Source organism: Ranitomeya imitator, chromosome 1, assembly GCF_032444005.1.
Source record: "Ranitomeya imitator isolate aRanImi1 chromosome 1, aRanImi1.pri, whole genome shotgun sequence".
NCBI classification, from domain to species: Eukaryota; Metazoa; Chordata; class Amphibia; order Anura; family Dendrobatidae; genus Ranitomeya; species Ranitomeya imitator.
In genome coordinates this window covers 489,676,890-489,748,978 of record NC_091282.1, presented here as the reverse complement: position 1 = coordinate 489,748,978, position 72,089 = coordinate 489,676,890, and the positions used below count along the sequence as shown (strand labels likewise).

Below are 72,089 nucleotides of genomic sequence, written 5' to 3'. Positions count from 1 at the left end.
CCTCAACCTGAAACGGGAGCAAAACATCTGGCTGGCACAACACAGGGGCAGAAGAAAAACGACGCTTCAATTCCTGAAAAGCATCCACGGCCGCAGAAGACCAATTGACCACATCAGCACCCTTTTTGGTCAAATCAGTCAACGGTTTAGCAACACTAGAAAAATTAGCGATGAAGCGACGATAAAAATTAGCAAAGCCCAGGATCTTTTGCAGGCTCTTCACAGATGTCGGCTGAGTCCAATCATGAATGGCCTGGACTTTAACAGGGTCCATCTCGACAGTAGAAGGGGAAAAAATGAACCCCAAAAATGAAACCTTCTGAACTCCAAAGAAACACTTTGACCCCTTCACAAACAAGGAATTAGCACGAAGGACCTGGAACACCATTCTGACCTGCTTCACATGAGACTCCCAATCATCCGAAAAGACCAAAATATCATCCAAATACACAATCAGGAATTTATCCAGGTACTCTCGGAAGATGTCATGCATAAAAGACTGAAATACTGATGGAGCATTGGAAAGCCCGAATGGCATCACCAGGTACTCAAAATGGCCCTCGGGCGTATTAAATGCTGTTTTCCATTCATCGCCCCGTTTAATACGCACAAGATTATACGCCCCTCGAAGGTCTATCTTGGTAAACCAACTAGCCCCTTTAATACGAGCAAACAAGTCGGACAGCAACGGCAAAGGATACTGAAATTTGACTGTAATTTTATTAAGAAGGCGGTAATCAATACAAGGTCTCAAAGAACCATCCTTCTTGGCCACAAAAAAGAACCCTGCTCCCAACAGTGATGACGATGGGCGAATATGGCCTTTCTCCAAGGATTCCTTTATATAACTCCGCATAGCGACGTGTTCTGGCACAGATAAATTGAACAATCGGCCCTTAGGAAACTTACTACCAGGAATCAAATTAATTGCACAATCGCAATCCCTATGAGGAGGTAGGGCACTGGCTTTGGGCTCATCAAATACATCCTGATAATCCGACAAAAACTCCGGAACTTCAGAAGGAGTAGAAGACGAAATTGACAAAAATGGAACATCACCATGTACCCCCTGGCAACCCCAGCTGGACACAGACATAGATTTCCAGTCCAATACTGGATTATGAACCTGTAGCCATGGTAACCCTAAAACGACCACATCATGCAGATAATGTAACACCAAAAAACGAATATCCTCCTGATGTGCAGGAGCCATGCACATGGTCAATTGGGTCCAGTACTGAGGCTTATTCTTGGCCAAAGGCGTGGCATCAATTCCTCTCAATGGAATAGGATGCTGCAAGGGCTCCAAGAAAAAACCACAGCGCCTAGCATACTCCAAGTCCATCAAATTCAGGGCAGCGCCTGAATCCACAAATGCCATAACAGAATAGGACGACAAAGAGCAAATTAGAGTAACGGACAAAAGAAATTTAGACTGTACCGTACCAATGGTGGAAGACTTAGCGAACCGCTTAGTGCGCTTAGGACAATCGGAGATAGCATGAGTGGAGTCACTACAGTAAAAACACAGCCCATTCTGACGTCTGTGTTCCTGCCGTTCAGCTCTGGTCAAAGTCCTATCACACTGCATAGGCTCAGGCCCATGCTCAGATAGTACCGCAAAATGGTGCACAGTTTTACGCTCACGCAAGCGCCGATCGATCTGAATAGCCAAAGACATAGACTCATTCAGACCAGCAGGCATGGGAAATCCCACCATGACATCTTTAAGGGCTTCAGAGAGACCCTTTCTGAAGATTGCTGCCAGGGCACATTCATTTCACTGAGTGAGCACAGACCACTTTCTAAACTTCTGACAATATATCTCTGCTTCATCCTGACCCTGACATAGAGCCAGCAAGATTTTCTCTGCCTGATCCACTGAATTAGGTTCGTCATAAAGCAATCCGAGCGCCAGTAAAAACGCATCTATATCACGCAATGCCGGGTCTCCTGGCGCAAGAGAAAATGCCCAGTCTTGAGGGTCGCCACGTAATAAGGAAATAATGATCCTTACCTGTTGAACAGGATCACCTGAGGAGCGAGGTTTCAAAGCTAGAAACAATTTACAATTATTTTTGAAATTCAAGAACATAGATCTATCCCCAAAAAATAAATCAGGAATTGGAATCCTAGGCTCTGACATCGGATTCTGAACCACAAAATCTTGAATGTTTTGTACCCTTGTAGTGAGATTATCCATCCAAGAGGACAGACCTTGAATGTCCATGTCTACACCTGTGTTCTGAACCACCCAGAGGTAAAGGGGAAAAGTGAGACAGAACAGGCTGCAAAGAAAAAAAAATGGTCTCAGAGCTTCACTTATCCCTCTATTGAGATGCATCAATACTTTTGGCCAGCTGTACTGTTATGATCCGGTGGTTAGGACAAATAATGGACCTGATAGTTACTGATAATAAGGACGAGCTCTGGGACGTGGGAACTCTGCTGACCGCAATCCCTAAACCTATCAAAACACACTAAAAATAGCCGTGGATTGCGCCTAACGCTCCCTATGCAACTCGGCACAGCCTAAGAAACTAGCTAGCCCTGAAGATAGAAAAATAAAGCCTACCTTGCCTCAGAGAAATTCCCCAAAGGAAAAGGCAGCCCCCCACATATAATGACTGTGAGTAAAGATGAAAATACAAACACAGAGATGAAATAGATTTAGCAATGTGAGGCCCGACTTACTGAACAGACCGAGGATAGAAAAGGTTACTTTGCGGTTAGCACAAAAACCTACAAAAGACCACGCAGAGAGTGCAGGGAAAAATACCTTCCGCACCGACTCACGGTGCGGGAGGCGCCCCTCTGCGTCCCAGAGCTTCCAGCAAGCAAGGCAATATTGACAAAAGCAAGCTGGACAGAAAAAATAGCAAACAAGCAAAATAGCACAGAGGAACTTAGCTTCTGCTGGAGCAACAGGAACTCAGAACGATCCAGGAGCGAACTAGAGCCATAGTACAACATTGACAGCTGGCATGGGGCAAAGATCTAAGTGGAGTTAAATAGAGCAGCCCACTAACGAATTAGCCTCGTCACCTGTGGAAGGAAACTCAGAAACACCCACAGGCACCAGAGAAAGTCCATGGACAGAACCAGCCGAAGTACCATTCATGACCACAGGAGGGAGCCTGACAACAGAATTCACAACAGCTCCCCCTGGCGGATTGGAGTGTGAAGTGTGTTTTTTGGTTGTGATACCTGGACAGAAGATCTCCTTCATTGCCCTCAGACGTAACATCACTCTCCCTGGTGGAAGAATAACATTACTGCAACAACCAGGACTCTGGGGCACTACAGCAGCATCATGCTATGGGGGTGTGTTTCAGCTGCAGGGACAGGACAACTGGTTGTCATTAAAGGAAACATGAATGCGGCCAAGTACAGAGATATCCTGGATGAAAACCTCTTCCAGAGTGCTCTGGATCTCAGACTTGGCCGAAGGTTCACCTTCCAACAAGACAATGACCCTAAGCACACAGCTAAAATAACAAAGGAGTGGCTTCAGAACAACTCTGTGACCATTCTTAACTGGCTGAGCCACAGCCCTGACCTAAACTCAATTGAGCATCTCTGGAAAGACCTTAAAATGGCTGTCCACCAACGTTCACCATCCAACCTGATGTAACTGGAGAGGATCTGCAAGGAAGAATGGCAGAGGATCCCCAAATCCAGGTGTGAAAAACTTGATGCATCTTTCACAAGAAGACTCATAGCTGTACTATCTCAAAAGGGTGCTTCTACTGAATACTGAGCAAAGGGATTGCATACTTATGACCATGTAAAAACATACTACTGATAGGGATTCTAGATTGTGAGCCCCATTGGGGACAGCGATGATAATGTGTGCAAACTGTAAAGCGCTGCGGAATATGTTAGCGCTATAAAAAATAAATAATAATAATATTATTATTAAAAGGGTGCTTCTCCTCAATACTGAGCAAAGGGTCTGAATACTTATGACCATGTGATATTTCAGTTTTTATTTTTGAATACATTTGCAAAAATTACTACATTTCTGTATTTTTCAGTCAAGATGGGGTGCAGAGTATACATTAATGAGAAAAAAATGAACTTTTTTGAATTTACCAAATAGCTGTTATAAAACAAAGAGTGAAAAATATAAAGGGGTCTGAATACTTTCCGTACCCACAAACCCACATACAAACTCCAAAGAGAACACAAAGTGTAAGGAATTAACTCACCAACATCACATGAAGTATAGTGTCACCTCACATGTAGTATAGTGTCACCTCACATGTAGGACACCGACACCACATGTAGTATAGTGTTACATCACATGTGGGTCCCGCTTCAGACTGCTGCCCAGAAGTAACATACATGAAAACATTTTTGGAGAAAAAGCAGGTATAAACAGCATGCTTTATTTCAGATCCACAAAAAACAGTTCTGTGGGCTCATACAGACATTACTGATGCTTTCCGGTGTTGCTGGCCGCTCTTAAGGTACGCTGCAGCGTCGCTGTTTGGTCGCTGGAGAGCTGTCACACAGACAGCTCTCCAGCGACCAACGATGCCGGTAACCAGGGTAAACATCGGGTTACTAAGTGCAGGGCCGCGCTTAGTAACCCGATGTTTACCCTGGTTACCAGCGTAAAAGTAAATAAAAACAAACACTACATACTTACCTTCCGCTGTCTGTCCCCGGCGCTGTGCTTTCCTGCACTGACTGTGAGCACAGCGGCCGGAAAGCAGAGCGGTGACGTCACCGCTGTGCTTTCCGGCTGGCCAGCGCTCACAGCCAGTGCAGAGAAGCACAGTGCTGGGGACAGACAGCGGAAGGTAAGTATGTAGTGTTTTTTTTTTTTTACTTTTACGCTGGTAACCAGGGTAAACATTGGGTTACTAAGCGCGGCCCTGCGCTTAGTAACCCGATGTTTACCCTGGTTACCAGTGAAGACATCGCTGAATCGGCGTCACACACGCCGATTCAGCGATGTCTGCAGGGAGTCCAGCGACTAAATAAAGTGCTGGACTTTCTGCAGCGACCAACGACATCACAGCAGGATCCTGATCGCTGCTGCGTGTCAAACTGAACGATATCGCTAGCCAGGACGCTGCAACGTCACGGATCGCTAGCGATATCGTTCAGTGTGACTGTACCTTTAATCTTGAAGATTTCTGTGATTAAGAGCAGTCAGAGGTGTCTGGATGAGCTAACAGAACAGCTTTTTATGGATCTGAAATAAAAGATATTGTTTTTATAAGTAAATATTCCTGCTTTTTCTCCAAAAAAGCTTTGATGCATACCTAACCATCCGGTCATTGTATAGAGGCATTACTCACTAACGCCAGGTCACATATGTGCCACTGTTGTAACCTAGAAACCCGCAATATTGGTGACAAAGCATCTTAGACTGGAAAGGAAAGGCGCCATATATGAGGGTGCGGAACAACAAATCCTGATGTACAGTATTATTTGTGCAGGAGAGCAAGTGATACTGGGCAAATGATGAACATAGTGTGAGGGACAAGGGGCAGCAAATGTTGTATTGAGCTCCTGGGCAGCAGAGGAAGCAGAAAACAATACTGTCACTACAGGAGGAGATCGCAGAGGATACATTTTGTGAGGTAAAATATTTTTTTAAAAACAGTCAGCAAAATATTTTACCTCACAAAATGAATCCACTGTGATCCCCTGCTGTAATGTCAGTATTGTCTTTTGCTTCCTCCATTGACACAGTCAATTTTTAAAATGAACTTTCATTCATGGGAAAACCCCTTTAATCTGACCGCCTTCCTCTGCCTGTAGAGATGTCACGCATCTTCCGCCGGAATCAGCCTAATGATTCACTGCACCTACGTGTAATTCGCGCAAGTGCAGTAAATCAGACCACCGCCATCTTTGTGCAGACAGATAGCGGCAGTCACAATTAAAACTGCGCATGTGCTCGTCCTGTACAAAGATGGCGGCAGTCAGTGAATCATTCGGCTGATCCCGGCGGGGGCATGTTCGCGACGGTGTTCCACTGGTGGTACCGTGCAAGAGGCTGCGTGAGTGTGTGAGTTTCCATATTGAGACACCCATCACTTAAAACATTACAAGGCAATTACTGTATGTAAATAGATTAGTACTGTGTTTTTTTAGTAATGATAAGTATTGTAGTATTCGGTCACTATGTGATGGTAATATGTGATCTGGTCATGGTGTGACGGTATTTGTTTCTTGTATGTCGTATTATTCGGTCACTATGGGGTGGTAATATGTGATTGGTCATTTTAAAAAGTTTATGTGATGCAATCTCTTTAAGAAAAATAAATAAAATACACCTAAAAAAGTATTGGATATTTTAAGAAATGTTTAATAGGTTAGAGTAGGGTCTGGCCAAAAAATTTTACCTAGTTGTAGTAGCAGCTTAAAAATTCTTTGGCCAAAACAAAAACTGGGAATGTGGAAGGTTCCAGGGATGGAGGTGAAGCTGGTGTGGAGCCTGGGTGGAGTCTCAAGGGGATCAGAAATTTTTTACAGTATGTTGCCATGAAATTCCTGGTGGCAGCCTTGGTGTTCAGTGTGCAAAACACTCAATTATTCCATTTCTTCTTACAACCAAGTAAGCCAAGAATCTCTTATATATGCTAAATAGCATTGTGAACAATAGGTCTCCACCTTACCAATAGAGTGTGATAAAGGATGCCATAATATGCTAATTCATGCTGTAGGAAGGAAAGCCCAATCTCCATTACAGAGGTGAGACTGGCTGTTTACAAGCAGGAGAGAATCATACAGCTGTAGGCAACTGAGGTCTAAACAAGTCCCAAGCACCGCTCAGGAGGCAACCAGTGGAAACTTACTTGTGGGCTTACTTGAGTGGGCAATGGTTGGTAAGTAGCATATCATACAATCGACTAAAGGTTTAGGAAATTGATATGTGTTATAATTATTGTGTGTAGCAGGGCATTGTTCATTGATAATGCCTGTTTTTATGTTTATATCTCCATACAAGTTTCATGTTACCCCTAATAGGCATTATTTAGCCAACCGTGTAGCATATTTAGTCTGTGGGTGCAAGAAAATCTGTATAGCACACAGATGGCATCAGTGTCCCAGTCCTGTGCTGTCTGTATATAGCATTAGGGGATAGGAGAAGCTTTGTCACTTTATTATCCATCCATGAAAAACACCGATGGCACAATGACCAAATAATGTACTTTTACTACACTCACTTTATTTTCCTTAGGCTACAGTCAAACATTTTACGTGGTTAGCATTTGTGTGCCACACCAGGAGTGGGTAAAAAATGAAGTGGCGCACATGTTTCTATTATACTTTTTCTATGATCCACTCCTGGCTTTGTCTTACAAATACTGAAAGTGTAAATACGCCCTAATAAAAACACGTCACCACTTCTGCATTTTTCACCCACTCCTGGTTTTGGCTTAGATACTGATGTGAAATACTGACGGTGTGGAAGTCGCCTACAAGGGTGTAAAATTCTTGTGAAATGAGTGCAGCTGCTTCTCATCTGGGGGAGGGAATGGGTTTGGTGAGATGGAGGGTGGACTGAAAACATGACTACCAAAGCAGAGCATGGAATGGTTGTCTCTATTCAGTGTCCTTCACTCAAGTATACTTACAATAGATAAAGATGTAGAAAAATTTGGTGAAATATTCAACTTCCGTGAAAGTATAGGGAGACCTACGACTCCTACATAGTTCACAAAAATAACAGAAGGTATATTGTAATGGATAATTTTCAGAAACTTAGAGCCTTCGATGAGTTTTAGTTGTTAAATTTTACATAAAACCCTACAATAGTAAAGCCTTCTATATCACTAATGTATTTTATTTATTTTTATAGCACCATAGATTTCATGGTTCTGTGTCAGTGAGAAATGTTTTAAGTCAAAATACAAGTAAGTTACAATGAACAAACTAACAATGATAGACTAGTACAGAGGGAGAGAGAGCCTTGCCCTTGTGACCTTACAACCTAAAGGGGGGATGGGGAAGGAGACTGTAGGTTGGGGGGGTTGCAGCAGCTCCAGTGGTAGTAAAGTTATTGCAAGCTGTTGTTTTTCCTGAAGAGATTAGCTCCAAATGTGAGGGACAAACAGACATGTTGAGGCACTAAATGCCTTTGGATGGCCAATGTTCTAGAAAAATCTTGGAAGCTATTTAGTGAGGAACATATGAGAGCAGAGGAGAGAAGGAGTTTTGTGAGGACCAGAGATTGTGTGGGAAGATATCAGGAGATTAGTGTGAAGATGTATGAAGAAGACTGATCATTGACCGCCTTGTAAATCATTATTGGTACGTAGTTTAAATTAGATTTGCTGGTGATTTGTAAACGACTGAAGGGATTGGCAATGGGTGGATATTGAGTGGACAGTGGACTTAAACGGATTGTCCGACTTTGTGGACATTTTTTCCTTAAATACATGCAATTTGGGCTAAAATAAATAAATCATTGTTTTTCAACACGGTCAATTAGTGGCTGGGGAATGAGTCATTGGTTTTGCCAAATTGTCTTTATTTTACCTGTGTTGGATACATGATTCTGTGTCTCTTACTATTATTTAGATACTAGCTATTGAACCTGTTCTACGCCCGGGTGGCGAGCATTTATATTGGTATATGGTCTCCATCCTGGTATGTCCTGATCCATCCTGCGTCCCCATCCTGTCATGTGCTGCTCCATCCTGCGTCCCCATCCTGTCATGAGCTGCTCCATCCTATGCCCCCATCCTGTCATGTGCTGCTCCATCCTGCGTCCCCATCCTGTCATGTGCTGCACCCATCCTGCGTCCCCATCCTGTCATGTGCTGCACCCATCCTGCGTCCCCATCCTGTCATGTGCTGCTCCCATCCTGCGTCCCCATCCTGTCATGTGCTGCTCCCATCCTGCGCCCCCATTCTGACATGTGCTGCACCCATCCTGCGCCTCCCTTCTGACATGTGCTGCACCCATCCTGCGCCTCCATCCTGTCATGTGCTGCTCCCATCCTGCTCCCCCATCCTGTCATGTGCTGCTTCCATCCTGCACCCCCGTTCTGTCATGTGCTGCTGCCATCCTGCGCCCCCGTTCTGTCATATGTTGCTCCGATCCTGCGCCCCCATTCTGTCATGTGCTGCTTCCATCCTGCACCCGTTCTGTCATGTGCTGCTGCCATCCTGCACCCCCGTTCTGTCATGTGCTGCCCTATTCTGTCATGTTCTGCTCCCATCCTGCGCCCCCGTTCTGTCATGTGCTGCTCCCATCCTGCGACACCGTTCTTTAATTTGCTGCTCCCATCCATATGCCCCATACGCTGCTCCATAAAGGTTTATGGCCCCCATAAGATGCTCCATAGTATATGCCCCGTACACTGCTCCATAAAGGTTGATGACCCCATAAGATGCTCCATAGTATATTCCCTGTACACTGCTCCATAAAGGTTTATGGCCCCCATAAGATGCTCCATATTATATACCCTGTACACTGCTCCATAAAGGTTTATGGTCCCCATAAGATGCTCCATAGTATATGCCCCCATACACTGCTCCATAAAGGTTTATGGCCCCCATAAGATGCTCCATAGTATATGCCCTCGTACACTGCTCCATAAAGGTTTATGGCCCCCATAAGATGTTCCATAGTATATGCCCTCATACACTGCTCCATAAAGGTTTATGGCCCCCATAAGATGCTCCATTGTATATGCCCCCGTACACTGCTCCATAAAGGTTTATGGCCCCCGTAAGATGCTCCATAGTATATGCCCTCGTACACTGCTCCATTATGGTTGATGGCCTCATAAGATGCTCCATAGTGTATGCCCCGTACGCTGTTCCATAAAGGTTTATGGCCCCCATAAGATGCTCCATAGTATATGCCCCCGTACACTGCTCCATAAAGGTTTATGGCCCCCATAAGATGCTCCAGAGTATATGCCCTCGTACACTGCTCCATTATGGTTGATGGCCCCATAAGATGCTCCATAGTGTATGCCCCGTACGCTGTTCCATAAAGGTTTATGGCCCCCATAAGATGCTCCATACTATATACCCCGTACACTGCTCCATAAAGGTTTATGGCCCCCTTAAGATGATCCATAATATATACCCTGTACACTGCTCCATAAATGTTGATGGCCCCCATAAGATGCTCCATTGTATATGCCCCCGTACACTGCTCCATAAAGGTTTATGGCCCCCATAAGATGCTCCATAGTATATGCCCTCGTACACTGCTCCATTATGGTTGATGGCCCCATAAGATGCTCCATAGTGTATGCCCCGTACGCTGTTCCATAAAGGTTTATCATGGCCCCCATAAGATGCTCCATACTATATGCCCCGTACACTGCTCCATAAAGGTTTATGGCTGTTATGATAGGCAATTCAGTACCACAATGGACATAGAAGCCAGAGCACATACAGTGATCTGACAATAACCCAAAAGCAAAGAACGAGCTCTGAGACGTGGAAACTCTGCTGACCGCAATCCCTAATCCTCACCAACACACACTAGAGGCAGCCGTGGATTGCGCCTAACGCTCCCTATGCAACTCGGCACAGCCTGAGAAACTAGCTAGCCTGAAGATAGAAAATAAGCCTACCTTGCCTCAAGGAAATACCCCAAAGGAAAAGGCAGCCCCCACATATAATGACTGTGAGTAAGATGAAAATACAAACGTAGAGATGAAATAGATTTAGCAAAGTGAGGCCCGACTTTCTGAACAGAGCGAGGATAGGAAAGGTAACTTTGCGGTCAACACAAAACCCTTCAAACAAACACAAAGGGGGCAAAAAGACCCTCCGTACCGAACTAACGGCACGGAGGTACACCCTCTGCGTCCCAGAGCTTCCAGCAAGCAAGAAAAAACAAGTACGCAAGCTGGACAGGAAAAAACAGCAAACAAAATAACAAAAGCGGAACTTAGCTATGCAGAGCAGCAGGCCACAGGAACGATCCAGGAGGAAGCAAGTCCTATACTAGAACATTGACTGGAGGCCAGGATCAAAGCACTAGGTGGAGTTAAATAGAGAAGCACCTAACGACTTCACCACATCACCTGAGGAAGGAAACTCAGAAGCCGCAGTACCACTCTCCTCCACCAACGGAAGCTCACAGACAGACTCAGCCGAAGTACCACTTGTGACCACAGGAGGGAGCTCTGCCACAGAATTCACAACAGATGGCCCCCATAACATGCTTCATAGTATTATATGCCCCGTATGCTGCTGCGATATATAAAAAAAAAATACCATACTCACCTATCGTCGCTGGGCGCCGAGTGCTTGGGGGCCTGAGCAGGCGGGGACACTGGCACGCTGTGGGGGTCAGGTGCCGGTATCGCCGCTAGCTCAGGCCCCCGACACTTGCTATATTCACCTGGCCCTGATCCAGCGCTGTGTGCCGCTTCTTCCGGGTCCTCTGGCTGTGACTGTTCAGTCAGAGGGTGGCACGCTTTAAGCGCGTCATCGCGCCCTCTGAACTGTGAACGTCACAGGCAGAGGACCCGGGAGTCGGAGACGGAGCCGCACGCAGCGCTGGAACGGGGGACAGGTGAATATAGCCGATACTTACCCTCCTGACGCGTCCCTTCTTCTCCGTTGGAGATCGCGGTGTGCGTTCAGTGTTTACGCATACCGCAATCTCCTGGGAGCGTCACTCTGTGGGGTCCAGACTGCGCCGATGCTTGCGCTTGCGCAGTCTATAAAGGCTTCGGACAGAGTGATGCTCCCAGCGTTATATTGTAGATGACAGGATTTTCTCTTGTTAGTGCGGCTTTTCGCACAGGTCTCCTGTCCATACAATGTCTGCTGGTGCAGGAGCATGTGACCAGGCCTGTCCATCAGTCTCCTTTAATAGAAAAGCAGTTTTCTCATGCCACATTTTCAATTGGACAGGTCTGATCACATAATCCTCCACCAGCAGCCATTTTATGGACTGTAGCGCTGTGCGGTCTGTGAGGAAAGAGCAGGAGGATCCTGACATATAATAGCAAGAGCCTGCTAATCATGTCCCCCCAAAAATCTGTTAAAATAAAAATATGATAAACTCCGTTAACTCATTCTGTAGCCAGCAAAATACAATGTAATCCATTGGCTTTAGGAGGTGTGACGCCCAAGAGACCGGGGTACCCAGCACCGGACCAATGGGGTCTGTCTGTTGAGGGGGGTGTCACGGGTGGCTTGACCCGGTGCTGTGGCCTCAGGCAATGCACAGTGTAAAGGGTATCGTGAGGGAACAGGCACTTACTTGATCAGCAGCAGGTTCTCCCAGCGGTGATGATCCCAATCCTGGATAGATGGCTATTGTCCAAATGAAAGACTGAGGCACTGAAACGTTTAACCAGTTTACTTTAACAAAAAAGGATTTACAACCAGTCCTGTCACCGGAGTCTGTATGGGAACTCTGAGTTACTTTGACCCTGCCGGGGTCTTCGCCTCTTATTGTACGCAATATCTGTGTGGCCCTGCTGCTGTATGTGAACTGGCTGCCGGCCCAATCTGTCCCCTCCGGGTCCTGGTTCGATGGGCAGCGGTCGCGGGGTCGTCCTCTCCATGTCGGGTATCTCCGGGGTCTCATCCATGGAACACCTTCTCTACGGTTTGACAACTCCATCTTGGGTCCTCTCATCTCCTGCATGGTTTTAGCCATTGAAGCAACAACATCAGTTAAAGAGTCAAGCTTTTGTTGAAGAGCCTCATTAGTACTGGGCCCCAGGGGCTTAGCAATGGCCCCGGACATAGCTGATGTCACTGGTACTCCATGTTGTTGAGGAGCCTCTGCCATGAGTTGCGCAGGATCCTGATCCCGAGGTGCCTCTGCCAGCTGGAGACGTATAACGCTCTCCTTTAATTGGGCAAATGTCAATTCAGGGTTCTTAAAAACAAGCATGCTCACATGCCCCCGGTGAGAAGGGGTGTAGAGTCCCTCAATAAATTGATCTCTTAGCAGTTTATCCGCTCCGGTGTTAAAAATGGGTTCAGCCAGTGTAAGTGATTTAAGGGCTTCCTGCAGGTTTAAGGCAAAGTCTCTCACGCCCTCATTAACTTTTTGTTTGCAATTAAAGAATCGTACTTTAGCTTTGCTGCTGGCAGTGGTTTCAAATGTAGCTTTTAATCCAGCAAATATGTGTTCAACAGTGCCTTTTAGATCAGCTGCCCATGCTGTGACTTCTCGCTTAGCATGGCCACTTAACTGCATCATCAGGAGACTAACACGCTGAACTTCACCCACAGGGAACATGTCAAAATGGGCCAGCATCTTTTCTCTGAAATCGTCAAGGGTATTAGGCTCACCTTCATACATTGGAAGCCATGGGCCACCCGGGGTATATGGCATCAGCACCGGCATGATGGGCGCCACTCCTTGCACCGCTGCGCTACCGGACTCTCTATCGACACTCTGTCTTTCAGCTGCATTAGCGTCGCCGGGTGCTGCGGCGTCTCCGTGCTGCGACATACTGTGCCCCCTTAGTTAATCCGGACCCTTCCGGTCCTCCGCTTCCGTCGGGATAGTGTAGATTCGTTCCGCTGTGCAGCAGGATCGATTTTCCCCTTGCTCTGATGTCAGAGCGCTCAGCTTGGTGCCGCCCACATTGACACGCCCCCTGCTGCTCCCACCCACCGCGCTCTGTAATGGCGGTTTCTGAAGTTTTTCAGTTAGACTGGGGCTCAGGTGATGGCGTAGCTCAATTAACAGTCTCGTGCCTAACGGTTATGAAGTGATTACCTCAGGGGATGGCGGCCATCTTTACTCCATTATAACCAATGGGGAAAAGTCACTTTCAATAGTTTTCAATGGAGAATGGATTTTTCTTTAATAAAGTCAATTTTCAAGATTTTTTATCCAAGTTTTCACAGTTTTGGGCTCCAATCACGGCACACAATACCCGGTATACGGGCTGGCTAGATCCTGTTCGTGACGCCAATTGTGACGCCCAAGAGACCGGGGTACCCAGCACCGGACCAATGGGGTCTGTCTGTTGAGGGGGGTGTCACGGGTGGCTTGACCCGGTGCTGTGGCCTCAGGCAATGCACAGTGTAAAGGGTATTGTGAGGGAACAGGCACTTACTTGATCAGCAGCAGGTTCTCCCAGCGGTGATGATCCCAATCCTGGATAGATGGCTATTGTCCAAATGAAAGACTGAGGCACTGAAACGTTTAACCAGTTTACTTTAACAAAAAAGGATTTACAACCAGTCCTGTCACCGGAGTCTGTATGGGAACTCTGAGTTACTTTGACCCTGCCGGGGTCTTCGCCTCTTATTGTACGCAATATCTGTGTGGCCCTGCTGCTGTATGTGAACTGGCTGCCGGCCCAATCTGTCCCCTCCGGGTCCTGGTTCGACGGGCAACCCAAGTCCTTTTATCGGCTTACCCCCTCCAGGAGTACCGCTGAACTCTGTGTCTGTTGCTGCGTCCGACCCTAGTGAAGCTGATATCACCTCACGTTTTTCCGGTTGCTGTATTATATGTAATGAATACAGCCACGGATCCGGTATCCGTCTTTGCGCCTGTTCTGGGTAGTGATTAATGCTACCCGGTTCTCACAATGTCCTTTTTCTCTATCCCTCTTCTCCTCAGGCCGGTGATTTAGGCCTGGTAACAGTCACAGGGCTGTTAGAGATTCAACTGTATGACCTCTCACTTTCAGCTCCTTAGCCCAACTGCCAGTTCTTCTCTCAGACCAGAATGGATCAAGGGGAGTCTCTGGAGCTCCCCCTTCTGGCCGGAGGTGGTAGTGCAGTCTTGCTATTTTAGTATTTGCATTTACTGTCAGTAACTATTTTTGTGGCAAATACCCCTAGGGGTGCCACATTCCCCCTTAGTTAAGAACAGTACTCCGGGACTGTGGGACAATAACATTTTGAAATAACAATTAATATGTACAGAGTCTTAAAAATGAAAAGTTACAAAAACCACTTGAGGACACAAAAATATAGTTCTGTACAAAGTCACTTCAAATAGCGTCCATTAATACAGTTCTATCCTTGAAGGTACTAGGAAAGGCACTGCACTTTGTGTCCAGGAATTTAGTTCCATTTTTCCAACGGAGTTATCAATATAAAGTCTAAAGAAAGTTCAAAAAGAGCGAGGAGCAAAGTTCAAAAAGCAGTCTTTCCGGAGCTTTGATTTAGTGCCTCCGGGCTGATAAAAAGTTCAAGAATATGCAAGAAGTTCATACAGACAAGTCTCTGTAGGCACTGGGCTTAAACGTTGCAGACTGATAACAATGACTATACTACATTTTCTGTTTAACTATATACGGCATAACATATATACAATTCACATTATGAGCTTTATAGTTGGTAATCTGCATACCTGGCCGGTAATTGACCCTGGGTACTACGCTGTGATCTACGTAATAGCGGTGTCTCTTCATGTGGTGTACTACTGTCTACTGCGGATGTAGTATCTGCCCGCTCTGCTATAGATAATTCCACGACTATGGAGTTGGCAAGTCCACCGTGAATGGGATTACTCTGACCAGGAATCTGTTCTTCCTGGCCTGGAACCTCCTGTAGTACGGGGTCAGCCTCTTCCTGTCTTGGGACTTCTGGTATTGGGTTTGGTGTTGGGTAAAAGGCCACCATGGGAACCACTACTGCACCATGGTATGTTAGTAGGGTTTTGGGAAAGTCTCCTATACAGGTGTGATACACTTCCTCTTCTTTTTCCTTTACTGGTTGAACCTGTATGGGTTGAATAACTTCTGGTTCTGGCTGGACAACGTCTGGCTCTTTCAATGCTTCCGGACATAATTTAAGATTGTCTCTTGACACTAGTACAGATGTTAAGCCTCCGTTTTTGCTAATGAGACACATTTTAGGATTATCCACTCTTGTTGGTAAAACTGTGTAGGGTACGGCTTCCCACTGATTGTCCAGTTTATTGGTTCGACGATTTCTCTTGAGCACTTGGTCACCTGGTCTTAATGGGGTCGCTAGAGCATTCTGGTTGAAAGTTCGCTCTTGTCTTTCTCTAGTTTGCTGAAGGCTTCTTTCCACACTCTCTTGCACTTGGCGATACTGCTTTTGCCGTATGATATCCCAATTGGAGTCTTGGACTTCTGCGTCTGGTTTCAGAATTCCCATTTCTAGATCGATTGGTAATTGGCCGGGTCTTGCACGCATAAGGTAAGCTGGGGTGCAATTGGTGGAACTCACCGGGACATGATTATACAGATCCACCAAGTCAGGCAATTTCTCTGGCCATTGATTCCTTTCTGCCTCAGGTAAAGTCTTTAGTAGTTCTATTACAATATGGTTCATCTTCTCGCATAAGCCGTTTGTTTGTGGATGATAGGCCGTCGTCCGGATCTTTTTGCAACCATACATATTACAGAATTCTCTGAAGATCTCTGATTCAAAGGCTGTACCTTGGTCGGTGAGAACCTGTTCCGGATATCCATGGGGTCTACAAAAGTACGTTTGGAACGCTTTGGCTGCTGTTTTTGCTGTCAGATCTTTTATGGGTACTACTACCAAGAAGCGTGAATAATGGTCCACGATGGTCAAGGCATAGACATAGCCAGACCGGCTTGGTGTCAACTTCACGTGGTCCATGGCTACAAGTTCAAGTGGTTGTTTGGTGATTATGGGCTGCAGTGGTGCTCTTTGGTTCTTTTGATCGTTTCTTCTGAGGTTGCACGGGCCACAATTTCTGCACCACTGTTCGATTGATTTTCTCATCCCGACCCAATAAAATCTTTCTCTTAGAAGTACTTCTAACTTTTTCCAACCGAAGTGACCAGCACCATTATGGTAAGCTTCGAGGACCATCTTGACATCTTGTTTAGGCACAATAATCTGCCAAACCAATTCATGTGTTTTCGGATTGGTGTACCTTCTACAGAGCTTCCCTTGATACAGGAACATTTTGCCTCTCTCTTTCCAGAGTTGATGCGTCTCTTCTGGGGCATCCTCATCGGGATATGCACTTTGCTCAGTTAACAGTTCCTTCACCAACTTCACAGCCGGATTGCTGTCTTGGGTGTCAGCCCATCTATGGTGTGCTAACGGATTTAAATTCACCTCTTGTTGTTTCTGATAGGTACTTGACTGATGATGTTTTGCCTTGGGATGATGGAAGGCTGGTAGTTCAATTTCTTCAAGCTCCCCCATTTCTTCTTCTACATCTCTCAAGTGTGGCATCCGGGATAGGGCATCGGCATTTCCATTCTTGCGACCTGCTCGATACTTGATCTTGAAGTTGTAATTAGATAACCGGGCTATCCATCGCTGTTCTAACGCACCTAATTTGGCTGTGTCCAGGTGGGTCAACGGATTGTTGTCAGTATAGACAATAAATTCTGCAGCGGCCAGATAGTGTTTGAAACGTTCAGTCACAGCCCAAACTACTGCCAGTAGTTCCAATTTGAAGGAGCTGTAATTTTCTGAATTTCTTTCAGTAGGCCGGAGCTTTCTACTTGCAAAGGCGATGACTTTCTCCCGACCTTCTTGCTTTTGTGACAGCACCGCTCCTAGTCCCACATTACTGGCATCGGTGTAGAGGATGAAAGGTTGATGGTAATCTGGGTATGCCAGAACCTCTTCTCCGGTTAGTGCCTTCTTTAGTTGTTCAAAGGAGTCTTCCCTTTCGTCGTTCCACTGAAAAGGAGGGTTTCGGTTTGAAGGTTTCTTCGTCTGCCCTACCAAGGTGTCTTGCAAGGGTGCTGCCAACTTGGTAAATCCTTTTATAAATCTGCGATAGTAACCCACCAATCCCAGGAATTGTCTCACTTCTTTTGCGCTGGTAGGTCTTGGCCAATCCCTTATGGCGCTTATTTTCTCGGGATCTGGTGCTACTCCCTCCGAACTCACGATGTGTCCCAGGTACTGTACCTTTGGCTTGAGAAGGTGACATTTGGATGGCTTGACTTTCATGCCATACCTGGATAAGGCTTCGAACACTTCTGCCAGGTCTATTAAGTGTTGTTCGTAAGTCTTTGAGTAGACGATCACATCATCTAGGTACAGGAGGACGGTCTCGAAGTTCTTGTGTCCGAGGCAGCATTCCATCAGCCACTGGAAGGTACCGGATGCGTTGCAGAGTCCGAACGGCATGCGATTAAATTCACATAGACCCATTGGTGTGGTGAATGCCATCTTTTCCTTATCTCGCTCAGCCACAGGGACTTGCCAATACCCGCTTGTTAAGTCTAAGGTGGAAAAATAATTAGCAGATTTCAAAGCAGTTAAGGACTCTTCTATCCTAGGCAAGGGGTAGGCGTCTTTATGGGTGATGTTATTAATCTTCCGGTAGTCTACGCACATTCTCATGGTTCCGTCCTTTTTTTTGACAATCACTAGAGGGGCCGCCCAGGGGCTACAGCTGTCTCTTATTACCCCGGCCTGTTTCATCTCCCTCAGCATATCTTTTGCACATTGATAGTGAGCGGGCGGTATGGGTCTATATCTTTCTTTTATTGGGGGATGGTCACTGGTGGGGATTGTGTGCTCTACCCCTTCTATCCGTCCGAAGTCCAATGGGTGTTTACTGAAGACTTGTTCATATTCCGTCACTAGCCTATACACCCCTTGTTTTTGATGGGTAGGTGTTGAATTTATGCCCACGTGTAGCTATTTCTCCATCTGAGCCATTGCCTTCCACCTGACAGGTTGGTTCTAAGGGCTCAATGGTTGTGATGGCATTGTTGTCAACAGTATATAGCTTTGCCATTGTAGAATACCTTGGTAAAGTGACCTCTTCCTCTCCACAGTTCAAAAGTCGTACCGGCACTCGTCCCCGGTGTACCTCGACTATCCCTCGTGCTGTGAGTATAGTGGGCCTGCTGTCGGTGTACACTGGTTCTATTAAGGCTTGATAATCTCGTCCCTTAGTACCAATGGCTGCTCTACACCATACCAGCATTTCTGTTTTTGGTGGGATTACAATAGATGTTGGATCACTTACCCTCACACTGCCGATTTCTCCACCTGCAACTTCTACCTGTTGCCTTAACATCAATACTTTTATTTCCCTCTGGAGAACTCTCTGCTGGCAGGATTGGGCAGTTTCAGCAATTTGCTGTAAGACAGAAATGACTTCGGAAAAGCAGTTCTCTAACACATTCATTCCTATCAATACAGTTGGTTCACAGTTCCGCCGGTCAACATCAACAACAATTATACCCTGTTTCTTCAATTCTACTTTACCAATCTTTATGGTCATCTCCCTGAATCCTAGTTTCGGTACCAACTTACCATTACTGGCCCATATATCTAGTTCAACATCAGAGGGCCCTTTATCAATATCTGCATCAGCCCAGTACCTCTTATAAAGGATATACGGTATAGATGAAATCTGGGAACCTGTGTCCAGCAAAGCGTTGAGGGGCATTCCGTCCAGCACGATAGGGATAATGGGTCGTCCTCCGATGTACCTGTCGTGCCAGGGTGTTGGGCCTTGAAAGTTCATTCCTGCGAAGCGGCCCGCATTCCCAGGGGATTCCCGTTTAAATCACAATCTCGTGCAAAGTGGCCTGGCTGCTGGCAACGGTGGCAAATGGGCTGTCCATCCGGTTGGTAGCGGTCGCGGGGTCGTCCTCTCCATGTCGGGTATCTCCGGGGTCTCATCCATGGAACACCTTCTCTACGGTTTGACAACTCCATCTTGGGTCCTCTCATCTCCTGCATGGTTTTAGCCATTGAAGCAACAACATCAGTTAAAGAGTCAAGCTTTTGTTGAAGAGCCTCATTAGTACTGGGCCCCAGGGGCTTAGCAATGGCCCCGGACATAGCTGATGTCACTGGTACTCCATGTTGTTGAGGAGCCTCTGCCATGAGTTGCGCAGGATCCTGATCCCGAGGTGCCTCTGCCAGCTGGAGACGTATAACGCTCTCCTTTAATTGGGCAAATGTCAATTCAGGGTTCTTAAAAACAAGCATGCTCACATGCCCCCGGTGAGAAGGGGTGTAGAGTCCCTCAATAAATTGATCTCTTAGCAGTTTATCCGCTCCGGTGTTAAAAATGGGTTCAGCCAGTGTAAGTGATTTAAGGGCTTCCTGCAGGTTTAAGGCAAAGTCTCTCACGCCCTCATTAACTTTTTGTTTGCAATTAAAGAATCGTACTTTAGCTTTGCTGCTGGCAGTGGTTTCAAATGTAGCTTTTAATCCAGCAAATATGCGTTCAACAGTGCCTTTTAGATCAGCTGCCCATGCTGTGACTTCTCGCTTAGCATGGCCACTTAACTGCATCATCAGGAGACTAACACGCTGAACTTCACCCACAGGGAACATGTCAAAATGGGCCAGCATCTTTTCTCTGAAATCGTCAAGGGTATTAGGCTCACCTTCATACATTGGAAGCCATGGGCCACCCGGGGTATATGGCATCAGCACCGGCATGATGGGCGCCACTCCTTGCACCGCTGCGCTACCGGACTCTCTATCGACACTCTGTCTTTCAGCTGCATTAGCGTCGCCGGGTGCTGCGGCGTCTCCGTGCTGCGACATACTGTGCCCCCTTAGTTAATCCGGACCCTTCCGGTCCTCCGCTTCCGTCGGGATAGTGTAGATTCGTTCCGCTGTGCAGCAGGATCGATTTTCCCCTTGCTCTGATGTCAGAGCGCTCAGCTTGGTGCCGCCCACAATGACACGCCCCCTGCTGCTCCCACCCACCGCGCTCTGTAATGGCGGATTCTGAAGTTTTTCAGTTAGACTGGGGCTCAGGTGATGGCGTAGCTCAATTAACAGTCTCGTGCCTAACGGTTATGAAGTGATTACCTCAGGGGATGGCGGCCATCTTTACTCCATTATAACCAATGGGGAAAAGTCACTTTCAATAGTTTTCAATGGAGAATGGATTTTTCTTTAATAAAGTCAATTTTCAAGATTTTTTATCCAAGTTTTCACAGTTTTGGGCTCCAATCACGGCACACAATACCCGGTATACGGGCTGGCTAGATCCTGTTCGTGACGCCAATTGTGACGCCCAAGAGACCGGGGTACCCAGCACCGGACCAATGGGGTCTGTCTGTTGAGGGGGGTGTCACGGGTGGCTTGACCCGGTGCTGTGGCCTCAGGCAATGCACAGTGTAAAGGGTATTGTGAGGGAACAGGCACTTACTTGATCAGCAGCAGGTTCTCCCAGCGGTGATGATCCCAATCCTGGATAGATGGCTATTGTCCAAATGAAAGACTGAGGCACTGAAACGTTTAACCAGTTTACTTTAACAAAAAAGGATTTACAACCAGTCCTGTCACCGGAGTCTGTATGGGAACTCTGAGTTACTTTGACCCTGCCGGGGTCTTCGCCTCTTATTGTACGCAATATCTGTGTGGCCCTGCTGCTGTATGTGAACTGGCTGCCGGCCCAATCTGTCCCCTCCGGGTCCTGGTTCGACGGGCAACCCAAGTCCTTTTATCGGCTTACCCCCTCCAGGAGTACCGCTGAACTCTGTGTCTGTTGCTGCGTCCGACCCTAGTGAAGCTGATATCACCTCACGTTTTTCCGGTTGCTGTATTATATGTAATGAATACAGCCACGGATCCGGTATCCGTCTTTGCGCCTGTTCTGGGTAGTGATTAATGCTACCCGGTTCTCACAATGTCCTTTTTCTCTATCCCTCTTCTCCTCAGGCCGGTGATTTAGGCCTGGTAACAGTCACAGGGCTGTTAGAGATTCAACTGTATGACCTCTCACTTTCAGCTCCTTAGCCCAACTGCCAGTTCTTCTCTCAGACCAGAATGGATCAAGGGGAGTCTCTGGAGCTCCCCCTTCTGGCCGGAGGTGGTAGTGCAGTCTTGCTATTTTAGTATTTGCATTTACTGTCAGTAACTATTTTTGTGGCAAATACCCCTAGGGGTGCCACATTGGCAAATGGTGCAAATTTGTAATTAACTAAATTGCAAAAAATGATTTTTAGTCCCAACTGCATGCATTTAAGTAAGAAAAAAATGGACAACTCCTTTACCCCCGAAAGTGGTTTGCACGTTAATGATCAAGCCAAATTTTACAATTCTGACCATTGTCAATTTATGAGGTAATAACTCTGAAACACTTCAGTGGATCCCAGTGATTCGGAGATTGTTTATTTCATGACATGTTGTACTTTATGATAGTGATAACATTTCTTCAGTATGACTAGCATTTATTTGTTAAAAAAATGGAAATTTGGCAAAAATTTTGAAAATTTTACAATTTTCCAACTTTGAATTCTCATGCCCTTAAATCAGAGATATGTCACAAAAATAGTTAATAAATAACATTTCTCACATGTCTACTTCACCTCTACACAATTTTGGAAGTTATAAGGGTTAAAAGTTGACCAGCGATTCTTCATTTTCCCAGCAAAATGTACAAAACCATTTTTTTAGGGACCACATCACACTTGAAGTCACTCTGAGGGTTCTATATGATAGAAGATACCCAAAAGTGACACCATTCTAAAAACTGCACCCTCAAGGTGCTCAAAACCACGTTCAAAAAGTTAATTAACCTTTAGGTGCTTCACAGGAAATGTTTGAAAACATTTCTTTACACATTTATCCTGTGCTCTGTGCTGACCGCTTAAATCTCTGAAATACCTGATTCAGACGGAACCTCTGGTGGAAAATTCCCTATAATTATTATTTATTTATATAGCACCATTAATTCCATGGTGCTGTACATGAGAAAGGGGTTATCGTTTACAGTAGACAAATTTACAATGACAGACTGGTACTGAGGGGAGAGGACCCTGTCCTTGCTGACTTACAGTACAGAGCAAAAGTTTGGACACACCTTCTCATGTAAAGATTTTTCTGTATTTTCATGACTATGAAATTGTACATTCACACTGAAGGCATCAAAACTATGAATTAACACATGTGGAATTATATACTTAACAAAAAAGTGTGAAACAACTGAAAATATGTCTTATATTCTAGGTTCTTCAAAGTAGCCACCTTTGGCTTTGATGACTGCTTTGCACACTCTTGGCATTCTCTTGATGAGCTTCAAGAGGTAGTCACCGGAAATAGTTTTCACTTCACAGCTGTGCCCTGTCAGGTTTAATAAGTGGGATTTCTTGCCTTATAAATGGGGTTGGGACCATCAGTTATGTTGTGTAGAAGTCTGGTGGATACACAGCTGATAGTCCTACTGAATAGACTGTTAGAATTTGTATTATGGCAAGAAAAAAGCAGCTAAGTAAAGAAAAACGAGTGGCCATCATTACTTTAAGAAATGAAGGTCAGTCAGTCCGAAAACTTTGAAAGTATCCCCAAGTGCAGTTGCAAAAACCATCAAGAGCTACAAAGAAACTAGCTCACATGAGGACCGCCCCAGGATAGGAAGACCAAGAGTCACCTCTGCTTCTGAGGATAAGTTTATCTGAGTCACCAGCCTCAGAAATCACAGGTTAACAGCAGCTCAGATTAGAGACCAGGTCAATGCCACACAGAGTTCTAGCAGCAGACACATCTCTACAACAACTGTTAAGAGGAGACTTTGTGCAGCAGACCTTCATGGTAAAATAGCTGCTAGGAAACCACTGCTAAAGATAGGCGACAAGCAGAAGAGACTTGTTTGGGCTAAATAACACAAGGAATGGACATTAGACTAGTGGAAATCTGTGCTTTGGTCTGATGAGTGCAAATTTGAGATCTTTGGTTCCAACTATCGTGTCTTTGTGCGACACAGAAAAGGTGAACGAATGGACTCTACATGCCTGGCTCCCACCGTGAAGCATGGAGGAGGAGGTGTGATGGTGTGGGGGTGCTTTGCTGGTGACACTGTTGGGGATTTATTCAAAATTGAAGGCATACTGAACCAGCATGGCTACCAAGCAACTTGCAGCGGCATGCTATTCCATCCGGTTTGCGTTTAGTTGAACTATCATTTATTTTTCAACAGGGCAATGACCTCAAACACACCTCCAGGCTGTGTAAGGGCTATTTGACCAAGAAGGAGAGTGATGGGATGCTACGCCAGTGACCTGGCCTCTACAGTCACCAGACCTGAACCAAATCAAGATAGTTTGGGGTGAGCTGGATCGCACAGTGAAGGCAAAAGGGCCAACAAGTCCTAAGCATCTCGGGGAACTCCTTCAAGATTGTTGGAAGACCATTCCCGGTGACTACCTCTTCAAGCTCATCAAGAGAATGCCAAGAGTGTGCAAAGCAGTCATCAAAGCAAAAGGTGGCTACTTTGAAGAATCTAGAATATAAGACATATTTTCAGTTTTTTCACACTTTTTTCTTAAGTATATAATTCCACATGTGTTAATTCATAATTTTGATGCCTGCAGTGTGAATGTACAATTTTCATATTCATGAAAATACAGAAAAATCTTTAAATGAGAAGGTGTATCCAAAATTTTGGTCTGTACTGTTCATTCTATGGGATAATGGGGAAGAGACAATGTCGGGGGTGCGGCAGCTCTGGTGGTGGTGAGGTGGCAGCTTGGGTAATGGTGAGGCGGCAGCTTGGGTGGTGGTGAGGCGGCAGCTCGGGTGGTGGTGAGGTGGTGGTGAGGCGGCAGAATTGTTATTGCGGGCTGTAGGCTTTCCTGAAGAAATTCCATCAAATAGGGGCTATGTGTATATAGAGTCCGGTGGTATAAAATTCTCTGCCAATGTGACATGGCACCCTCAAACCATTTCAGCAAAAACTGAACTCCAATATGGCACCTCTTCCATTCTGAGCTTTGCACTGTACCTCAAATGTAGTTTTCTCCTTGATATCGACATACTCAGGAAAAATTACACTATAAATTTTATAGTGCAATTTCTCCTGTTACCCTTATGAAAATGCTAAATTTGGGGCTAAAATATCATTTTTGTGAGGAACATTTTACGTGTACCTGGTAGCCACTTTACGGCATCTCTCGTATACCAGGTCCTACACTTTCCGTGATGAGAACAAATGTCTTCATCTGAATGGGTAACTGTGAAACCTCTTCTTAGACTAAATTTCTCTCTCTCTGTGGAGGGGTAATGGACCTACTGCGATTAAAACACCTGTGGCTAAGAGGCGGATTGCTCGGTCAGAAGGCTAGTAAATACAAATTTCAAAAAACTGACCGTCACATCCAAACATAGATCAAGTGTGAACAGGTGCTGAACCTAGAGTCACCAACTCATACACAGTCAAACAAACAAGGCAGCACACTGTAGCGCCAAAACATGCAAAGATAAAATATGAAAGTTAGACTGCATTACTGCACTAGAAATATGAAAAAATGAGAGCGTTTAGCGCATAAATTGGCCAATTTACGTGTATCTGGTAGCCACTTTACGGCATCTCTCGTATACCAGGTCCTACGCTTTCCCTGCTGAGAACAAACGTCTTCATCTGAATGGGTACATGTGAAACCTCTTTTTAGACTAAATTTCTCTCTGTGGAGGGGTAATGGACCTGCTGCGATCAAACATGTTTTGGCGCTACAGTGTGCTGCCTTGTTTGTTTGGACAGTATTAGTAATTTGAACTGGATACGGTGAGGGAGTGGGAGCCAGTGAAGAGATTTGCAGAGGGGCAAAGCGGAGGAGTAGCGAGGAGAGAGATGAATATGTCAGGCAGCAAAGTTAAGGATGGATTGGAGAGGTGCAAGGGTGTTAGCAGAGAGGCCGCAGAAAAGGATGTTGTAGTAGTCAAGGCGGGAGATGATGAGGGCATGCACAAGCATTTTAGTAGATTGACGGTTGAGGAAAGGACAGATTCTGGAGATATTTTTGAGCTGGAGGCGACAGGAGGTGGAAAGAGCTTGGATGTGCGGTTTGAAGGACAGGGCAAAGTCGAAGGTTACTCCGAAGCAGCGGACTTCCGGTACGGGGGAAAGCATGATGTCATTGATTGCGATAGATAGGTCCATAGGGGTGGAGCCGCATATTCATGACTGTAATGGGCGGCACCACGTGACCGCTCATACAGGAGAAACTGCGGCGAGGACAGGACACTGCAAGGGAGCCGGGTGAGTATTTTATTAACAGCGGGGGGGCGCACAGGTGGTGGGAGGGGTGTCGGACAGGGATCTTTATTTTAAACACGAAAAAAAAAAGGATTTTTCATATCTTCTCACCAGCGAATGCTGCTGGAGAGAAGATATGAATGGCGGCTTCAGCACCAGATGCAGGGGACAGCGCTTATCTCTAGCGCTGTCTCGTGCACGCTCCGTGTGGTACCCAGTCGGCACATGGGCGGCACACGTGTGCCACACGTGTGCCACACGGATGGCCTACGTGAGCTCACGGACACACGGACACGGATAACTCCGGTACCGATTTTTCCGGTACCGGAATTATCTGGACGTGTGAGACTGGCCTAAAGGACATGTGTCTTATTATTGTGTTCAGTGTAAAAACGCATGAACATGTTCAGTTTTTCTTTTTTCTTTCTAAAAAGGTTGAAGTTTTTATGATTTTTCATTTGTTTATTTATAAATATTGTTTTCAAAAAGTTAAATTTCATGTTTTAGTAATAGCAATGTAAAGCTTCTTTGTTATTTGTGTGCAGAATGCCAACAATCAAAGATAATTGCAAAAAGCCTGGACTTTAATTTTAAAAAAAATAAACAGAACAAAAAACTTGCTCAAGTGCCGCCACCCGCATCCTCCCACCCTAGGCACGTGCCCTCAAGTGCCTAGTGGCAAATACAGCCCTGCTGACAAGTTGTCTCAAAACAATGTTGTGAACTTATAGATTATAATAGCTATATTGATTATTTTCTTTATCGCTACTCATTAATTTAATTCACTCTTGAGAATTTAATAAAGAGTTAAAGGCTAACAATAACTTGCTTGGTTTCAGGACTTTTTCGATTTATTGACTGACAAATGAATGAATGTCCAGCTGTTGAGAAGAGCATGATTTAATGCCTCCTATCTTTCCTGAACCTGGCCTATGGACTTTTACTGTGGACCTTTTACGTTATATACAGTGTTAAAATTACATACAAATTAAGAATTTACTTTGGGAAGATTGAAAACTCCATCAGCAAAGAACTTTTCAAATTGTCTTTCTCTAAATCGGATAAGACTTTGTGCATGTAAATTAATGGTAGAAAAACTCAAATTCAAAGTTTTCTGGGGCCTGGTGAGTATGCCTAACACAAAATGTTCTTACATTGTGCTTGCACCATAATCAGTCCTTATGCTATTATCCATGAATTAGGTTTTTGGTTGATTCTTCTTGGCTCAGAAAATTTGTTAAACATTCCATTGTTCTTGGTCCAGCTAAGGTTGGCCATACACGTTCGTTCTGCATACAGCAGTTTCTCTGGTCACTTGGCTTAGCTGAACATACTATATGTGTAAAGGGGAGAAAGCTCTGCTGCTCTTCGCTGACAGCACTGCAGTCCATCTCTTTGAAGGCAAAAGGAGTTGAAGATGAAATTCCATCTGCCTGATCCGTATCTCCTCCGACAACATTTGTCCGGGATCCCACATAAACATCAGATGGTTGGCTGGTCACACTAAGGCTGTGTGCCCAGGATAAGTTTTTGGTGAGTTTTTGACGCTGCATATTTTCACTGTGTCAAAAATTCAGCGTCAGTTCCAGCAAAGTGGATGGACTTTATAGAAATCTTAAGCCCACTGTGCTTCTTTTTCCCTCAGTATAAACTGACCAGAGCTGTATGATTCAAATCCGCAACATGACCATTTCTCTTAGGGTATGTTCCTACGGTCAGTAAATGCTGCGGGTTGGATGCTGCGTACCTCAGCAGCATCCAACTCGCAGCGGCTAGATTGTACAGCTTAGTGGATGGGATTTCAAGTTCCACTGGGGTTTTTTCTGAATCGTGGTTTTTGGGATTTACGTGGAAGCCACAAAGTAAGTGGATCGCCCCGTCAGGGCAGCAGGGCACTCGGTACCGGGTCCTTTGGTTCACAGGGGAATGTCATTTCAAAAATTGGACTGGGTCAATGCTACTGTCACAAAGGGATTGTCCTAGTGTGACATGACCCGACGAAGGGACGGTCACAAAACGGCAAAACACACAAGGGTACACCAGGGACACTTTAACAATGGTGGGCCTTGTCGGTAGGGAACGGAGAATTGGACACCTCCTGCACTCACCTGAGGAAGTGCCCTGCTGTTACTATCATCCCTATACGGGTTATTTCACCCCGTCGTTGACCAGGATACCATATCCCTCACTTACCCTGCTCCTATCCCTAAGTAGGGAACTGGCAGGTGAGAGCACTGGTCCCACCACTGCACTAATACAACACAAGGAGAGTTACAGACAACAAAGGGACAAAGAAACAATAAACCCCACACTTAGCTTTCTCTGCTGCAATGCACTGCACAGCAGAGTAAGGTGCTAGATATCAGTATTCAGCTGTAGAACAACAGTATTCCGCAAGCTTCTTCTCCAGCTAGGTTGGTCTCAACAGTCAGCTGATGCATCAGGTGACCTTTTGAAGGATAGTGGAAGTGGTCACCACTTACATCAGAAGACTAGGCAGCATTGTAATTACACCAGCGACCACTGGGGAAAAACTGCATTAAACCAGATAGCCTGAAAGAAAACAGTTTTAATCTGAGAAGCCAGATCTGCCACATGGATCGTGACAGCTGCAGGATGTCAGCTGTCATATGCAGCTCTCATCTTCTGGATTTCTGCCCACTGGAGGCGCTATACATTTACTCCTCTGACATGAAAAAGCAGTGCTGAGGAATTAGGTCGCTTAACGGCTGCCGTAAAAGCCGTATTGGCGTTAGTTAAGGGGTAATGAACTGTTTCAGAGCTGGCATCCCCTGCATAGGAGCCAGTGCTGTGATAATACTTGAAATGTCAATCCTTCTAAATAATTTATGCATTTATACAGTGCTATGCCAGCACTGAAACTGCTGATTGGACGGATTTGGTGGGCGCTAGGTGCATTCAACCAGTCGCTCGCCAGTCTCAGGCTAGACACATATTTTTGAGTTGGAGTCGGCATGAAGTGGAAAGGGCTTGGATATGTGGTTTAAATGGGAGATCACAGTCAAGGGTTAACTTGGGAGAGTGAGCAGCCATTGACTTTGATGGATAAATCTGTTGGAAGTGGTTGAGTGAGATGGGGAAAGATGATTAATTTTATTTTAACCATGTTAAGGTACCGTCACACTAAGCGACGCTGCAGCGATACCGACAACGATCCGGATCGCTGCAGCGTCGCTGTTTGGTCGCTGGAGAGCTGTCACACAGACAGCTCTCCAGCGACCAACGATCCCGAGGTCCCCGGTAACCAGGGTAAACATTGGGTTACTAAGCGCAGGGCCGCGCTTAGTAACCCGATGTTTGCCCTGGTTACCATCGTTAAAGTAAAAAAAACAACCACTACATACTTACCTACCGCTGTCTGTCCTTGGCGCTGTGCTTCTCTGCTCTGGCTGTGAGCGCCGGGCAGCCGGAAAGCAGAGCGGTGATGTCACTGCTCTGCTTTCCGGCCGCTGTGCTCACAGCCAGAGCAGAGAAGCAGAGCGCCGAGGACAGACAGCGGTAGGTAAGTATGTAGTGGTTGTTTTTTTTACTTTAATGATGGTAACCAGGGTAAACATCGGGTTATTAAGCGCGGCCCTGCGCTTAGTAACCTGATGTTTACCCTGGTTACCAGCGAAGACATCGCTGAATCGGCGTCACACACGCCGATTCAGCGATGTCAGCGGGAGATCCAGCGACGAAACAAAGTTCTGGACTTTCTTCCCCGACCAGCGATATCACAGCAGGGGCCTGATCGCTGCTGCCTGTCACACTGGACGATATCGCTAGCCAGGACGCTGCAACGTCACGGATCGCTAGCGATATTGTCTAGTGTGACGGAACCTTTAAGTTTTAGAAATCTAGCAGAGAAGAAAGATATCATTGTGGGATTCTGGTTCGTAAGGAGGTGATATTTGGTCCAGAGAGGTAAATCTGAAGGTAGATTGTAAGTGGTTGAAGAGGGAGTGGGAGAGGTACATAGTTACATAGTTATTAAGGTTGAAGGAAGATTATAAGTCCATCTAGTTCAACCCATAGCCTAACCTAACATGCCCTAACATGTTGATCCAGAGGAAGGCAAAAAAAAAACCATGTGGCAAAGAGTAAGCTCCGCCTTGGGGAAAAAAATTCCTTCCCGACTCCACATACGGCAATCAGACTAGTTCCCTGGATCAACGCCCTATCAAGGAATCTAGTGTATATACCCTGTAACATTATACTTTTCCAGAAATGTATCCAGTCCCCTCTTAAATTTAAGTAATGAATCACTCATTACAACATCATATGGCAGAGAGTTCCATAGTCTCACTGCTCTTACAGTAAAGAATCTGGGTCTGTTATTATGCTTAAACCTTTTTTCCTCCAAACGTAGAGAATGCCCCCTTGTCCCTGTTTCAGGTCTATGATTAAAAAGATCATCAGAAAGGTCTTTGTACTGTCTCCTCATATATTTATACATTAAAACAAGATCACCCCTTAGTCTTCGCTTTTCCAAACTAAATAGCCCCAAGTCTAATAATCTATCTTGGTATTGCAGACCCCCCAGTCCTCTAATAACCTTGGTCGCTCTTCTCTGCACCCGCTCCAGTTCAGCAATGTCTTTCTTACACACCGGAGACCAGAACTGTGCACAGTATTCTAAGTGTGGTCGAACTAGTGACTTGTATAGAGGTAAAATTATGTTCTCCTCATGAGCATCTATGCCTCTTTTAATGCATCCCATTATTTTATTTGCCTTTGTAGCAGCTGCCTGATACTGGCCACTGAACATGAGTCTGTCATCCACCCATACTCCCAGGTCTTTTTCATTGACGGTTTTGCCCAGAGTTTTAGAATTAAGCACATAATTATACATCTTATTACTTCTACCCAAGTGCATGACCTTCCATTTATCCCCATTAAAGCTCATTTGCCATTTATCAGCCCAAGCTTCTAGTTTACATAAATCATCCTGTAATATAAAATTGTCCTCCCCTGTATTGATTACCCTGCAGAGTTTAGTGTCATCTGCAAATATTGCAATTCTACTCTGAATGCCCCCTACAAGGTCATTAATAAATATGTTAAAAAGAAGAGGGCCCAATACTGACCCCTGTAGTACCCCACTGCTAACCGCTACCCAGTCCGAGTGTGCTCCATTAATAACCACCCTTTGTTTCCTATCCCTGAGCCAGCTCTCAATCCACTTACACATATTTTCCCCTATCCCCATTATTCTCATTTTATGTATCAACCTTTTGTGTGGCACCGTATCAAAAGCTTTTGAAAAGTCCATATACACTATATCCACTGGGTTCCCCTGGTCCAGTCTGGAACTTACCTCTTCATAGAAACTGATCAAATTAGTCTGACATGAACGGTCCCTAGTAAACCCGTGCTGATACTGGGTCATGAGGTTATTCCTCTTCAGATACTCCAATATGGCATCCCTTAGAATGCCCTCCAGGATTTTACCCACAGTAGAGGTTAAGCTTACTGGCCTATAATTTCCAAGTTCAGTTTTTGTCCCCTTTTTGAATATTGGCACCACATTTGCTATATGCCAGTCCTGTGGTACAGACCCTGTTATTATGGAGTCTTTAAAGATTAAAAATAATGGTCTATCAATGACTGTACTTAATTCCTGCAGTACTCGGGGTGTTTCCCATCCGGGCCCGGAGATTTGTAAATTTTAGAGATTTTTAGACGCAGCCGCACTTCCTGCTGGGTTAAGCAGGTGACATTTAATTGGGAATTTTTATCACTAGTCATTTTGTCTGCCATGGGACTTTCTTGTGTAAATACTGATGAAAAAAAGTCATTTAGCATATTGGCTTTTTCCTCATCCTCATCCACCATTTCACCCAGACTATTTTTAAGGGGGCCAACACTATCATTTTTTAGTTTCTTACTATTTATGAAGTTAAAGAATATTTTGGGATTATTTTTACTCTCTCTAGCAATGAGTCTCTCTGTTTCAATCTTTGCTGCCTTGATTTGCTTTTTACAGAATTTATTTAATTTTTTGTATTTATTTAATGCCTCCTCACTACCTACTTCCTTTAATTCTCTAAATGCTTTCTTTTTGTCACTTATTGTGCCCCTTACAGCTCTATTTAGCCATATTGGTTTCCTCCTATTTATGTTATGTTTATTCCCATACGGTATATACTGTGCACAGGTCCTATCCAGGATGCTAATAAACGTCTCCCATTTTCTTTGTGTATTATTATTATTATTATTTATTATTATAGCGCCATTTATTCCATGGCGCTTTACATGTGAGGAGGGGTATACATAATAAAACAAGTACAATAATCTTGAACAATACAAGTCACAACTGGTACAGGAGGAGAGAGGACCCTGCCCGCGAGGGCTCACAATCTACAAGATTCTGTATTCTTGTGTCTCAGGATATCGTCCCAGTTAATTGCACCAAGATCCTCTCTCATCCGTTGGAAATTTGCCCTCCTGAAGTTTAGTGTCCTTGTAACCCCTCTATAACACATCTTTTTAAAGGATACATGAAAACTTACTATTTTGTGATCGCTATTCCCCAAGTGACCCCCAACCCTTATATTTGATATGCGGTCTGGCCTGTTGGTTAATATTAGGTCTAGCAGTGCCTCCCTTCTTGTTGGGTCCTGAACCAGTTGTAAAAGGTAATTTTATCTCATAGTTGTCAAAAACCGATTACCTATGCTGGAACTGCAGGTTTCTGTTCCTCAATCTATTTCAGGGTAGTTGAAGTCCCCCATAATAATGACTTCTCCTTGAGTCGCAGCTTCATCTATTTGCTTTACGAGGATATTCTCCATTGCTTCCATTATTTTTGGAGATTTATAACAAACCCCTATCAGTAATTTATTATTTTTTCCCACTTCCTTTATCTCCACCCACAGGGATTCTACATTTTCATTAAATTCACCTATGTTATCACGCAGGATGGGTTTTAAGGGGCCACTGTCACCCCCCTCCAGCCGTTATAAACTAAAAGAGCCACCTTGTGCAGCAGTAATGCTGCATTCTAACAAGGTGGCTCTTTTAGTTTTTGTTTCTGTTATTCCCACAATAAATGTATTTATAATTCTGCTGAAACACCTATCTTTGTCCATGGAGGCGGGACTGAAGCCTCCTCTTAGAAGCGCCCAACTGCCGTCAGTCATCTCTTATGTAGATTTTCGCCGCCCCCTCAGCGCTGTTATTGTGTGAATTCCGGCGCCTGCGCTCTGCTCTTCTGCCTTGCGCAGGCGCATAGAGCATTATCCGTCTGAGCACTGGTGCCGGGTTCCTTTCTGCGCCTGTGCGGTCAGTACGGCCAGCCTGTTACTGAATCCCCGCCCCACACTGTGTTATGCAGTATGCACAGTGCAGGGCTGGGATTCCTTGGCATGCGCACTGCACTTGTCAGACGCTCCACAGGTCCCCCGCCTTCCAGCGTTGTTCTGTGCGGCTGTTCCAAACGCCGGCAAGGATACCTGTATATTCCGGCAATGCTGAAAGGCGGGGGACCTGGGGAGCGTCTGGGAAGCGCAGTGCGCATGCCCAGGAATCCCAGCCCAGCACTGTGCATAATGCATAACACAGTGCGGGGCGGGGATTCAGTAACAGGGTGGCCGCACTGCCCGCACAGGCGCAGAACAGAACCCGGCACCAGCGCTAGGACGGCAAATGCTCTATGCGCCTGCGCAAGGCAGAAGAGCAGAGCGCAGGCGCCGGAATTCACACAATAACAGTGCTGAGGGGGCGGCGAAAATCTACACAAGAGATGACTGACGGCAGTTGGGCGCTTCTAAGAGGAGGCTTCAGTCCCGCCTCCATGGGCAAAGATAGGTATTTCATCAGAATTATAAATACATTTATTGTGGGAATAACAGAAACAAAAACTAAAAGAGCCACCTTGTTAGAATGCAGCATTACTGCTGCACAAGGTGGCTCTTTTAGTTTATAACGGCTGGAGGGGGGTGACAGTGGCCCTTTAAGGACGATTTTACATATAGACACACCCCACCCCCTCGCTTATCTGTACGGTCATTTCTGAACAGGCTATAGCCCTGCAAGTTATCAGCCCAGTCATGGCTCTCATCCAGCCACGTTTCAGATATCCCCACCATGTCATAATTATGCTCCAACAACATTAGTTCTAATTCGTCCATTTTGTAGGAGGACAGAAGGGATTGTATATGCAGGCCTGAGCCATTATGTCCTACTCCTAGTCTTGCATTGTCTCAGCACTGTCCTCCCTAACTTTCTTGACTCCTGGGGAGCTGCTGGTAACATTACAACAGAGGGAGGAGTGACAGCTGCAATGGGAGGAGTAGATCAGTGCTCAGTGCCCTAGCCCCTTCCACCTCCTCTCACTGTTTTTTTTTTGCACTTTCCTTGCTCCTATTCTTGGCTGTGCCTATTCTGGGAGTGTGGTAGAGATTGGGAGCTCTGCTGGAGATCTGATGAGTTTGTCAGTGATATACAGTATGGAAATTAGCCATTCTGGTTCAAAGGCTACGTTCACATTAGCGTTGCGCCGCTGTTGCGTCGGCGACGCAGCGGCGACGCAGCGGCGACGCGCCCCTATGTTTAACATAGGGGACGCGTGCGTTGTTTTGGTGGCGTTTTTCGCCACGTGCGTCGTTTCCGACGCTAGCGTCGGACGCAAGAAAACGCTACATGTAGCATTTTCTGTGCGTCCGATTTTCGTCAAAAACGACGCACGCGTCGCAAAACGCGCGCGTTTTTGCGCGCGTTTGCGCGCGTTTTTACGTGCGTCGCGCGTTGCGTCGCCGACGCAGGGCGGCGCAACGCTAGTGTGAACCTAGCCAAAGCAAATGCCTCCCTGCCAAAGCCATTATACCAACCCTGACACAACGCTAGCTCCTATAAAGGAGGCACCAACATTGATTGGACTGAACTGTCCAGCTGATTGTGAATATACTTGAAATGTCTCTCCTGCTCACAGCTGGACTCAGTCCAGTCGGCGTTCTCACGGTCAGCCCTGCTCTACCTAGCTCTGCACTGCCTCGGCAGCAAGAGGAAGAAAAGGCTTTCCGCACAAGTGCTAGAATCACTTCCAGCACTTGCGCAGTAGAAGCAAAGTGGAAGGAGGAAGGCCTTCTGGAGACCAGGCGTAATGTCTGGTCTCTCAACTGAAAACTCTAGTCAGGGTGTGACCAACTTCTCCAGAATCAGGAGTGAGGCTGGTCACATGCCAATTTTGCATCTAGGCAATGATGCAGATGCTAATAGTGAGTATATTACAAACTGTCAGCATTCAGAAGCCTAGGTCCAAACAAAAATTCTGTAGAAAGCCATAGACAACCCCTTTTAATGAGTCCATCATTAAGAGCAAACCATGCAAAGAAAAGACAATGTTAAATATCCAGCTTCTGTGGAGTTATTATAGTTAATGTTTATCTTTCCACATATAAAAACTATTTTTGACCATGAGTGTAACACATTCTCCAACATTTCATCTACTGTATCCTTATGCTACCTACTTATACTTGTCAAAAGCCTTTGTCCCGTATTCAAAATCTACTCTTTATTGCATTAGTTATTTCCATTATAGATAATCTTCTGAAACTTGAATTTACCAGATTTGATGAATTTTTCCAAAATATTTGACTTGCAGTAAATCAATTTCCTGTGAACCACAAAAAATCAAAATGTGTTTAAGGTCTCATTTACATGCCAGTATTTTTGCATCAGTATTTCATCAGTATCTGTATGTCAAAACCAGGAGTGTCTCCTAAACATAGAACAGGTGACAATCTTTAAATTATAGTTTTTCTCTGTAAGTTCCACTCCTGGCTTTGGCATGCAATCACTGATGCAAACATTTTGATGTGTGAATGAGGCTTAGCTTCTGGCGGTCTCCTACGACTGTGCCTCACCGCTTGTCAAGCTCAAACAGAACCTCAGTAATGTCAAAATGACCTCAAAATAGAAAATTAAGGTAACCTAGAAATAACAGCCTATGCAAAAATAGACTGAGGGGCTTATCATGTTTAAATTAAAAGAAAAAAAACTAAAAAAAGTTAACCCTCTTAGGCTGCCATCACACTATCAGTATTTGGTCAGTATTTTACATCAGTATTTGTAGCCAAAACCAGGAGTGGAACAATTAGAGGAAAAGTATAATAGAAACATATGCACCACTTCTGTATTTATCACCCACTCCTGGTTTTGGCTTACAAATACTGATGTAAAATACTGACCAAATACTGATAGTGTGACGGCAGCCTTAGTCATTTGTGGTCTGTGACGAGCACTGATTGAAACTGATGATGTCGCTGACAGAAGTGGCATCATCCAAAGTGTGAGTAAAACTGATATGATATACGGTATATGTTTCATGATGGTATTCACTTCCGCCCCACTAATACGCTTGTTTTTATCTTTTTTTCTTTTACACTATTGTCTCTAATGGCATTACAACTTTTTCTTTTAATATATATTTCCTACAATACTATAAGGCCAGAGACACACTAGCGTATCCCTTCCGATGCGAGAGCATTGGATGTGGTATGTTAATGACACTCGGATCGAGCGGGAGCCTGAGTGTTCATGCTCTTTCCTCCGATCCTCTCGCATGAGAGAATCGGAGCACAGCTGCGGAGGAAATGGAGAAATTAATTTCTCCATCTCCTCCATTGAAGGCGTCCGCGGGAATCGCACTGCACTCGGATGATATCTGAGTGCATGTTTTCCATGCATCTATAGACTTATATGGGTGCGTGCGATCTGATTCACGGATGCAATCGAAGCATGCTGCGATTGTTTTTGCATGCCGAATCTACATGAGAAAATAACTGCAGATGTGAGCTGCCCCATGGGTTAACATTCAGCGACTGCAATGTGATCTTTATTTTTTTATTGGATTGCACTCATCAGATTACATCTCAAGTGGGAGCGAGACCTAATAGTCAAAATCCAATCTGTTGAGTAATTTATTCAAACTATGCCAAAAGTCATGAAATAAGTAATGCTAAATGTGGCAGCCCGTCCGAGTATAGTTGTGCTGTGTAAAGATGCCAAATTAGACTAGTAAAACAGGTGTGCAATAAGACATGCAGTTATATGTAAACCTTTTTTTCTAGAAGTTTTTTTTAAGAAAATTTAACCCACTTCCAATCAATGACATAATAAGAAATTCTAGGTAGGCAGTAGGTACACTTCCAAAAAGCCAGCACCTGCAACATAGCGCTGTCTTATGTACGGATGTAAAATTCAACTAGTGAAATAGATGTGAAAAAAAAGGAAAATTGTTGGGGACAGACACACTTTGTAAGAATTGATTTTGATGATTTGTGCAAATCAAGTGTTTGTTTGAATTGAGTGCGACTTGCCAATTTTATAAAATTCAGCATGAGCTCAATTAACATCAAATCAATTTGCTGATTTTTAATTATTTAACATCTTTTTGCTTTTTTTCCATTTCTTCACTAACTTTTCTCTATATTTACCATCATAATATTGATGACATTTAAGATATTTCCAGACATTTGAATGTTAGTGCTAAACTAGAAAAAATGTACTTTGCATTTAACCAAAATCTGTAGAAAAAGTATGGTATTTTACATCAAACTGATATTTATAAGGGTGGTGCAAGTGTCAAAATGGTCCCATAGTCAATATCAAAATGGGCTCCCTATTATGGTTTTTGCAGCTCAGTAGACAATGGGAATGGACCAACCATCCTAGATCATTGGTCTTCTAGGAACCCATTCACTGCCTGCCTCTATGGTATGTGGTCAGTAACGACCTTGAAGAACATTGTTATACCAATTTGTTTCAGATTATCTGCAATATGAAATTCTGCAAAACTGTCTGACTCATAATAAGATGTTTTATCAGTGCAATAACATAATGTTTTATACTTTAATTATTTTTCTTTTTTTTTTTACAGTCGGTAATCGTGATGAAAAGATGTCCTGCTCATTAAAACAGAAGTTCATTGCATGCAATTTATTGGTGCTCTTTTTCATCTTGCTCTTTTATCTGCTACAACCCCAGGATGCTAAAATAAGCTACATTTCCAACATTGCCATCGGGCCCTTAATACCATTACAGGATGACAAGACCCTCATCATTGCTCCATATTATGATCCCAGGGAATCCAGTTTAATAAGAATACTTGCTATAGTCCATCACACAGTAAACAACTTTTTCTGTTTGTTCTACTGTAAGCAGTTTGGTTATGTGCATGTTACGGCAGAAATTGATATTGTTCAGGACGGCTTTGGATTCCCTTATGAGACCGCAAATCTCCTATGTAAAATTCCACCTGATTGTGATTTTAACTACATATCTGTTTACACAAACCGCACAAAAAGCCTAAGCAAAATTCCAGTGTTTGAGATCTCAAAAGATCCAGTAGGGCCATTTTCTGCCAATTTTACTGTTTGTATTTCTGCCTTTTATGGGAAGTATGATAACGCTTTGCAAATGATTCAGGCTATTGAAATGTATAAATTACTTGGAGCTTCTAGAGTCACCATCTATAACACGAGCTGTGGTGACAATGTGGACAAGGTTTTGAGACATTACATTCAAGAAGGTGTCGTAGATGTCATACCCTGGCCAATAGACACATATCTGAAAACCTCCAAAAAATGGAAATATGTTGAAGGACTCGACAGTGAAATTGGCTACTATGGACAAATTGCATCTTTAAATGACTGCATGTACAGAAATATGTTTAAAAGTGAATATGTTCTCCTAAACGACATTGATGAGATTATCATTCCAGTAAAATATTGGGACTGGTCAACTTTAATGAGGAATCTGCAAAAACGTTATCCATATGTAAATGTCTTCATTTTTGAAAACCAAATTTTTCTATCTTCAGAGCAATCATCTGGATTAAATTTATGGAATCATATCCCTGGAGATAATATTCTTCAACATTTGTATAGAGAACCTATTAATAACATGACCAGAACTGCACCAAAAATGATCATGAATCCACGAAAAGTCATTCACACTTCAATCCACTCTGTTATAAAGGCTAAAGGATATTCAGCATTTTTTCTAAGACGAGATGCTACTGTATTCCATTGTAAAAGTACCAGAAACAAGAACATTCTAGAGAAAGACTGGATCAAAGATGACTTCATTTTGAGATACAAGAGGTCCTTGGTGCCTAAAGTTAATGATGTTGTTCAAAAACTTTTCTCAAAGGACTAGCTCGGATACAAGAGAATGGGTGTAAAAAAAATGGTTGTAATTTTTTTTGTTTGAAGTGGCTTTATGCAAATATGTTTGTATTTAAAGTTTTAATATCCCTTCAATAATAAAAAAATAAATTTATGATTACCTTTCCCAGAGTAGACTTCAAAAGTTTGTGATCTGCATAGTGGATCGCCCCCAAGGGCAGCAGGGTACTCGGTACCGGGTCCTTCGGTTCACAGGGGGATGTCACGGTGGCTGACCTGGTCCATAGCCCTGGGACATCCGTTTACAAGGGAAAGGTCTTTAACCCCTTCACCCCAAAGCCTGTTTTCAACTTCCTGACCAGGCTATTTTTTTCAATTCTGACCACTGTCACTTTATGTGGTCGTAACTCTGAAACGCTTCAACGGATCCTGGTCATTCTGAGAATGTTTTCTCGTGACATATTATACTTTATGATAGTTGTAAAATTTCTTCGATTTTACTTGGGTTTATTTGTGAAAAAAACAGAAATTTGGTGAACATTTTGAAAATTTTGCAATTTTTGAACTTTGAATTTTTATGCCCTTAAATCAGAGAGATATGTCACAAAAATTAGTTCATAAATAACATTTCCCACATGTGTACTATACATCACAATTTTGGAACCAAAATAATTTTTGGTCAGGAAGTTATAAGGGTTAAAATATGACCTGCAATTTTTCATTTTTTCAATAAAATGTAGGAAACCATTTTTTTTTAGGGACCACCTCATACTTGTAGTTACTTTGAGGGGTCTATATAACAGAAAATACCCAAAAGTGATGCCATTCCAAAAACTGCACTCCTCAAGGTACTCAGAACCACATTCAAGAAGTTTATTAACCCTTCGGGTGCTTCACAGGAGCTGAAGCAATGTGGAAGGAAAAAATGAACATTTAACTTGTTAGTCACAAAAATGACCATTCGGCATCAATTAGTTTATTTTCACAAGGGTAAAAGGAGCAAATGGTCCACTAACATTGTTGAGCAAATTCTCCTGAATACACTGATACCCCATATATGGGGGAAAACCACTGTTTGGGCGCACAGCAGGGCTCGGAAGGGAAGGAGCGCATTTTGACTTTTTGAACGCAAAATTGGCTGGAATTAAGAGTGGACGCCATGTTGTGTTTGAAGAGCCCCTGATGTGCCTAAACATTGGAAAACCCCCACAAGTGACCCCATTTTGGAAATTAGAACCTTTAACAAACTTATGTAGCTGTGTGGTGAGCACTTTGAACCCCCAGGTGCTTCACAGAAGTTTATAACGTAGTGCTGTGAAAAAAAATCACATTTTTTTCCACAAAAATGATCTTATAGCAATGATTTTTTTATTTTCACAAGTGTAAAAGGAGAAAATGATCCACTAACATTGTTGAGCAATTTCTCCTGAATATGCCAATACCCCATATGTGGGGGAAAACCACTGTTTGGGCACACAGCATGGCTCGGAAGGGAAGGAGCGCCTTTTGATTTTTTGAACGCAAAATTGGCTGAAATTGAGAGTGGACGCCATGTTGCGTTTGAAGAGCCCCTGATGTGCCTAAACATTGGAAAACACCCACAATTGACACCATTTTGGAAACTAGACCCTTTAACGAACTTATGTACCTGTGTGGTGAGCACTTTGAACCCCAAGGTGCTTCACAGTAGTTTATAACTTATAACCGTGAAAAAAAATCTAATTTTTTCCACAAAAATGATTTTTAGCCCCAATTTTTTTATTTTCACAAAGGTAACAGGAAAAAATTAACCACTATAGTTGTTGCACATTTACTCCTGAATACGCCGATTCCCCATATGTGGGGGAAAACAACTGTTTGTGCGCACGATAGGGCTCAGAATGGAAGGAGTGCCGTTTTGGATTGCAGACTTTGATGGAATGGTCTGCGGGCATCATGTTGCATTTGCAGAGCCCCTGATGTGCCTAAACATTGGGAAAACCCCCACAAGTGACCCCATTTTGGAAACTAGACCCGTTAACGAACTTATGTAGCTGTGTGGTGAGCACTTTGAATCCCCAGGTGTTTCACAGAAGTTTATAACGTAGAGCCATGAAAAAAAATCACATTTTTGACAGAAAAATTATCTTTTAGCCCCAATTTTTTATTTTCACAAAGGTAATGGGTAAAAATAAACCACTAAAGTTGTTGCACATTTTCTCCTGAATACGTTGATACCCCAAATGTGGGGTAAAACCACTGTTTGTGCGCACAGCAGGGCTCAGAATGGAAGGAGTCACGTTTTGGATTGCAGATTTTGCTGGAATGGTCTGCAGGCATCATGTTGCATTTGCAGAGCCCCTGATGTGCCTAAACAGTGGAAACCCCTCACAAGTGACCCCCATTTTGGAATCTACACCCCTGTATGAATTTGTCTAGATGCATAGTTTTATAGTATTGATTATAATGCTTTTTGTTTTACTGGTGTATGAATTTATAATGTGGTGTTTGTTATGGTCTGGTGATTAAGGAGCGACATGCGACTAGCTCTGAGCAGGTGGTAACTATACTGACCGTAGTCCCTAAGCTCGACACAACACTAGAAGTAGCCATGGAATGCTCCTAACTCTGCCTAGGCATCTCGTCACAGCCTAAGAGCTAACTACCCCTAAACATAGAAGCAGGAAAACTATCTTGCCTCAGAGAAAATACCCAAAGGATAGATTAGCCCCCCACAAGTAATGACTGTGAGAGGAGAAGGAAATGACATACGTAATATGAAACAAGATTAAGCACAGGAGGCCACTTCTAGCTAGATAGAAATAGTACAGGACAGAACGCTGTGCGGTCAGTAATAAAAACTAGAAAAAGTCCAACGCAGAGGAATGCAAAAATCTCCACACCTGAGTAAAGGTGTGGAGGGCAAACTCTGCTGCCCAGAGCTTCCAGCCTAGCTGAATAGATCCATACTGATAAGCTGGACAAATGGACAAAACATAGAAAGTGCTGAACAACAAAGTCCACAACAAGTGAACTACAAAAGGACAAGCAAGGACTTAGCTTTTGCTGAACTGGTCAGAGTGTCAGGAAAATCCTAAGAGCAATGACTCCAGGCAGGAACAATTGAAAACTGGCATAGAATGAGGGATAAGGCCAGATTAATATAGCCGAGCCAGAAAGAAGATCAGTGAAAACAGCTGCTGAAGCTAAATCCAAGAAGCAGCTATACCACTCAAAACCACAGGAGGGAGCCCAAGAGCAGAACTCACAAAAATGCTACTTACAACCACCAGAGGGAGCCCAAGAGCGGAATTCACAACAGGTGTTATATGTAAGATGTGCGGGCTACATCAGATTTATAAAAGTGTGTTGTGTCAACAGGGTATAAACTAATTTTATTAATTTGTGGACGTGTGGTACACTTTGAAACAATCCTTCACAATGGTAAATTGTGTCCTTTCGGATTCCCTCTTGGAACATACTCTGCACCGTTTTTGTGATCGTCCTGTCCTCGCTGTTTGGGGAACTTGTCCTGGGAAGTGTTGACCTGGGACAATACGGGTATTATCAGATTCAGAAGTACTGGGGCACTCACCTCCCCGAGTGCCAAACATTAGGGCCTTGATGACTTCCTCCTGAAACTGAAGGAAGGTCCCCGTATTGCCTGCAGATCGGGACAGCACAAAAGCATTGTACAGTGCTATCTGTACAATGTGCACAGCTAATTTTTTGTACCATACTTTGGATTTTCGCATGGCACTGTATGGTTGGAGGATCTAAAAGATCCACACCCCCCATGTACCGATTGTAATCCAAGATACAATCTGGCTTTCGGACTTGTGCTGTGGTCCCACGAACAGTGACAAGGGTGCTGTTGTCACTGTGTATGGTGGTCAGGATAAGGACATCCCTTTTGTCCTTATACTTGACCACCAGCATGTTGTCGCTGCATTGGGCTCAGCTTTCCCCTTTTCTCAGCATTTTCCCAATTAGCGGCTTAGGGAGGCCTCGCTGATTTTTTCGCACGGTGCCACATGCAACTGTACCTCTGGCAGAAAGGGCCTTTAAGAGTGGGATGCTGGTGTAAAAGTTGTCAATGTAGAGGTGATAACCCTTATCCAGCAGTGAGTGCAGCAATTCCCACATAATTTTCCCACTCACCCCCAGGACAGAGGGGCATTCAGGGGGGTTTATTTGGGTGTCCTTCCCCTCGTAGACCCTAAATCTGTGGGTGTACCCTGAAGTACTCTCGCACAGTTTGTACAGCTTTATTCCGTACCTGGACCTCTTACTGGGCAGGTATTGTCGGAATTTTAGCTTCCATTTGAAATGAACGAGAGATTCATCAATAGCGATGTCCCTCTGGGGTATGTACGCCTCAGCAAATTTTCTGCTGAAGTGTTCAACCACTGGCCGAATTTTATATAGACGATCAAAGTAAGGATCATCTCGGGGAGGACACTGCGTATTATCACTATAATGCAAAAATCTTTGGATCCCTTCAAATCGTGTCCTTGTCATGGCCATGCGGAATACCAGTGTACTGTAGAGAATATCAGTACGCCAGTACTGAAGAATCTCTGTTTTTTTATTATGCCCATATCCAGCACAATTCCCCAAAATGTTATCATCTCTGCTGCATTTACGGGGGTCCATCTGGCGTATGATGACGTGGGATTTTGGGTGAAAAATTGCTGGGCATACAGGTTCGTCTGGGCCACCATAAGATTTATTATTTCCTCACAGAAAAAGAATTTGAAGAAGTCAATTTCAGTGAGGCCAGTGGTGTCAAACTGGATTCCTGAGCTGCTGCTGAAATCCGAAATGACGGGCTGAAAATTTTCGGGGGGTGCAATCCATACGGGATCGATTGCTTCTTGAGATGCCTGGGTCCTAGGGCGCCTTGTTGGGGGTCCTTCCTCACCAGATGAGGAGGAGGAGGAAGAACAGAGGAATGTGGGATCTTCCTCACTGGCTGTATCCGTGTCGGACGGAAAGATGGCGTAAGCCTCCTCTGGTGAATAGCGCCTTGTTGACGAATGGGCCATTTTTATTTTTTTTCCAAACCCCGGGGATGTGTATGTAAGTGGTGCTTTTACACGTGTAATGTGTGGGGCTTGTGTATAGGGTACTCTTTATTATAACAAAACAAAGAAAAAAGAAGTAAAGAGGTAAAATGTAAAAGAAAAAATGTGAAGAAAAATCAGATTTTTAAAAAAGTTTGTATAAAAAAACAGACGTTCACTACACTAATGCCCTCCCTATAAATTTATCTGACGAAAATTCTTTTTTACAGAAGAAAAACGGGCGTCACCAACAATGTGACGTACGCTCCCCTAAAGCACTTTTTATGCAAGAAAAAAAAGCTACCTCCCTACCTATAAAACTACTCTGTACTTTATTTTTTCTAAAACAAGATCGGTCGTCACTAATGCTGTGACGCCGGCTGTACTAACACGCTACCACTAAAACTACGCTGTACAATTTTTTTTTCTCTAAAAGAAGATCAGTCGTCACTAACGATGTGACGCCGGCTACGCTACCTTGCTATATCTAAAACTATGCTGTAACTACTATTATTTTTTTCTAAAAAAACTTGGACGTCGCTTATACTGCGAAGTCCGCTACACTAACTAGCTAAAAAAGAAAAATTACCGTGGCGCAGTCTCTGATCAGCAGGGATACTGATCAAAGTGCTGCGGACACAGGAAGAGCACGAATGCTCTGCGCGGGACGCCGTGCACAGGAAAAAAAGTGCAAAAAAAGTGCGCAAAAAATCAATTGGAGAGAGGAGAGGGAGGGGGAAGGGGTACTGGAACAGGGATGGGGGGATGGGAAAGGGGTGGGGGAGGTGCTGCTGCTGCTGTGATCACAGGCCTCACACACCAGGCAGATGGCAGCAGAGAGCACAGACAACGAAGCTGGAGCAGGAAATCAGCACAGCACAGGAGGGCAGGAGATCGCCGGGTTGATCACACTGGCCACCAATGGATTCCTTCACTCAGGTCAGACAGAGGGGCTTAGACAACCGCTCTGCACGCCAAATCTGAGAGAAAGATGGCGTGCAGGGCGGTGATCGGTATTTTAAATTAACCCCTTTTGCGCAGATTGGCTAGAAGCTATTGTTCAGCCAATCAGCGCCATAGGGGTTAATCAGGTGAGGTGACGTGGCGATCACCCCACCTGTGACGGCTGTGATTGGTGCGACGTCACACAGCACCAATCACAGCCTGTCACATGCTTTTTTTTAACAACTTTATTGTCAGCTTTGCTGTGATTGGCTGGTGAGAGTTCACCAGCCAATCACAGCGATCGCCGACGCGGGGGGGCGGATCTGCCCCTCGTGGTGACGTGCCAGGATGGCCTGCTGTTAGACACAGCAGCCGTCCTCACCCGGTCACCTCGCAATGCAGCGCGGTGACCGGAAATAGCAGCGCCGTTCTAGTACTGCAGTTTAGAGAAGAAAAAAAGGAATCTAAACAGCCATAGAATCCCATAAAAGATAAAATTTTATTAGATAACATTAAAACCACCAGATAAGATACAGAAACATAGCACAGGGGATTAAAAACGGCCATAACTGACGGGCCAAAGCACTAACCCACAACCTGACTACGTACAATGCTCGGATGCATTATAAGAAGTACCCATAATTACTGTAACAAATGTAATGGAACAGTGCCACCATATGGGGAACATAAGATATCATAACAACTTGATTTACATACCCAATACATACAGGATAGACAATGCCACCGTATAGGGAACATTAGATATCATATCATATCAGCATAATTTACATACCCAGCATATGCAGCGGGTGACCCCCATGATGAAGGAGCTGCCTGCTCCGAAACGCGCGTCGGGGTCGGGTCCGATCGCCCCTCTATCCTGTCTGTCCTGCACATGCTGGGTATGTAAATTATGCTGATATGTCTGGAGGTTTTAATGTTATCTAATAAAATTTTATCTTTTATGGGATTCTATGGCTGTTTAGATTCCTTTTTTTCTTCTCTATACATGTTTGGCAGCTGATCCCTATACATCCTTGATGCATATTTACAATTTGGGTTGACACACTGTCAATTTATACTATCTATTTAATATGCTCGCTTCAATACTATTTTCCTAGTACTGCGGTTTGCGGGAACACAGTTCCCACAGCGCAGTACTAGTACGGCGCATGTCAGGAAGGGGTTAAGGGAAATGTTCGTGACGCCACCTGTGGTATTAAGTCAGGGTGACCAATGCCGCTTTAAGGGGTCTGCTGGGGTGATGTTATGGCAGCTAGATGGTATACCTTCCCACAGGTGAAGTATGTCCCCAGGGCTTCCCAGTGTGCAGATGGTGGATGGTGAGAAGCGCAGTGAAGAACGAGGACACAAGGTTGCAGTCTCTTTACCTTTACTGAAGACTTCAGCATCCACAGTCCAGAGCACCGGATCTCAGGGCAGACAGAGTCCAGCCGGTTTGGAGGCAAGTCCAGAGACCCCTTGTCCAGGTGGAGATCCGTAGCCTTCCTCTAGCGCTGCAGTGTTGTAGTCCCTTAATGCTAAGCTTCTCATAAGGTCCTCAGAGATGTTATAGATGTTATGTCTCTCTCTCTGTCCCCCGGATAGGATAGGACAAAACCGTATGACCGGTGGCTTGAGGCGTTTTACAGGGACTCTATCATGCCCCAGCCTCTAAGGGGTGCCACCTTGCCTCCTGGGTGTAGGACGGGCAAGTAACGTGAAATTAGCTGTCCTGACAGTCATAAAGGATCGTTGCTCCCTCGGTGTTCCGGCTACCGGGATCTTGCGCCTCAGAAGGAGGCAGCCTGTGTAGGACTGATCCCCCTTCGGTATCCACTCTTTATCTACGACTTCTTTCACCCTCTCTGCAATACAGTTCTCCTTCAGTGCCTCTTTCTAGAAGCTGCAGCTCTCAGGGCATGCACAGCTCCGTGTCCTTCTTCCTCGATCTCTGACAGGATCCCACCCCTGTCAGGGACCAACTATCTGAGCGAAGCTCAGCCAGCAACTAACTATCCCTCCAGACAACCAGTTTTTACCTAAGTGTGGGGAGTGACCTAATAAATAGGAGCAGAGCTTCCCCTGGTGGCCTGGAGTGTGAAATGTGTTGCATGTTTGTGATGCCTGGATGCAGTTGTCCTTCTTTACGTCCAAACGTAATATCACTCTCCCCTAGAGGAAAATTACATTACTGCAATGACCAGGACCCTGGGGCGCTGCACTAGCATCTGATTGTTGGTGATTTACACCAATGGGTATGTGTATATGGTGTCTTTTTCAGGTGGATTCCACCTGAAAATGTGCTAAAAAAGCATTAAAAATTAATATTGGCACTGCAGTATACTACCTAGAATAAAAATATGTAGATACACTGCAACACGTAAATAAATAGTAACATATGAAAAACATAGGGTACTTTTGTGTAGGCGGAGCTTCACGGTGGAAGTACACAGCCATCCACGGCCCTCCTGAAACATATGTAAAACCAGCCTTACTACTTATTTACTTTGAGGTAATATTTGTCTGTTAAAGGCCCCAGGATGCACCTACACATTACACATAAAGGGACTCTGTCACCTGAATTTGGAGGGAACAATCTTCAGCCATAGGGGCAGGGTTTTTGGGTGTCTGATTCACCCTTTCCTTACCCGCTGGCTGCATGCTGGCTGCAATATTGGACTGAAGTTCATTCTCTGTCCTCCGTAGTACACGCCTGCGCAAGGCAATCTTGCCTTCCACAGGCGTGTACTATGGAGGACAGAGAATGAACTTCAATACAATATTGCAGCCAGCACGCAGCCAGCTGGTAAGGAAAGGGTGAATCAAACACTCGAAAACCCCTCCCCTATGGCTGAAGATTGTTCCCTCCAAATTCAGGTGACAGAGTTCATTTAAACTAAGGCCGGGGTCACACTAGACCGTAATACGGCCGAGTGCAATGCGATAAAAAATCGCATTGCACTCGGACCAATGTTACCATATGGGGCCGCTCCCACCAGCCGACTTTTTGTCAGCCGTTTTCCTCGGTCCGAGACAATCGCAGCATGCTGCGATTGTCTCTGACCGAGGAAAACTCTCGGCTCACTCGCACCCATGTAAGCCTATGGGTGCGAGTGAGACAGCACACACCACTCGGACATCATCCCAGTGATGTGCGCTATAAGCGGACCCCAGCAATGGAGGAGATGGAGAAAGTCATTTCTCCGCCTCCTACGCAGCTGTGCTCCGATCCTCCCTGTGCGAGAGAATCGGAGCACAGACGCATGACACTCGGCTCCTGCTCTGCTGCGAGCAGGAGCCGAGTGTCATTAGCATATTGCATCCGATGCTCTCGCATCGGATGCAATACGCTAGTGTGACCCCGGCCTAACAGTTGTGCTACCTGTGTTTTTTTGTTTTATATGCACTGCAATGATCAAAATGACTTCCTTTGCACAGGTTCAGTCTTTTGCAACTTCTTTCAATCGCTTCAGGCTTCAAAAGTCATGAAGTGGCCAAAAGAAGCAGCCTTACCGTTCTTCAGGTGGCTTTTGCTTGGAAGTAGCCCCTATTTTATATCTAAAATTTAAAAAGAAAGACGACAGCAGCAAAGACGCGGTAAAAATCTATAAGATGCCAAATGCTAATACCTTATGAATAAAGCAGTTGTATTTACATTAAATTTAGTGTTTACATATGGTTAATTCAGTATTTAAACCCTTAACGTTCTCTGCCGTTGCCATTAAGGGGCCTTATTCCTTAGCGCTGAGGAATAAGTCTATATCTTCTCACGGCAAACGCAATTCCCGTGGATGTCAACTGTACTACTGTCCATTTGTTCATTCTACCTTCCAAAAATCTGAATAAGGCTCAGCTTACATTTATCCAGCGCTCTCCCGCTCTCCGTGGAGCGCTTATGTCGAGGTTTCCGTGTAAATTGCCCCAAAACGCCGTTCAGACAAAAAACCCTGGATGGAACTACTCACTTATGAGGCAGACTTGGACTTAACTTGGACTGGTCTGTGTTTCGGCGGTGTCCCATAATTTGAAGCGTCTTTTTAGCGCACAATTATGGTCAAACACAGATCTGTGCACTCCTAAAAAGAAGGATACAACCAGATCAGATGCCAAACAGACTCCAAAGTGTCTCCATCTGCCTCATTATAGTCGATGGTTCCGTCTGAATCACGTTTTTGTGGGATTTACACGGAAACCTCAAGTTACAGTAAGTGCTCACCGTGGAACACAAGAATGTGATCCTAAACTTATTCTCAAAAAATATTATGTACCCCAAAAAGTTATCAATAAAATCCCTAATTTATTCCACACAAAACCAGCCCCAGTCAGGTCCATCGTCTGTCACTGGAACTATATCGGGCTCACACGTTACTGGTAGAATAAAGGAAAAGCAACATGGTTCCCCCCCCTCAAATAAAATCCAGTGAATTCTGCACTCCAAAATCCAAATGCCCAACTGTGCCTAAGCTACAGTAAGCGGACACATGTTTGGCATTATTGTTGTCAGGAGAGAGCATGTAACAATTTACGGGGTGCGTATCGGCAAAAGCACAAGCTGGGCACAATGTACAGGGTGCTACAATATACGAGGGCTCTACACTGTATGGGGGCACAATGTATGGGCACTAAACTGGCATATTTGCAATTCTTCAGAAAAAAAGTACAGCGTGGATGTTATAAAAGTCACTGCAGCTGTAGATGAATTAAGTGAGAGGTGCAATTTCTATAATGTGATCACTTTTGGAGTTTTTCTGCTGCTTTGGCATCTTCAGGTCTCTGCAAATGTCACCCGCAAACTATTCTTGTAAAATCTGTGCTCCAAAAGCCAAATAGAGCTTTTTCCTTCTCAGCCTTAACATATGGCCTAAGGCCGGCGTCACACACAGCGTAAGACAATACGGCCCGTATATTACGGCCGTAATACGCTGAAAAGTCCCGAAAATAGTGGTCCGTAGCTCCTCCGTAGGCAGGGTGTGTCAGCGTTTTTTTCGCATGGCATCCTCCGTATGTAATCCGTATGGCATCCGTACTGCGTGTTTTTCTCGCAGGCTTGCAAAACCAACATACGGCTATAGAAGGGATCCATGTGTCAAAAAAATATATATACAGGTCCTTCTCAAAAAATTAGCATATAGTGTTAAATTTCATTATTTACCATAATGTAATGATTACAATTAAACTTTCATATATTATAGATTCATTATCCACCAACTGAAATTTGTCAGGTCTTTTATTGTTTTAATACTGATGATTTTGGCATACAACTCCTGATAACCCAAAAAACCTGTCTCAATAAATTAGCATATTTCACCCATCCAATCAAATAAAAGTGTTTTTTAATAACAAACAAAAAAACCATCAAATAATAATGTTCAGTTATGCACTCAATACTTGGTCGGGAATCCTTTGGCAGAAATGACTGCTTCAATGCGGCGTGGCATGGAGGCAATCAGCCTGTGACACTGCTGAGATGTTATGGAGGCCCAGGATGCTTCAATAGCGGCCTTAAGCTCATCCAGAGTGTTGGGTCTTGCGTCTCTCAACTTTCTCTTCACAATATCCCACAGATTCTCTATGGGGTTCAGGTCAGGAGAGTTGGCAGGCCAATTGAGCACAGTAATACCATGGTCAGTAAACCATTTACCAGTGGTTTTGGCACTGTGAGCAGGTGCCAGGTCGTGCTGAAAAATGAAATCTTCATCTCCATAAAGCATTTCAGCCGATGGAAGCATGAAGTGCTCCAAAATCTCCTGATAGCTAGCTGCATTGACCCTGCCCTTGATGAAACACAGTGGACCAACACCAGCAGCTGACATGGCACCCCACACCATCACTGACTGTAGGTACTTGACACTGGACTTCAGGCATTTTGGCATTTCCTTCTCCCCAGTCTTCCTCCAGACTATGGCACCTTGATTTCCGAATGACATGCAAAATTTGCTTTCATCAGAAAAAAGTACTTGGGACCACTTAGCAACAGTCCAGTGCTGCTTCTCTGTAGCCCAGGTCAGGCGCCTCTGCCGCTGTTTATGGTTCAAAAGTGGCTTTACCTGGGGAATGCGGCACCTGTAGCCCATTTCCTGCACACGCCTGTGCACGGTGGCTCTGGATGTTTCCACACCAGACTCAGTCCACTGCTTCCTCAGGTTCCCCAAGGTCTGGAATCGGTCCTTCTCCACAATCTTCCTCAGGGTCCGGTCTCCTCTTCTCATTGTACAGCGTTTTCTGCCATATTGTTTCCTTCCAACAGACTTACCATTGAGGTGCCTTGATACAGCACTCTGGGAACAGCCTATTTGTTGAGAAATTTCTTTCTGGGTCTTACCCTCTTGCTTGAGGGTGTCAATGATGGCCTTCTTGACATCTGTCAGGTCGCTAGTCTTACCCATGATGGGGGTTTTGAGTAATGAACCAGGCAGGGAGTTTATATAAAGGTGCCTTCACACTGAGCAATATTGCAACGAGAACGACAACGATCTATGACGTTGCAGCGTCCTGGATAACGATATCGTTGTGTTTGACACGCAGCAGCGATCCGGATCCCGCTGTGACATCGCTAGTCGTTGCCGAAAGTTCAGAACTTTATTTGGTCGTTAGATCAGCCTGAATCGTTGTGTTTGACATGAAAAGCAACGACGTCAGCAACGATGAAAGGGGCCGTCGCAGCGTCTTGTTGTGGCCAGGTAGGCGTTATGCATTACAAAAGGAGACGCCTTTAAATTTAGCAATGTCGCTCGTAGATAGATACGCAATTATTTCGAAGATCCCAATATATTACAAATTACAAAAGGAGACGCCATCTGTCATAATGGCCTGGGAGATGGTGTGAACATTATTATAGTAATGTAATTATCACCATACTCCCAAATGCATTCCAAAGACAAAAGGTGATGCCTACATCACATTATTACATTGAAAAAGGCACCCCTTTACATTACATTACAAAAGGTGACGCCAACTGTCACGACAGCCTAGGAGGTAGGTGTGAACTTTACGTAAGGGCGTATTTACAATGCATCACTATTACAAAAGAAGACCCCTTTAAATCACATTATTACATTACAAAAGGTGACGCCATAACGTTATATATTTCAAATGGCTTTGTTGTTACGTCTCACTGAGAACGCTGATAGGTCACATCGGGGTCATGTGTACCTGCGTTCCGAAATATAAACCGCGACTTTACAACTTTTCAATCACTTGTGCGTACTCTGCCATCCACGAGCATCTCGTGTGCGTCTTGGTTCGAAATCCATCGTGTTCCTTCTCCATCAACTCGTGGGCGTCTTGGCTGTAACTTTTGAGCGACCTGTTTGTAGATCTTCAACTCTGCAGCGTTCTCAATTAGTACATCTACGGTGAGTATATCCTTGTGCTGTATTCATTTGCCATGCAGCAATACTAATTTATGTGTATAGAAATAGATGTATACTACATCTCAGCAGTGATTTTTTTAGAGCTTTCACGTTTATAACCAAAGACGCTTTAGCGTCGTAGTATTTCCCTTTTAAGTGGTAATGCAAACGATTTTGTAGTATGGTGTGTTTCACCAACATGAATTTGGCCATTGACAAAATAGCAACCAATAGAATTTACAAATTTTTCAACGCTCAAAATGGATAAAAATAGCCCTCATCCCATCCCCAAATGGTGGCTATGAGGAAACACACAAACGGCCCCCATCCCATCCCCTAAATGGTGGAAATAGTCCCACGGACCATCCCATACAAAAAATGACTGATAACAATAGGAACGGCATACGGCTCATCAAACTTTTATTTTTTGCTGTTTCTTAACTTTTATTTTTTTATTTTTTAAAGATGTCTACAAATGAGCAGGACTGTGTTCGGGCACTCATAGAGATGTACCGCTCCCTGCCCTGTTTGTGGAAGATAAAATCTAAGGATTATAGCAACCGTTACATGAAGAGAGAAGCGTATGAGAAGCTGGTGGCCGTCTACAGGGAGTATCATCCCACAGAGACCGTGGATGAAAACATTGTGAGGAAAAAGATCCAGGCTCTCCGCACAGTTTTCAAAAAAGAGGTCAACAAAGTGGAAAATTCTAAGAAGTCTGGGGCCGGAACTGAGGAAGTCTATGTGCCCAGGCTGTGGTATTACGACCTGATGGCATTCACTAGAGACCAAGAAATCCCTCGCCCGTGCCAGACTGTGACTAGCCTTTGTGAGCCATCGCCCGAAGATATCCTGCCTGAGTCTCCTGACGACCATGTAAGTAGCCCCAAGCTTCCCTTCTTGTAGCATGCCGTGTGTCTTGTATGTTTATGAGACTGCATGGCTTCCAGTAATAGTGAGTCACGTTGTTCATGTTTAATCCCCCTGATGATAACAGCTGCCACTTCCTGTGTCCGTAATTAACATATTGTGTCTTCCGCACATTCGTACAGTATTGCCGGCCAATGTAGTTCTGCACAGCTCTTTAACCCCTTTGTTTTTTAACCCAGGTAACTGTTCCTCATAGGTTCCAATGGGCATAGAGGTGTTTGGGGAGGTGTGGGCTCTCTAGGGCTGTGTGGCAGAGTCGTTTGTATGTTATTTATTTTAAATTTTTCTTTTTCATGTAATTGCAGGTGCCTCTGCAACAGCGGGAAACAACGGAAGCGAACAATGTCCAGTCCCCTCAGTCCTCCAGTAGCCCGTCTGTCGAGGAGCAGACATGTCCACTGCGCCCATCTAGAAAAAGAAAATCAACAGCAGCCACACCTGTGGATCTCCTGGCAGTGGCCAACAGCATCTTGTCCAAGCACGTCACAACCAAACTCTCCCCATTCGCATCCTTGGTTGAGGAACGTTTAAACAGACTGGATGATACCCAAAGATCTCACGCGGAGAGAATAATGTTTGACGTTATGAACGCGGCAGCCGCAGGAAAACTATGCGACACATCAACATTGAGCATTGACGTCCGTCAGCCCAGTGCCCATTTTTATTGGGGACACCAACAGGAGCCCATGCACAGCACTCCTGTCCGCAGACCTGGGCCACATAATTCTCAGTTCCGGACACCACCTGCACCCCCTTCTTTTGGTGACTTATCACAAGGACCTCCTATAGCCACGCACCACTACAGTGAGAAGGACACTTACTACCAAAATTTGTAGTGTTGTAGTTTAAATAAATGAGACTTGTGTTTTAGATGCTCCACAAGTAATCCCCTATGCCTTCTCCCCTGCAGGCATCCTCCTGGCACCCGGTCATTAATCCCCTATGCCTCATCAACATTAAAAAAGTATTGTAATAACAAATAATAAAATTTTTAATACAAATAATAAAATTTTTGGTTTCTTAAATTTGTGTATGTACTACGTGTCTCTTTGGCTTGGCAATAAATGACGCCGCTGGTCAATATACTACGTTGCTGGGCAATATGCGACGGGGACATGCAAATGCTAGAATACCCAATACATTACCGTCACACATAACTATATTGTTAACGATATCGTTGCTTTTTGTGACGTAGCAACGATATCGTTAACTAAATTGTTGTGTGACGGTAATGTATGCTGGGAGATCATTGGTCGCTGGGGAAAGTACAGCACTTTTTGTGGTTGCTGAATCTCCCGCTGACATCGCTGAATCGGCGTTACACACAGCATGTGTAACGCCGATTCAGCGATGTCGTCACAAGAAACAAGGGAAACATTGGGTTAATAAGTGCAGGGCCACTCTTAGTAACGTGATGTTTACCATGGTTACCGTTGTCAATGTTTAAAAAACAAACAGTACATACATTCCCGCTGTATGGTCAAGTCCCTCGCCTTCGGCTTCCCGCACTGACTGGTGAGCGCCGTCCGGTAGTAAAGCACAGCGTTGACATCACCGTTGTACTTTACGCCCGGCGCTGAGTCAGTGCTGGAAGCTGAAGGCGAGGGACATGACTATACAGCGTGAATGTAAGTATGTATTGTAATTTTTTTTTAACATTTACAACGGTAACCAGGGTAAACATCGGGTTAATAATCGCGGCCCTGCACTTAGTAACCCGATGTTTACCCTGGTTACCCGTGGACTTCTGGATCGGTGCTCGCTGGAGAGCTGTCTGTGTGACAGCTCTCCAGCGACCAAACAGCGATCGACATCATTGTCGGTATCGCTGCAGAGTCGATGAGTGTGAAGGTACCTTTAGAATATGGTGAACATCTACTAATATATATATACACACACACATCAGGAAATCACTAGTGCATAGGATGCTGAAGACTCACAGGTTTCATATGATTGATACAGAAGTAGAGTATGTTCATAGATATATATGTTGATTGGTATGTATTGGTATGTATGTAAAATAATAAGAAATAACAAATAGATATATCGTTATGTTCACATTTATTACAGAAAAAGGAGTATCATGGGTCATCCAAAAATTGTTAAAAATGAGCACTTTTACACAAGAGCACTTGAACCCCCCAACAATATCATCCATAATACATGGTATAAGTTATGCCAACAGTTACGTTACAGCTGTTGATACTGCCATGGGACAGCCCCTGGCCCATTGAAAAAGTCAGAGTATTTGTCCCTGCTATTAGTTGCATCATCACAGTACCTTCCAGAACCCAGACTTTCCAAACCACAAACCCTGTGCGCGTCTAGACGCCATTCGCCCTGGGTTACATCTCCGTTACCCTGGTCCACAGAGTCTACATACTGTGTAGGGCTGTATGCAGTGGCATCACGGCGACGTAGAAAGTTGTGGAGGACACAACAAGCAAGCACCACAGAGTCAATAGACGTTAGTTTCATGTTTAGTGCTGTGTGGAAAACCCGAAATCGGTTTGCCATAATTCCGAATGCATTTTCAACAACGCGTCTAGCTCTTGAAAGTCTGTAATTAAAGATTCGTCGTTCCGGTGTCAGAGTCTTCTGGGAGAAGGGCTTCAAAAGGTTCGGATGCAGTGGGAAAGCCTCATCTCCGACAAAGACAAAGTTCATGTTTTCTGTTGTGTCACTGTTGGGCGGCAAGGCAAGTTTATTATTTTTCAAGCGTTCCCCAAAATCTGTGTGCTCCAAAACTCCTCCATCGGATACTCTCCCGTTAATCCCAACAGACACACTTATGAAATCATAGTTAGCATTTACGAGGGCCATGAGAATTATGCTGAAATATCCCTTATAGTTATAATAAAAGGAGCCAGAGTGTGGTGGTTGGGTGATGCGTACATGTTTGCCATCCAAGGCCCCACCGCAATTCGGGAACTGCCATTGCTCCTCAAATCCCCTAGAAATCTCTTTCCAGTCATCCGGGGTCTGTGGGAAAGGCATGTAACTGCGGTGTAAAACTGAGACAATAGCTTTGCATGTCTCTGGGATGATGACGCTGAGTAGGGATCGGGATATAGCTGCGCTGTAATGCAAGTCTTGCATAGACCTGCCAGTCGCCAGGAAACGCAGCGTGACAGCCAGCCTCTCATCCACAGGGACAGCTGCTCTCATCTGTGTATTTTGCCGCCTGATATAAGGTTCTACAGCTGCAAGTAGGACATTAAATGAGTCCTCCGACATTCTCAGGTAGTTACGAAAATCATGCGGGTTGTTATCCTGCAGTTCCCTTATAAGGCCCATATGGGACAATTGATTCCTCTTCTGCAGCCACTGTTTGGTCCACATGCGGCGCTGACGCTTTACACGATTGTTTCGCGCTTGAACCTCCAGCTGGTTGTGAGCTTCTACCAATAACGCGGCCGCAACAATCACAGGTACATCCGAATGAGACATGGCAACCTGAGAAAGGAAAAAAGAAAAAAAAAAAATTACTACATATCATTTTCAAAACTTACACAAGACATCCAATACTGTAATGCATTCTCCGTTGCGTCACCGATGCTGCACCATTTGACAAAAATGTTAACATAGGATGTAAGGTACTATATATATATATATATATATATAAATATATATATATATATATATATACACATACATACACACACATACATATATACATACACAGAGATATACATGGCTAATTGTAAGCAACGTTAACACAACAGCCATACCCCATAGATACCCTCCATTAAATGTACCATCCACTGAAACAAACAGGACGATGAGCGCTGCTGATTTATAACGGGAACGCCAAATAGTGACTTCTGGAGCCGACGTCACACCCGCGACGGTGTGCATAAATGGAGACGCTATAGCGTTGCGAATTGCGCGTCAGAACGGTAGAATCAAGGACCTCCTCTGGGCGTGGCTGGGTGGTGCCATACAGCGTCTCTCTTGCTAAAATGGCGGCGAGACAGCGATGTCCTCCTTTGGGGCAGACAGAGGTCCGCTTTTTTGTAAAAAAAATGGATGCCATGGACTATGAGGGCCGGGAGAGTCGCCCAGCACACCCAAATCTACATAAGAATGAGGTGTTGCGCCACATTGCCCAGAAGATGGAGCGGAGGTTCGGCATCCGGCGCAGTGCGCTGCAGCTACGCAAAAAGTGGGCCGACCTCCGGTACAAACAGCCACTTTATCTGGCAACGTTGCGGGCAGAGACCAGGCAAGGCAAGTAACAGTATAGTGTAATTGGGAGACACACAGTATCGGGAGGGGGGAATAGGGACACTCGCACTGCCGTGTGGCGCTTCCCACCTTCTATATATGTACCTCGATTTGGGGAGTTAAATTTAAATTTTATTCCTTTATGCCACTGGCCTAGGTTTGTTATTTGTGGGGGTGTCGGAAGCTCTGTACTTTGGTGTGTAAACATTGTGTTTCTTTATTTTTTGTGTATAGAGAGACAACGCCAGCAGAGGACTACAGCGGCCAGCAGCGTACGCCCACAGCCAGGGCCGTCACGTAAGTTACCCCTCATGTCTGGCAATTGCGATGGCGCCTACTTAATTTTTTATTTAAGTCGACAGCTCTGTACTTCTGGTGTCTAAACCTTGCGTGTCTTTTTTTGGGGTGTAGAGAGACGCCGCCGGCAGAGGACAGCACCCACTGCAGCCAGCAGTACAGCGGCTAGCAGCGGAAGCCCACAGCCAGTGTCGTCACGTAAGTTAACCACCCTTTTTTAGAATTTAATGACGCCATACGGGCCATTAGTAGGGAGGTTAAATATTGTGTACATTACAGGTGCAGTAACCCCACCGCAGGCCACAACCCCGCCCTTTCAACACCCATCTTCCTCCCCCGGGTCGGCGTCATTCTCTCCAGCGACAAGCATTCGTAAGTGACAAAACCAGCGAGCGCTTCACCACAGTGAGTTCAATTGTTAACCAGATATGTATTTGCTTCCTTTCAGCAGCAGGAGCTGTGGCCCGAGCCAGGGGATGGGTGGTCAGCAGCTCCGCGGATGAGCAACAGGCGTCCCTTTTCCGTAAGTATTGAGAAAGTGGGAGGGGGTTATCGGTGGGATGTCACATTTGACAACGACTAAACGGACCCTAAAACATTGAACCTAAAAAAAGCCCTCTGGGGCAGTAGAAAATTGAGTGTGTAGTTACAAGTACCATTTTACAATAAACGAATTACTAACGATCATTACCAGCTATACGACCTGGTCGTGATCGTTGGTAAGTCACTGTGTGGTCGCTGGGTCGCTGTCACACAGAACGATTGCGTTAACAATATCGTTGAAACTTCACAGAAATCAAAGATATCGTTACAAAAATCGTTATTTTTGACGGTACGGTAAAATTGCTGGTTATGTAAACACATGCCACCGTTGCAGCTTTATCACTGTCCATTCTCCAACCTCTTCTATCACAGAACCGGACACCGTGAGAGAGCTGCTGGCCAAGCAAGACCGCCTGGAGCGGACAGCAGCGCTCATGCTGCAACAAGTACAGCAACATGGCCGCACGCTGCGACACCTCTTGAGGCGTGGGAGGTTCTGATTTTTTTTTTTTTTCTTTCATTGTTTGGGATATTGTTCTGTTACTTGTTATTTTTCAGTTAACAACATAAAAAAAGTTTGATTTGACACAATTATGTTTGGTTTATTGTGTCTATAGCCACCGGCAACACACCGTGCGCCAAGAAACGTCGCCACACACACTTTTTGGCCCACATAATATCTCCAGTAGTTAAAAATGAAAAGACTGCAGCTTGGTGTGTCTGTAGTATACAGATATGAGGTGGGCCAAAAATATTACATGCATCTCCATAATCACACAAATTGAGGGGACAATGGTTGTCACACGGTACATATCTATGCTCACCTGCCAGGTGTCAGAAATAGTGAATTCAGGAGCCTGTATATGTTTATCATGAATTCATTTTTCTGACACCGTACTTGATGAATATAGATAGCGTGACAGTGATTGTCTCTTGATCAAAAAAAAATAAGGTCAGTTTGTGAAAAAAAAAAATTTAGTTTACCAGTTGTGAGCTGTTTTTATTTACTTGCGGAGCAGGCCAGGGACAGCTAAGCCAAGGTAGACACAAAAGAGTTGGTTGGCCTTACCATATAGTTTGCGCAAAAAATGCTACACAGCGCCAAATAGTTTGCAAACTGCATCCGAAAGTGCCTCCATCTTGTGTGTACGCTTACCAGATGCACAAGATAGCTGCCAGATATGTTTTATACATTACTATACCATATACTTTAGATAAGCATTGCGTCTAGCATTACTACACAGCCATTACTATACAAAAAAAAAAAAAATTGAACATACCGTTGATGAGCAATAAAAGAACCGATGAAGACGCCGGCAGTGGAGTACGGCGTTCCGAACAGAACGTTCACGGTAGAAGAGGATCGTAGCTGGAGAAGGATCGTTCCGGACAGGACGCTAGAAATGCAGGGAAAAACAGGCATACGCAGCTCTCGAACAATGTGAATCAATCGCTGTAGAGTCGCGGTTTATATTCTGAGACGCCGGGACGTCACATCCTGGGTGACACCTATCTGGGTGTCACCCACCTGGGTGACACCTATCTGACTACGCTGCCAATTCATCGGATCGTTAACCACTGCTGTTTGACGTGAAGCAAGCAACCAGCGACAACGATCCGTGAGTCGCTGTTACGTCACTGTATCGCTCCGGCATCGTTCGAACGTTGGTGTGTTTGACGTCTCTACAGCGATCTAAACAGCGACGCTCCAGCGATCGCCTTTTGGTCGTATCGTTGCCTATATCGCTGCAGCGTCGCTCAGTGTGAAGGTACCTTAAGCCTCAGGTATCTTTTGCATGTGTTTAGAGTTAATTAGTTGATTCAGAAGATTAGGGTAATAGGTCGTTTAGAGAACCTTTTCTTGATATGCTAATTTATTGAGACAGGTTTTTTGGGTTATCAGGAGTTGTATGCCAAAATCATCAGTATTAAAACAATAAAAGACCTGACAAATTTCAGTTGGTGGATAATGAATCTATAATATATGAAAGTTTAATTGTAATCATTACATTATGGTAAATAATGAAATTTAACACTATATGCTAATTTTTTGAGAAGGACCTGTATATACTGTCAGTAGACACATAGATCGTGGGAACTTTCCTAGAAAGCTCCCAGGCTCGAGTTCATATGAGGACAACCAGCAGAGGGCGCCTCTTATGAACTCGAGCCTGGGAGCTTTCTAGGAAAGTTCCCACGATCTAGGAACAACCAGCAGAGGGCGCCTCACCACAAATGAAGGTAAATATAGGTCATTGACCTACTTTACCTTCATTCTCCGGGGTTTTGCAGCCACGAACAACGTTGCATTAGCAAAGCTCGTGGCTGCAAAATATTTTAACCCCTTCAGATGGATGTACATCGTTGGACATTACAGATCTTTGGAAGGTAAGGATATTGTTGGTTTATTATGTTTTTTTGTTACTGATCGAGGGTCTTCAGTGACTGGATTGGGCGTTGAATAAAATATTACAACAACCTTTGTTTTTATTTCATTAAAATATTTTTAACTAATGTGTTTGTGTTTTTTTAACCCTTTACAAGTATTGGATTAATAATGGATAGGTGTCATAATTGACGCCTCTCCATTATTAATTTGGCTTAATGTCACCTTACAGTAGCAAGGTGGCATTAACCCTTCATTACCCCATATCCCACCGCTACACGGGAATGGGAAGAGAGTGGCCAAGTGCCAGAATAGGCGCATGTTCCATATGTGCCTTTTCTGGGGTGGCTGGGGGCAGGTGTTCTTAGCCAGGGGGGGGGGGGGGGCAATAACCGTGAACCCTCTCCAGGCTATTAATATCTGCCCTCAGTCACTGGCTTTACTACTCTGGCGGAGAAAATTGCGCGGGAGCCCACGCCAATTTTTTCTGCCATTTAACCCTTTAATTTAGTAAATAGAACGGCCAAATTTTGCATATACACACTACTAACATTAGTAGTGTGGAATATGCAAAAAAATGGGGATATGAGATGGTTTACTGTATGTAAACCATGTCTCATATCATGTCGGGTTTAGGAAGGAGATAGCAAAAGCCGGCAATTGAATTACCGGCTTTAAAGCTATCTAGCGCTGTATGAAGTAATAATATATATACATATATGTGTCTTACTGACATATATATATATATATACAGTTAGGGCCAGAAATATTTGGACAGTGACACAAGTTTTGTTATTTTAGCTGTTTACAAAAACATGTTCAGAAATACAATTATATATATAATATGGGCTGAAAGTGCACACTCCCAGCTGCAATATGATAGTTTCCACATCCAAATCGGAGAAAGGGTTTAGGAATCATAGCTCTGTAATGCATAGCGTCCTCTTTTTCAAGGGACCAAAAGTAATTGGACAATGGACTCTAAGGGCTGCAATTAACTCTGAAGGCGTCTCCCTCGTTAACCTGTAATCAATGAAGTAGTTAAAAGGTCAGGGGTGGATTCCAGGTGTGTGGTTTTGCATTTGGAAGCTGTTGCTGTGAGCAGACAACATGCGGTCAAAGGAACTCTCAATTGAGGTGAAGCAGAACATCCTGAGGCTGAAAAAAAAGAAAAAATCCATCAGAGAGATAGCAGACATGCTTGGAGTAGCAAAATCAACAGTTGGGTACATTCTGAGAAAAAAGGAATTGACTGGTGAGCTTGGGAACTCAAAAAGGCCTGGGCGTCCACGGATGACAACAGTGGTGGATGATCGCCGCATACTTAATTTGGTGAAGAAGAACCCGTTCACAACATCAACTGAAGTCCAGAACACTCTCAGTGAAGTAGGTGTATCTGTCTCTAAGTCAACAGTAAAGAGAAGACTCCATGACAGTAAATACAAAGGGTTCACATCTAGATGCAAACCATTCATCAATACCAAAAATAGACAGGCCAGAGTTAAATTTGCAGAAAAACACCTCAAGAAGCCATCTCAGTTCTGGAAAAGTATTCTATGGACAGATGAGACAAAGATCAACCTGTACCAGAATGATGGGAAGAAAAAAGTTTGGAGAAGAAAGGGAACGGCACATGATCCAAGGCACACCACATCCTCTGTAAAACATGGTGGAGGCAACGTGATGGCATGGGCATGCATGGCTTTCAATGGCACTGGGTCACTTGTGTTTATTGATGACATAAGAGCAGACAAGAGTAGCCGGATGAATTCTGAAGTGTACCGGGATATACTTTCAGCCCAGATTCAGCCAAATGCTGCAAAGTTGATTGGACGGCGCTTCATAGTACAGATGGACAATGACCCCAAGCATACAGCCAAAGCTACCCAGGAGTTCATGAGTGCCAAAAAGTGGAACATTCTGCAATGGCCAAGTCAATCTCCAGCTCTAAACCCAATTGAGCATGCATTTCACTTGCTCAAATCCAGACTTAAGACGGAAAGACCCACAAACAAGCAAGACCTGAAGGCTGCGGCTGTAAAGGCCTGGCAAAGCATTAAGAAGGAGGAAACCCAGCGTTTGGTGATGTCCATGGGTTCCAGACTTAAGGCAGTGATTGCCTCCAAAGGATTTGCAACAAAATATTGAAAATAAAAATATTTTGTTTGGGTTATGTTTATTTGTCCAATTACTTTTGACCTCCTAAAATGTGGAGTGTTTGTAAAGAAATGTGTACAATTCCTACATTTTCTATCAGATATTTTTGTTCAACCCTTCAAATTAAACGTTACAATCTGCACTTGAATTCTGTTGTAGAGGTTTCATTTCAAATCCAATGTGGTGGCATGCAGAGCCCAACTCGCGAAAATTGTGTCACTGTCCAAATATTTCTGGCCCTAACTGTATATACCTATTCCATGTGTACACATTTATTCTACCTATTCTAATGTAAGCTGTCAGTGTGATTTTACTGTACACCGCACAGAATTGCCGGCTTTTCTCTCTAACAGCGCTGCGTATTTCTCGCAAGTCACACTGCTGATCCGTGTATAATCCGTATTTTTGGGGCTTCCATAGACTTTCATTGGCATTTTTTTTGCGCAATACGGTGACAAACGCAGCATGCTGCGATTTTCTACGGCCGTAGAAAGCCGTATAATACGGATCAGTAAAATACGGCAGATAGGAGCAGAGGCATAGAGAATAATTGTGCCGTTTGTTTTGCAAGTTTTACGGACGTATTTTCAGCGCTCATACGTCCGTAAAACTCGCAAGTGTGATGCCGGCCTTACAGTAATTTCTGATGACATGTGGAGCAGCACCGCAGGAGAAATTGCACAATAAATTATGGGGACTAGTTTCACCCTTGTGTGCCTGGCAAATACAAAAATTACAGTTGTACCACTATGCAAATTGTCTCTTTAGAGATGAAGAGGACTAGAACTCTAGTGCCACCTATTGGAAGTAGCAATAAAATGTCATATGTCCTTGAGGGGGTCTAGTTTCCAAAATTGCATCATTTGTGAGGGGTTTCTGCTGTGTTCACATGTCAGGGGCTCTCCAAATGCGACATGATATTCACAATCTATTCAAGACTTTCTTTCCTAGCACTGCCATGTGCCCAAAAAGAAGTTTTTAACCACATATGGTGTATCATCACATTTAAAATATGTCTGACAATTTCTGCTGAATGTAGAAATACTCCATATGTGGTTGTACAGTAGTGTTTAGCCACATGGCGAGACTCGGGAGGGACGGAGCGCTAGTTGCCTCCTTGAGAGCAGATTTTGCTAGAATAGTTTGCAGACTTAATATACAGAGCACCTAAGTGCTAGAAGAGCAGAATCCCCCCTCAAGTTACCCAATTTTGGAAATTGTACTCTATGAGAATTTTTCTACAGGTGTAGTGATGATTTTGACTCTATGGGTGTTTTCCAGAAACAAGCAGCATTTGATGTTGCTGAGTGAAAATTGCAAACTGCCGTTCCAGTGCCCAGGATGTTGCAATCACTAGAGATGAGCAAACTTGTAAGGAAAACTTCGGTAAATCATCACGTTTCCACTAATGCTTTATTAATTTAGCTTGGATAGTGGTGCTGTATGATGATTGGGCGGGTGGGTGGGTCTGGATTACGTGTTTGATGAGGGGAGGGTTAGAGGAATGGGGCGCTTTTCTTTCCTTTAACTTTGTGTGTTGATTCCAAAGTCTTGGTTGCCTATGTCACATTTGGAAATATAAAAAGCAGACATCATGTTGCCGTCATCATTTGCTCGGTGTCATAGTGCAGACAAGTCGCTCCTGATAGTGCTGCAAGTGAACTTGTCAGTTTGCTAGATAGGATCCTGTCCTGTGTGAAATCGAACTTCCAGCATCTAACTAGATTGTTTAAAAACTGTGGCAGTCTCCGCAGGCACCATTTGCTACTATAAATCGTTTGTGAAAAAAATGAGTTTCAGGGACAAATCAGATGGCAAGATTTTCACTTAAAAATCATTAGTGTGCCTGAACAACATTGTTACATCTATCTATGAAAATAGTGATTGTTCATTTAGTGACAGGTGACTGATAGCCTGCGTCGGACTGGAGCACCTTGGGCCCACCAGAGAAAATCATTCTTGGGGTACACTATGTAGCTACATAGAAATAAATACAAGACCACCAATTGTGCGGATAAACACACTAATATCAGGGTATAATATAAGGTAGTACACGTCTCAATTAAATAAACCAGGGGTAGGGTAGCCTCCCTCATAGAATATAATAATCTTTATTTTTATATAGCGCTAACATATTCCGCAGCGCTTTACAGTTTGCACACATTATCATCACTGTCCCCGATTGGGCTCACAATCTAGAATTCCTATCAGTATGTCTTTTGGAATGTGGGAGGAAACCGGAGTGCCCGGAGGAAACCCACGCAAACACGGAGAGAACATACAAACTCTTTGCAGATGTTGTCCTGGGTGGGATTAGAACCCAGGACCCCAGCGCTGCAAGGCTGCTGTGCTAACCACTGCGCCACCGTGCTGCAGTCCCCATATAATATCATAGCCCCTCATAGAATATAATGCAGCCCATTCATAGAATATAATGTAGTCCCCCTCATAGAATGTAATGTAGCCCCCCGCATATAGTATAATGCAGGCCCCATCATAAAATATTATGTGGCCCTCATATAGTATAATGCAGCCCCATCATAGCATATAATGCAAGAAAACTTAGTAGTGGCAAAAATTGCAATAATTTGACAACTACATGCATGAACTGGCACATGTGCGATCAACAATCTTTAATGTGGGAATCTCAGCGCTAATGTTACACTCACGCCCTGACCGGGTGGTGCGAGCAAGGGGATTGTGGCCCCACTGTGCCACAAACCAGACTACCCTGGAAGGGGCGTGACTAAGCAGCTACCTTGGTGTTCACTGGAGCCTCTGACAGTGAGGTCAGGCTTGTGTGGCAGGTAGCTGCCAGGTACCACTCCAGGGCGTTGTCTGGCTGTAGCAGCTGATCCCATTGAGGGACTAAACACTATTAACAGGTGCGAGCAAGTATGGATGAGCAAGACTGGTACTCTGGCGGGCATGGCCGGCACTCTTGGCAGGCACGGCGGGCACTCTTGGCAGGCAGGTGGGCACGGCTGGCACTCTGGGCAGGCAGGCGGACGTGGCTGGCACTGTTGTCAGGAAGGCGGGCACGGCTGGCACACTAGGCAGGCAGGCGAACGTGGCTGGCACTGTTGGCAGGAAGGCGGGCACGGCTGGCATTCTAGGCAGGCGGGTGGGTACAGCTGGCACTCTAGGCAGGCAGGCACAGCTGGCACTCTAGGCAGGCAGGCGGGTACGGAACACACTGAAGGAATCAGGATGGTAACGGGTAGGGCAGGAACACAGGCAGTACCGAATAGAGAACAGAATGGAACCAGTTCAGACTAGAGGGACAGGAACTGATTCAGAAAAAAACACGGAAACACAGGCAGGTATGAGTAGGATAAGGCAGCAGGTAGGAACCAGTACAGACTGGAGGAACAGACTAGAAGGAAAAGGACAAACAGGGCGTGGAGCAGGAGCAGAGCAAAGCAGAACCACAGGAGGCGGATCAGAGCAGAACCGCAGGAGGTGGAACAGAACAGAACCGCAGGAGGCGGAGCAGAGAAGTGCTGCAAGGTGTGCAGCCAAAAGCAGAGCCACAGAACTCAGGGCAAAGAGCAGAGCATCAGGATGCGGAGCAAAGGACAGCTGCAGAATGTGGAGCAAAGAGCAGAGCCACAGGATGGGGAGCAAGGGGCAAAGCCACAGGACACAGAGCAAAGGGTAGAGCCGCAGATTGCGAAGCAAAGGGCAGAGCCGAAGATTGCAGAGCAAACAGCAGAGTCGCAGGATGTGGAGCAAAGGGCAGAAGGGGTGAACACAAGGAAACACAGCAGGATAGACAAGGCAACAGACAGATATATAATAGCAATTGGATAAAACGTAACCTTTATTAGGTCTGTATAATAACATCTACAAATAAAATAAAACAAAAACAATGGGGAAGAGAAACCACGTGTCAATGTGACCCTCGCCAACACAGAATGGGGAAAACAAGTATGTACAAAAATAATGACAAAGTCACATTTCCCTATATGGAGATATGGTAATCAAACCATCAAGGCTACTAGTAATCCTCAATATAAACAATGGTACTAAAATGTAGCCAATAAACTAAGGTCTATATATGTGACTTGGATCATAGAGCATGAATAACCCAAAGTACTACCTAAATATACCATAAATAAGCTCCATATAAATATAATGCCGCTAGATATAGGTACTGTACACTGTATATGAAGTAAATTGATACACTGATATACCGTTCATAACAAAACGAAACGTAAGTGTACTGTAGCTAAAAAGAACTAAAGAGTGTACCAAGCTTGTTATAAAGCGGCGGTGACACACACTGTGCGTCACATGTGACTGTCAAATAACCTAGCAGCGTATAGGAGGCATATGAGCAGAAAATGACCATGAGACGTATTAAACAACCAACACTAGAACGGGACCATACTGCCCCATGAAAACAATCATGAGCATCCCTCTATGTGTGTCAATACAATCCCGGTCCTATGGAGAGATAACCTTTGCTGTCAGACACATTTGTGCCTATCTCCATATGGCTCAAAATACAGGATGGATCTCACCCAGTGTTGGAGAGCCTGATCCCAACTCTCAAACGGTGAGACTGCCTTCACTACACCATAGCGTCTCCCGACGCGTTTCGTCCAGATGGACTCATCAGGGGAGTATAGAGGCCTGTAGCTGCTGCTTACCGGGCTCCCCGCTACTGTGCCATTAAAATACTCCAAGCATGTAAGCGCGCCGAGGAGACCCCGCCCCTGGCGTGTGACGCGCTACCCATGCTTCACCATACTTCCGGTATTTCGGAGCTACACGGAAACAAACAGCGCTGGGCGCCATGGAGATGGGACGCTAAACGCCCCTCTCCACGGATCACCCAGCGCCATCCGAAATGCGATGCAAGCTGCTACGAACCGGAGTGAGTGTACTGTAAGATCCAACAAGGATCTTATGTATTATATGCAGGTAAACTGTGCTCCATGCCCAAATGGACGAATGGCCAGATAAAATTCACCGCATATAAAAGGATGGACTCGAAATTGTCATAACAGTCACATCCACCCTATGATACGGTCCGGTATTCTACAGGCTCCTTTTCATTTCAAACAGTATTCTAAAGGACCACAGAGGCCAGATACAATCTCTTATACCAGAGCCAATCCAAAAGAGACAAAGAAAAAAGTAATCAATGAATATATATATACAAGTTCAGTGTGCTCAAAACTAGGCGAAAATAGCCGAAAAAAATTACGAACAGACCAATTCGTTACTGAGAGATCGCCAGTGAGCACATATATGAGAGATGAGGTAATAAGGAAAGAGGAGAACCGAACCCCATCTATGAACAAATAAGGAAAATAATAAAGAGTGCGAGACACCACCGAGAAATGGGCTAGAAAGAGATGAAGGAAGGCCCCCTATTACGCCCTTTCATGACACCCTATCGTTCTGTACCCTACCTACCGCGGAGGTTGGCACCCTAGAGAGACCCTGCGCATATGGCGCCCCCACTCAACGTAGGCTGACCCTACCTACCTGACCCTATTTGCCCTAGTTAGGATAGACAGGAGTGAAAAAATATAGCCATATGCACATAATGAGTATACAAATTATAACGTTTGATATATGGGACAAAAGGTAATGTGCCTAGATAGTTTTAATTGCACTTTTAAACCTGCCTATCGCGGGGGTTGGCACCCTAGAACCTGACGCCTTGGCGCCCCCACTCGTCGACGGCTCTCCCTTCCTAAATGTCCCCAAAGTCTCATGAAAGTCATGTATGGGTATGTTTAAGGGGGCGCAAATATGGTATTTGACAAAACTATGTAACTCTATAAGAAACAGCTATAAGGTTGCAATTCATTAAGTCCTAATGGTTGGACTGTTTTTAAATAGAAAATCCATCTGCTTTCTTTTTGCAGGATTAATTTATCCCAGTCTCCTCCCCTCGCGGGTGGCTGAATTTTGTCTATTCCCACAAACATGATCTTTTTGATGTCACCCTGATGAAAGGAATTCATGTGGGTTGCCACTGGGGTTTCTCTCCTGTTGGCAATATCTCGAAGGTGCTCTCCCACCCTTTTACGAAACTCTCTTTTGGTTTTGCCCACATACTCCAAGCCACACTCACACTTCGCTTTATAGATAACACCTTTAGTACGGCAATTAATGAAGTGCCTAATGGAGTATGTGGTGCCTGTTACCACTTCTGATATGGACACTTTTGAGGTCATCAAAGACCTTAATTTATTTGTGAGACGGCTGAAATGGAAAAAATTCTTTCTCAGAGAAGACAGACGACAATGTACGGAATTGGGCATTTCGGATGAACTGCTCCAAGACGTGCAACTTCTGTTTCATCTGAGTGATCCCATTCCCAACCAAGATGGTACTGGCCCTTTCACAGATCTTAGGAATAAGAGCTCTAGGATGCCCCCGCCAATGGGTGATCTCGGATCCATTGACATTTTTTTGAACTTGGTCACTGAAGAGATTATGAATCTGCCAAATCATAAGGGAAAAAGACAATTCAACTTGTCCAAGAGTGAAATGGCGAGCCTGTGTAAACTTGAAAAGGATCACAGTATCACAATAAAGCCCTCTGACAAAGGGGGCAGTGTGGTAATCATGAACACCAAGGATTACCGGGAGATGTGCCTTTCACTGTTGAACAAGAAAGATGAATATAAGGTTTTGGGTCAGAATCCAACAGGCCCCTTTCTATCGGAGTTGATTGCCATGGTTGAGGGGGGTTTTGTTGATGGGGTGGTGGGGAAAGAGGAGAGGGATTTTCTTATACCAAGAAATCCGGTCATTCCCACTTTTTATTGTCTCCCCAAGATACATAAAGGTACAACCCCCCTTAAAGGAAGACCGATAGTCTCAGGCAATAACAGCCTCACAGAGAGACTGGGAATATATGTGGACAAAATTTTAAAACCCTTTGTGAATGCTTTGAACTCTTATGTGCGAGACACCACCGATCTCTTGGGCAAATTAGATGGTATCTATCTGGAAGATGATATGATACTAGCCAGTATAGATGTGGAAGCGTTATACTCTTCAATACCGCATGACAAAGGTCTGTTGGCTGTGGACCATTACCTTAGCACAAGGGGCACACAGTACGATAGACACAACAAGTTTGTATTATAGGCCCTGGAGTTTTGTCTCACCAAGAATGTGTTCCTGTTCGACCACAAGTACTTCCACCAGCTCAGGGGCACCGCGATGGGGAGCCCTTGTGCACCTTCGTATGCAAATCTGCTCCTGGGCTGGTGGGAGGAAACAGTGGTTTTTGGAGAGCACACCTCTGGTCCAGATGAGAGGATAATATTATGGTTAAGGTACATCGACGATGTGCTGGTCATCTGGAGAGGGTGCCTTGATCATTTTGGCACATTTGTAAGGGGTTTAAATAAGAACAGCATTGGCCTACATTTTACATACGAGGCCAGTCCAACAAAATTGGCTTTCTTGGACATCTGTATTGAAAGGGGCAGGAATGGGGCGATTTCCACTAAGACACATAGGAAAGACACAGCTACCAATTCCCTCCTTCGGTGGGAGAGTAATCACCCGGTCCCACTGAAGAGAGGGATCCCCAAAGGCCAATATTTGAGAATTCGGAGGAATTGCTCGGATCCGGTATCTTTTCAAGAACAGGCCAAGGATCTCCGAGGCAGATTTTTGAATAGGGGTTACCCTGAGGGAGTGTTAAGGAAGGCCTACAATGATACTATTGCAAAAGAAAGGAAAGATCTCTTAACAACTAGAGTAAAATCGGACAATGATACGACCATTCGCTTCATCACGAGGTACATCAAGGAAATGATGTAATGGGTTAAAGTGGGTAAATGGGTACGAGTGACATCAAGGAAATCTTTCAAAAACATTGGCCAATTCTCCTAATGGATAGGGACATCAGTGGATATGTGGCCCCGTACCCACAAATTACCTACAGTAAAGGGAGATCTTTGGGGGACAGGTTGGTTCATAGCCATTATGACCCGAAAAGTAATTTGACTCCACACTTAGGCCATACCAAAGGCTGTTTCAGATGTGGCAGTTGTAAGGCTTGCTCCTCAATCCAGACCGCAAAGGAATTCTCGAGTAATGTAACAGGCACCACATACTCCATTAGGCACTTCATTAATTGCCGTACTAAAGGTGTTATCTATAAAGCGAAGTGTGAGTGTGGCTTGGAGTATGTGGGCAAAACCAAAAGAGAGTTTCGTAAAAGGGTGGGAGAGCACCTTCGAGATATTGCCAACAGGAGAGAAACCCCAGTGGCAACCCACATGAATTCCTTTCATCAGGGTGACATCAAAAAGATCATGTTTGTGGGAATAGACAAAATTCAGCCACCCACGAGGGGAGGAGACTGGGATAAATTAATCCTGCAAAAAGAAAGCAGATGGATTTTCTATTTAAAAACAGTCCAACCATTAGGACTTAATGAATTGCAACCTTATAGCTGTTTCTTATAGAGTTACATAGTTTTGTCAAATACCATATTTGCCCCCCCTTAAATATACCCATACATGACTTTCATGAGACTTTAGGGACATTTAGGAAGGGAGAGCCGTCGACGAGTGGGGGCGCCAAGGCGTCAGGTTCTAGGGTGCCAACCCCCGCGATAGGCAGGTTTAAAAGTGCAATTAAAACTATCTAGGCACATTACCTTTTGTCCCATATATCAAACGTTATAATTTGTATACTCATTATGTGCATATGGCTATATTTTTTCACTCCTGTCTATCCTAACTAGGGCAAATAGGGTCAGGTAGGTAGGGTCAGCCTAGGTTGAGTGGGGGCGCCATATGCGCAGGGTCTCTCTAGGGTGCCAACCTCCGCGGTAGGTAGGGTACAGAAAGATAGGGTGTCATGAAAGGGCGTAATAGGGGGCCTTCCTTCATCTCTTTCTAGCCCATTTCTCGGTGGTGTCTCGCACTCTTTATTATTTTCCTTATTTGTTCATAGATGGGGTTCGGTTCTCCTCTTTCCTTATTACCTCATCTCTCATATATGTGCTCACTGGCGATCTCTCAGTAACGAATTGGTCTGTTCGTAATTTTTTTCGGCTATTTTCGCCTAGTTTTGAGCACACTGAACTTGTATATATATATTCATTGATTACTTTTTTCTTTGTCTCTTTTGGATTGGCTCTGGTATAAGAGATTGTATCTGGCCTCTGTGGTCCTTTAGAATACTGTTTGAAATGAAAAGGAGCCTGTAGAATACCGGACCGTA

The 72,089-nt window shown here is 44.6% G+C and overlaps 4 protein-coding genes across 4 annotated transcripts; 3 read left to right on the top strand and 1 right to left on the bottom strand.

Annotated features, from left to right (window-relative positions):
* The first annotated feature begins 34,961 nt into the window (after positions 1 to 34,961).
* On the top strand, positions 34,962 to 39,019 carry LOC138674227 (uncharacterized). Its single transcript, XM_069762147.1, has 2 exons — positions 34,962 to 35,076; positions 37,740 to 39,019. The coding sequence occupies exons 1-2, from the start codon at positions 34,962 to 34,964 to the stop codon at positions 39,017 to 39,019; spliced, it is 1,395 nt and encodes a 464-aa protein (XP_069618248.1).
* A 12,403-nt stretch (positions 39,020 to 51,422) lies between these two features.
* On the top strand, positions 51,423 to 54,288 carry LOC138676481 (uncharacterized). The gene is made up of 3 exons (XM_069765818.1): positions 51,423 to 52,336; positions 52,799 to 53,209; positions 53,569 to 54,288. Exons 2-3 carry the CDS (start codon positions 52,799 to 52,801, stop codon positions 54,097 to 54,099), a joined length of 942 nt encoding a protein of 313 aa, XP_069621919.1. The 5' UTR covers positions 51,423 to 52,336; the 3' UTR covers positions 54,100 to 54,288.
* Positions 54,289 to 55,307: 1,019 nt separating this feature from the next.
* On the bottom strand, positions 55,308 to 60,057 carry LOC138676471 (uncharacterized). Its single transcript, XM_069765806.1, has 2 exons — positions 59,611 to 60,057; positions 55,308 to 56,719 (listed from the first exon to the last, which is right to left on the bottom strand). Exon 2 carries the CDS (start codon positions 56,711 to 56,713, stop codon positions 55,454 to 55,456), a length of 1,260 nt encoding a protein of 419 aa, XP_069621907.1. The 5' UTR covers positions 56,714 to 56,719; positions 59,611 to 60,057; the 3' UTR covers positions 55,308 to 55,453.
* LOC138674132 (uncharacterized) lies at positions 57,226 to 59,233 on the top strand. The gene is made up of 6 exons (XM_069762079.1): positions 57,226 to 57,239; positions 57,522 to 57,787; positions 57,902 to 57,985; positions 58,067 to 58,159; positions 58,236 to 58,310; positions 58,703 to 59,233. The coding sequence occupies exons 1-6, from the start codon at positions 57,226 to 57,228 to the stop codon at positions 58,828 to 58,830; spliced, it is 660 nt and encodes a 219-aa protein (XP_069618180.1). The 3' UTR covers positions 58,831 to 59,233.
* Positions 60,058 to 72,089: the final 12,032 nt, after the last annotated feature.

Excerpts from the sequence above, each read along its gene's own strand:
- LOC138674227 (XM_069762147.1), top strand. The coding sequence starts at position 34,962 with ATGTCTGGTCTCTCAACTGAAAACTCTAGTCAGGGTGTGACCAACTTC. Across the intron at positions 35,077-37,739 it reads CAATGATGCAGATGCTAATA|TCGGTAATCGTGATGAAAAG; the intron begins GTGAGTATATTA and ends TTTTTTTTACAG.
- LOC138676481 (XM_069765818.1), top strand. The coding sequence starts at position 52,799 with ATGTCTACAAATGAGCAGGACTGTGTTCGGGCACTCATAGAGATGTAC. Across the intron at positions 53,210-53,568 it reads CTGAGTCTCCTGACGACCAT|GTGCCTCTGCAACAGCGGGA; the intron begins GTAAGTAGCCCC and ends ATGTAATTGCAG.
- LOC138676471 (XM_069765806.1), bottom strand. The coding sequence starts at position 56,713 with ATGTCTCATTCGGATGTACCTGTGATTGTTGCGGCCGCGTTATTGGTA.
- LOC138674132 (XM_069762079.1), top strand. Across the intron at positions 57,788-57,901 it reads CCCACAGCCAGGGCCGTCAC|AGAGACGCCGCCGGCAGAGG; the intron begins GTAAGTTACCCC and ends TTTGGGGTGTAG. Across the intron at positions 58,311-58,702 it reads GCAACAGGCGTCCCTTTTCC|AACCGGACACCGTGAGAGAG; the intron begins GTAAGTATTGAG and ends CTTCTATCACAG.